Source organism: Schistocerca gregaria, chromosome 3 (assembly GCF_023897955.1).
Source record: "Schistocerca gregaria isolate iqSchGreg1 chromosome 3, iqSchGreg1.2, whole genome shotgun sequence".
Taxonomy (NCBI): Eukaryota; Metazoa; Arthropoda; class Insecta; order Orthoptera; family Acrididae; genus Schistocerca; species Schistocerca gregaria.
The window spans coordinates 109,629,864-109,690,811 of NC_064922.1; the positions used below are offsets into that span (position 1 = coordinate 109,629,864).

Sequence of the window (60,948 nt, forward strand, 5' to 3'; positions counted from 1 at the left end):
ATCAAATGTGATACAACACTTTTGTGCAGACCATTGTCAGAGATATGGTAGGGAAATCGACCAGTTAAAACAGACACCGGATATTTTAGTTCTGAATAACCGGTAGTTTTTGGTGTTTGTTTCGAGTCGTTTAGAACAGTTATTCTTTTTATTTTTTTACTGATAACTGAGGAAGAAAACCGAAATATCAATTGGCTCTAGCAGCAGCGCTAAAATTTTTCGGTTTTATATAAACCCTCTTTTTTTAAAAAAAGGGGAGTAACTTTAATTTGTAAAATTTGCATTTGTTTGAAATATTGCGCTATTACAGAAAATGAGAAAAGCGATCAGAGCTATTTTAATAACATTGCAGATAGAAACGAGCAACAAGCACATGGCGTTAGAAGTGGTACAGCGTTGCTGAGACAGTTGTTTCCCTGTTGCCATGTGTCGTGGCTTCAGGTATACGTGTACACGTAGTATACAAGGCATGTCCCCACCTGATCTGCACGGTAGTATTCCGTCGTATTGCAGAATGGCACCAACCATAGTATGGAATTATTTTACTTAATGATGTAGCAATGAAGTACAATAGTGCATTTGCTTTAAAAGATTGAAGATTTCTCTTCCATTCCTACGAAATAATAAAAGAGGAAGGAAATTTTGGTAAAAGTAATAAATTAAAAAGTTAACAACAATTCATTCATAGTATACAATAAAAATAGTATCTGATCTACCGCCTGTGTCTACATTTTATGCTGGATTGTAGCTCTTGAAAACGGACTAATTAATGCGAAAATGAAAGTTCTACAACATCAGTTTCAACTCCTCTGCAATGACTTTGGTAATGTCCAGGTAGTGTTATGATCCCCGATTGCATCGTGGTTTTTCGAACAGAGTTTCAAAATATTTGTATCAGTAGGAGAATGATGATGACTTTTTGTACTATTCAACCACTTGCCACCTTTCGAGAACAGCATCGAACGGTAGATGGACAATGTTTTCTTTTACTTGCCTGTTAAATTTAATACTTTGGTTCTATGTACCGTGAAACAGGCAGAGCCGAATTGTTTTAATTTTTGCTCGATTTCTGTGTATATTGCAAGAAATAAGAGGACTAAAACACCGAAAACCGGTTATTCTGAGCGGGTTCAACAGTCAGGTTAATCTGAAGTGGAAAAAACGCCGCTATAACCGAAAACCGTTGTTTTCTGTGATAAACGCCATCTCTATGACATTGTGGTCCTAAATGCGGATACCTGCAGCAACAGTGAATTTGTCGATGTACTGTGATCCTACGCTGCTAACAAAGTCATAACGCAGGTTAGCAAGCGATCACCAAGCTTTACAAGTTCTTGGAAAAGGATTGCTGTACTCCCATATATAGTCCCGGGCACCCAAAGCAAAGGTGATCTGCTTCGTTTTGTCCTCTACAAGACCAGAAAGGTGTCTCTTCGATATGAAGCCCTTGAAAATGTTTACAGAAACGTATGTGGTTAAATTTGAGTATTGTTACTGGAGGAGCGAGATGCCTAGCGAAGACGGTTTCAGGTTAACATAATATTCCGTAGGTTCTTGGTAGAACGATGTTACAATAAATGAAAAGCGCTGGTTTGCTTTTGTTCTATAGTATTAATTTTTTGTTTTAACCCTTTTTCGGCTTACAAGACCATCATAAGTCATTTACTGACTATTTTCGCCGAAAAAGTTACAGTGTTTGTAAAAGACATTGGAATGAAAGAACTTCCACTTCTAGATTGAAGCACGAACGCACAGACCGACATTTTTGACAGTGTGATAGTAATGCAATGAGAAAAGTAAAAATTCGAACAATAAATAAATACAAAATGATCAAACAGGAAAAAATTCTTATCAGACTGGAAAAATCATGCCTACATAACAGTTTATAATAATAAACAAATCAACAAAATAAAATAATATAAAATAAGTATTGTACAAGGCTGCTCCAAGAGTGTAAAACATAGGCTCTGCTATACAAACCAGTAAAACGAAAGAACATATGAAAAACTTAAGAAATACCAATAAGATAGACAGAAGTGAATAAAAGCAGCAGAATGGAGGAATGTGAGCTTGTCCCCTTTATATTTATACACTCTTCAACTTTTTATTTCTTAAAATGCAGTACGACCACAAATATGGCTTTTACTGTGTGTTCCCTCACATTTCTCCCTTTCCCAGCATTTATTCATTTCTTTTTATGTTATTGGTATTGCTTAAGTTCTTCATGTATTCTGTAGTTTGTTTGTCACTTTTCATGTTTTACAGCTCTTGAAGTAGCATTTTGAAGCACTCATTTTATTTTGTTGGATTTTTAATTACATGTAAACTGTTATATAGATATGACTTCCTTTATATTTATTTATTGATAAACTTATTACTTTACGCATTGAAATATCACCACACTGTAAAAGATGCCATTTACCATGCGTTTGTGCTTCAATGTATATGTGGATCTTCTTTTTCTCCAACGTTGTTTACAAACATTCTAACTTATTTGCCGACGACAGTCAGTAAATATCTGATGACAGCTTTGTAAGACGAAAACCTTTTAACGCTTTACAACAAAAGCAAACAAGTGCTTTTCATATATCGGTTTCGATGGGAATTGGACTCTGAAATTAGCTTAATAATAGTACTTAAAATCTTCTGTTTAAATACGCTTGCACTGCGGGAAGAAGAGTTCTAGTGATCCAGAAGCGCCCAGTCGGGCACCGTGTGGTTAGGTCAGAGAAGATCGATTTCAGATGATTCGATTCATATTGACTCCTTTTAAGAAGAAATTTAACGCGATACACCGCCAGCGTCGGTGGATTGTAGGTTCTTGTGAATCAACAGAGAGTGTATTGTTAGGGGTGGAGCGCACTGGACCCAAACAACCTCTCAGCGCTTTGTATTGGCGACGAAACAGCAGTGCGAGGGAACAGGCACTGGAGTGACTACAGCGGTCATGATATATAGGTAACGTACTCGCAACTGCGAAAATGAAGCACCGTTGGCTGTATGTTGGAACGACGATAGTGAAAAATTATGCCGCACCGTGAGTAGAACCCGCATTTCCCGCTTTTCGCGGGCGGTCACCTTAACCGCTATCCATGCACTAATCCCTGCCAGAGCCAAACTTTCATACGTCGTCGGTCATGTATCAGAACCTGCGTTCCCGTCCAGGAAGGACATGTTTATTGAGAGTCGACAAACTGGTATAGGCGAATGAGTGCGAAATGTATGCAAGGGTGAAAGAACATCGCAACATAGAAATAAAACAGGCACTGCTATTTCGTATTGCCAATACCAGACCCTCAACTCTCAATAAATATGTCCTTCCTAGACGAGAATATACATAACGTACGAGTGCAGATTGTGACACAAAGACGACGACATGTGGAAATTTGGTTCTGACCATGACTCGTGCACAGATAGCCGAAGCGTTTAAGGAGAAAACTCGCATAAAGCGGAAAATTTGGGTTTGAGTATCGATACAGCACAAATTTCTAGTGTTGTCTTCAAACATACAGCGGATGGTGCTTCACGTTCGCAAACAGGAGCACATTTCCAGCTTTGTACTGGCATTTAGTTATTGGATATATTCCGATCTCTGCCTTTCCTTACAGTTATTGCCCTCTACAGTTTCGTCTATTATCATGGAAGTTATTCCCTAATTTCTTTGCACAAGTCCTCTCATCCTGTTCCTAATTCTTGTCAGTGCTTTCAAAATACTCCTTCCATCGTCGGTTTTGTGAAGAGCGGCCTAATCTTCAGTATCCTTCTACAGCACAACATCACAAACGTCTCAGTATGTGATTCACTTTCATACAGTTCCTTGTTACAAACGCACATTTTCGTGATTTTCTTCCTCACTTTCAGGTCTATGTCTGATACTGGTTGACTTCGCGAGGAATGCCTATTTTTCAGTGCTAGTCTCCTCTTGTGTGCTTCGTCCACCATTTCATTATTTTCCTTGCTAGGAAGGAGAATTCCTCCATTTTTGAGGTACTCAGTTTTGATGTTAAGTTTACCGTTAAAATCTCGGTTCTGTTAGTCATTACTCTCGTCTTTCTTTCAATTATTCTGAATTAGTGTTCTGTACTCATGTGAGTGATCACTCTACTAAACAGGCTGACTCATTTAAGTAGCCCTAAAAAGACGTTATTTGAGTAGTTCCGCATATGTACCGTCGAAGACAGTAGCCTTGCCACTTTTGAAGACTAGTTAAGACTTCTTGCACTTCTGAATATGTAAATCGTTGGGAAAATAGATAACTAACTACTTGACTAACCCAGTATTGCTTGGGTATTCATTTATCCAATTCTCTATTACAAACGAAATCATAAAACGAACTGTGTTTTTTAGTATAATATCGAAAAAACCTCGTTTCAAGGTCTTCTCGAAAACCCATTTGAAATTATGAAATATTCGTACAAAGAGAGATACATAATGTACAAATATGTAAGTACAGATCCCGGACAGTTTCTGTACGCTAAAGCAGCTGCTTCGCGTGTGTACAACGCGATTTTGTAAACGTTTCTGTGGCAGCGCTTCTTCATAACTCTGTGGGCTGCTATAGTTTTCGCCTGCAGCTGTTTGCGCAACTGAAAGCTGTCAAAAGCGCTGCCAAGTGTCAGGGATTTCGTTAAGGTGACTTGAGTGTAGGAGTGCTTTATTAGTAAAGAATAAATGTATTTAAACTTCACATATGGTGCGGCATTTTTCACCCCTCTCAGTGTTTATGATGTATGTCTTGAACTATATGTTGTACAGTGATATACTTGTACTGCTGCATTTACTGGCGTGTGTGACTACTGTCGGCGAAATATTTTGCGAAGATGTAATAAATATAACGTCATACACAATGCGGCAGTTTTTCACGCAAATCTGTGTTAATGGCCCGATAATTCCAATCCCAAAGAAAGCAGTTTGTTGAAATATGCGAAAATTACCCAACTATCAATTTAATAAGCCACGGCTGCAAAATACTAAGACATATTCATTACAGATGAATAGAAAAACTGGTAGAAGCCGACCGTGGGGAAGATCAGTATGTATTCCGAAGAAATGTAGGAACACGTGAAGCAATACTGACGCTACGACTTATCTTAGAAAATAGATTAAGGAAAAGCAAGTCTACTTTTCTAGCATTTGTAGACTTAGAGAAAGCTTTTGAAAATGTTGACTAGAATACACTCTTTCAAATTCTGAAGGTGGCAGGGGTAAAAGACAGGGAGCGAAAGGGTATTTAAAATTTGTACAGAATCCAGATGGCAGTTACAAGAGTCGTGGGACATGAAAGAGAAGCAGTGGTTGGGAAGGGAGTGAGACAGAGTTTTAGCCTATCCACGATGTTAATTCGATCTTTATATTGAACAAGCAGTAAAGGAAACAAAAGAAAAATTCGGTGTAGGAATTAAAATCCACGGAGAAGAAATAAAAAGTTTGAGGTCCGCCGATAACATTGTAATTCTGTCAGAGACAGCAAAAGACGTGCAAGAGCAGCTCAACGGAATGGACAGTGCCTTGAAAGGAGGATATAAGATGAACATCAACAAAAGCAAAACGAGGATAATGGAATGTAGTAGAATTAAATCGGGTGATGCTGAGGGTATTATATTAGGAAATGAGACGATTAAAGTAGTAAATGAGTTTTGCTATTTGGGGAGCAAAATAACTGGTGATGTTCGAAGTAGAAAGAATATAAAATGTCGACTGGCAATGGCAAGGAAACTGTTTCTGAAGAAGAGAAATTTGTCAACATCGAGCATAGATTTATGTGTCAGCTACTCGTTTCTGTAAGTACTTGTGTGGAGTGTGGCCATGTATGGAAGTGAAACGTGGACGATAAATAGTTTGGACAGGTAGAGAATAGAAGCTTTCGAAATGTGTTGCTGAAGAAAAATCCTGAAGATTAAATGGGTAGAGCTCATGACTGATGAGGCAGTATTGAATAGAATTGGGGAGAAGAGGAGTTTGTGGCACAACTTGACAAGAAGAAGGGACCGGTTGGTAGCACATGTTCTGAGGCATCAAGGGATTACCAATTTAGTACTGGAGGGCAGCGTGGAGGGTAAAAATCGTAGAGGGAGACCAACAGATGAATACACTAAACAGATTCAGAAGGATGTAGGTTGAAGTAGGTACTGGGAGATAAAGAAACTTGCACGGGATAGAGTAGCATGGAGAGCTGCAGCAGACCAGTCTCTGGACTGAAGACCACAACAACAACAAACTTCCGAACTATGATAAGTAGATGGTTCTTACCCCCATGATGACAATAACCTATACGCGTACTAAGTTTCGCTGAAATCATTAATTTTTATAGTCGCTCGCTTTACCACAGGCAGTACACGTCTGATCGTCGCTGTATGTAATTTTTCGATTCACTTCCCGCTTTACAACAGTATAAAAGAATTGCAAGAAGGAATGTGTAGTCACTCTACTGCGTAACCGGAGTAGCGTAACTTCCACTAGACAGAGCACCTGTAGTTACGGTGCATAGTGAAAACGTCAGCATGTGTACGTCATAAGGCTTCGTCATCATTTTTCAACACGTAGAAAGGCAGCGCGTCAGCACCCTAAGAGCCTGTTGGTAACTTTGTCACGTGCACTGCGCGTGTCGCAGACGTAGTCCAGTGGCGATGTCGCGGTCGGTCGGTGTCTGTGCAATTAGCAGACACGGCATAGGTATGAGGGAAGGCATGGATCTCGCACCTGAGTGCAAATGGCCGCGAGTATTGCACAACACGCGACGTCTTTCTTGAACACATGTACTGGCACAATTTAACGAGTATTGTTAAGAAATAAATTAAATGCGATAGCTGCAACTTAAGTGACCTTTAGTCTGCAGTTCACGACAAATTTCTTTGCGTTGTAGAAGCTGGAGGTGAATTCATGGAAGTCGATCTTCCGCCGGTATGTAGCCAGCGTACACGCCAATGGGTTAAGAGCAACTTCCGTGGGATCATTCCACGTACCGGCTATCTGTTACACACTAATATTTAAAGCCCCGTTTATGATGCAGAGTAGTTTCTTGATCGTGAGTTATCTGTTCGTTCTACTTGTCTCTAAAATTTCTCATGTGTTTTCCGTGCTATGGGGCTAAATTTTTCTGTAAGTCGACGCAGTATTTTTGATGGTTTGCTCAACCAAATACCGTGTTAGAACATAGGTCCAAATATTTTGCTCGACGCCCGTCATACCATACTTAGTGCTCATGGTTAATTACGGTTTCTCAGCTGGGTAGAGAGCTTGTAGGAGAACGACAACCTGCTAGTAGGACATTTGGTTTGGGTGTAACGAAAATTCCAGTTACTCGGATTCCATTTGTTTGCGTAGGCTTTATGAAATTTTTGAAAAGAAATTTCATTGGAAATGTCACGGACAGCATTTCCGATAATTTTACCTAAGTACTTAAGTGTTTAACATTTGTGATGTTGCCACGTATCATCGTGAGAGAGAGTCCACACACTTGTTTTTCTTGTAAAAGATTTGGATAGCCAGTTCCGAAAGCGATAAGCTATTCTAGAGCGTGTCTGAATTCGCTGGAAGTCCTGACAATTGCTGATTTTTCTTCCAGACTCAGAAAATAAACATATATACAAATGACAGTGTTATATAAGGCACATCATTGTATACAGGGAGGTCCATTGATAGTGACCGGGCCAAATATCTCACGAATAAGCATCAAACCAAAAACTTACAAAGAACGAAACTCGTCTAGATTGAAGAAGCAAACCAGATGGCGCTATGGTTGCCCCAATAGAGGCGCTGACATACGTCAAACGGACATCAACTGAGTCTCTTGAAATAGGAACACCCATTTTTATTACATATAACTGTGGTACGTAAAGAAATATGTATGTTTTAGTTGGGCCACTTTTTACCCAGTGCGGACGGTATTTACTTCGTGATACAATATCCGTGTTAAAATGGATCGTTCACCAACTACGGAAAAGGTGCATATAGTGTTGAGGTATGGCTATTGTGATCAAAATGCTCAACGGGCGTGTGCTATGTATGCTGCTCGGTATCCTGGACGACATCATCCAAGTGTCCGGACCGTTCGCCGGATAGTTACGTTATTTAAGGAAACAGGAGGTGTTCAACTACATGTGAAACGTCAACTACGACCTGCAACAAATGATGATGCCCAAGTAGGTGTTTCAGCTGCTGTCGCAGCTAATGGGCACATCAGTAGCAGACAAATTGCGCTAGAATCGGGAATCTCAAAAACGTCGGTGTTGAGAATGCTACATCAACATCGATTGCACGAGTACCATATTTCTATGCATCAGGAATTGCATGGCGACGACTTTGAACGTCGTGTACAGTTCTGCCACTGGGCACAAGAGAAATTACGGGACGATGACAGATTATTTGCACGCGTTCTATTTAGCGACGAAGCGTCGTTCACCAACAATGGTAACGTAAAACGGCATAAAATGCACTATTGTGCAACGGAAAATCCATGATGGCTGCGACATGTGGAACATCAGCGACCTTGGCGGGTTAATGTATGGTGCGGCATTATGAGAGGAGGGATAATTGGCCCCCATTTTATCAATGGCAATCTAAATGGTGCAATGTATGTTGATTTCCTTCGTAATGTTCTACCAATGTTACTAGAAGATGTTTCATTGCATGACAGAATGGCGATGTACTTCCAACATGATGGATGTCCGGCACATACCTCGCGTGCGCTTGAAGCGGTATGGAATAGCATATTTATTGACAGGTGGATTGGTCGTCAAAGCACGTTCACCGTATCTGACGTCCCCGCATTTCTTTCCGTGAGGAAAATTGAAGGATATTTGCTATCGTGATCCACCGCCAACGCCTGACAACCTGCGTCAGCGCATTGTCAATGCATGCGCGGACATTACGGAAGAGGAACTATTCACTGTCGAGAGGAATGTCGCTTCACGTATTGCCAAATACAGTGAGGTTGACGGATATCATTTTGAGCAGTTATTGCATTAATGTGGTATTTACAGGTAATCACGCTGTAACAGCATGCGTTCTCACAAATGATAAGTTCACAAAGTTCACAACTGAAGTAAAGTGTTCAAACGTACCTACGCTTTAATTTTTTAAAAACCTACCTGTTACCAACTGTTCGTCTAAAATTGTGAGCCATATCTTTGTGACTGTTACAGCGTCATCTATCACAAAGCGAAAAAAGTGGTCCAACTAAAACATTCATATTTCTTTACGTATCACACGAATATGTAATAAAAAATGGGGGTCCCTACTTAATAAAACGCAGTTGATATCGGTATGACCTGCTAGGAAACGCCATCTAGCGGGCTAACCATAGCGCCATCTGGTTTCCCCCTTCAAGCTAGACAAGTTTCGATCATTGTAGTTTTTTCGTTTGACCCTTATTTCATGAGATATTTGGCCCGGTCACGATCAATAGACCATCCTGTATAGAGTTTCTCAAACCTTTTGTATCAAATTGAAATATGTGACAGTGGGTCCTCAAACGATTATATTGAGACACTGAATCAATGTTCGAAAATGTATGTTTACTGTGGCTTGGACATTCGCATCGTAGACTGCATAACAAAACGTAACTCACAGTAATGACCGCCAGTCTCAACACATGCATTGAAACGGCGCATGAAATACTGTCACACTCTCGCAAAGAGCCTGGGCGTCTGTTGTACTCCGAACTAGATAGTTTGGGAAGTAGTAAGCTGATCTTCATCTGTTTATACAGGAGTTTCGTACACCAACATCTTGACTTAATGCCAGAGTTGTGAGATCCGGTGATCGCGCTCACTATGGGACAGCATGTCCCCTTCCAATCGTGTTATTCAGGTGCTCCCAGACATGTATAATGAAGTGGGCTGGTCCACCGTTGCGAGGAAACCACAACCTTTCGATGATAGCTAGGGGTGCAGTCTCCAAGAACTGTCACAGCACATCGCGCAGGAACACCGGGTAGTTGAGACTGGCGGTCATCTGTTTTAACAACTACTATGAGCTACGTTGCTGTTATGCTGTGTACGCTGCTGATGTCCATAACACTTCTGACCACTGATCCCCTACGCCAATGTAATCGTTAGTGGATCCGCTATCACGTTTCAGTTTCCGCCAGAGGTTTGAGACACCTTGTATTGCGGACAGATGTGGAAGGACTTGTGATCAGCAATTTTACAGCGCCATTTCTATTCCTCCAGCCAAAGAAACTAAAGCGATGAAAATATTTTCTAACACCAGGATTCGAACCAGTAACTCTTTCTTCTACGGAGGTGTATTAGCATAACACCAATAGTTATGTACATGATTAAAAATATTTTATTTTTCTAGAAGGCTTGCATAGGTTTCCCTTGAAGGAAATTATAACACTTCTTGGCAGATTAAAACTGTGTGCCTGACCGAGACTCGAACTCGGGACCTTTGCCTTTCGCGGCCAAGTGCTTTACCAACTGAGCTACCCAAGCACGACTCACGCCCCGTCCTCACAGTCTCGGTCCGCAACCCAGTTTTAATCTGCCAGGAAGTTTCATCTCAGCGCACACTCCGCTGCAGAGAGAAAATCCCATTCTGAAAGTATAACAGTTTCCCGTCTGCTCCTTATCCACCACATTATTTTCCTCTTTGTGCTTGAAGATGACAACAAACGTAACAGCGAAGTTGAGAAGCATCTATCATCACGCACTTCGTGCAACCATCCTTCATCGCCTCTATCGAAAATTCGCGTATATTTTCGGACTACTCAAACTACCTGAGGCGTGATCTATTTTCAGTTACGCAAAATCTGTGCTACGTGCACATGTCTGAGCGTGCGTACCGACAATGTGTGGGCTTGTACAAAGTAACCTCGCTCGTGAGGCAACATTCGTTGCGGCGCTGTGGAGCAAATAGCTGGAAACGTTTATTCGAGAATACAGAAACTAGCATTGCTGCAGAAGCATTAAACCAATAGCATATGGCGGTATGTTAAAGAGATTTTTTTCTGTACTGCCATTTCATTCCGATCGCTCCTTATGGGGATGGGCTGTCAACGGATGCAAGTCGCCGCTCTTCAGTCACGTGACGGCAAAATTTTTTAAATATGTTATAAAATTGGACATGGCTGTTCACAAAATGGATGTTCGACGTAATGAAAAGACATAGATTCAGTTGCATAATTTAAAATGTAGAGGTCGTATTTGGTGATTAATTGAAAAAGTGAATGTAACACAAAACATAAAAACATTTGCATAATTTAAAAAGTAATAAAGCAATGTGTTGACTGACTGAAACAGATACATAGATGAGCGGGCCTAGAGTGCTAGGAAGAGGTATGTCGTGGGAATGTAGCAGTTGGTGTTAGTGCCAGAGAGAGTGATTTTGTGGGCGAATGGTTAGAGGAGGAATTGTAAGAGTGAAAAGGGATGCCAGTCCGGACATGGCTTAGGATGTGGGTGGAGTAGAGTGGAAGGGAGCCATGGCCGCGGGAGGTGGGGTGGGCCGTTTACAGTGACAGGATCTTAAAGAGACGTGCTGCATACGTCATATACACTAGGCAGCACAACTTGGACGAGAGTAACTTTCGCATGACGTATCGCTGGCAAGTAACATAGCTCGATAAAACTTGGAGCATACGTAAAGAGAACCGATGCAGTATAGTGCAGAAGGTAACTGAAAGAAATACAAAATGAGGCATCAGATATGACACTTTTATCCAAAGACAATAATTGCATTCAAGCCACGGCGAATCATGATGGTCCCCTGCACATTCTAAACGGCGGGGCGTGCTGCTTAATACTCTGTTTGATCACGATGAACAGCAGTGCGTGCTCTGTGACTGTTGGTAAGGAGTTCTTGTGGTAGAGCGATCCTTCCTTCACCTGAGCACTTAAAAACTGCGGATGATTGTTGGTGCATGAGGATGCTCTGCGTTATGTCTCCCACACGCATCCCACATATGCCCGAAAGGCTTTAAGTTAAGCGAGTGGATAGGACAACCAACTCACCGATAATCCTCTCGATTCTGGAGCGCCTTATCAAATGGCTCTGAGCACTATGGGACTTAACATCTGACGTCATGAGTCCCCTAGAACTTAGAACTACTTAAACATAACAAACCTAAAGACATCACACACATCCATGCCCGAGACAGGATTCGAACCTGAAACCATAGCAGTCGCGCGGTTCCGGACTGAAGCGCCTAGAACCGCTCGACAACCGCGGCCGGCAGCGCCTTATCACCTGTTAAAATGAAGCAAGAGGCGAATGTACCCCTGAAATGAGGAAGGACTTCAGAATCACAATCTCGTTGGCTGCTATGTGTACCCTCTTCAAAGATTTCGTAGTCAGTACGCCAATTCCACGTTATGCGTCCCCATACCATAACTTCTGGACCACCAAAACGATTATATTAGCCTATGTTCATTGGTACATAACTTGTTCCTACCTAATGCTATATGAAGATACGTCGAGTATTGTCGACATATCCGCACGTCGTTACTAAAAAAAGATGAACTCTCTCAGAAGCAACTATGGAAGCGAATAAATGATAGATTGGGCTATGCATAAAATAAACTATCCTGGGAGAGGTAGGAATGAGGTACCGAAGTCAACAATCGCATCTTACAGAAGTATTCAGATGCGTTCAACAGAGGTTTCGGAGCCTCTTCATCTTGAGAGAAGTCGCTGTACTGCTAAGGCTCTCAGGATTGTATCCGGGTCAGGGATTTTCTCTGCCTCGTGATGACTGGGTGTTGTGTGATGTCCTTAAGTTAGTTAGGTTTAAGCAGTTATAAGTTCTATGGGACTGATGATCATAGATGTTAAGTCCCATAGTGCTCAGAGCGTTTTTTGATTTGATTGTATCCCTATTTTTAATCAGTGATGTTACGCGTGGTGATAGGCCTGTTGAACGTGTATTTGTTTCATTGTTCCTGAAATAAGTATACCGATCATATCGATATACGGCATGCTTCCTAATATGTCCCTGCAGACTGAGCGACTTATGGATTATCCGCGTAGAGTTCGGCGATTTTGGAAGAAATAAAGAACAAATTGTGAAGTAATGTGATCTACGTCTACATCTACATCTACTTCCAATCTCCGCAAACCACCTGACAGTGTGTGGCGAAGGGTACTTTGAGTACCTATATCGATTCTCCCTTCTATTCCAGCCTCGCATTGTTCGTGGAAAGAAAGATTGTCGGTATGCCTCTGTGTGGGCTCTAATCTCTCTGATTTTATCACTTCGTGAGATATACATAGGAGGGAGCAATATACTGTTTGACTTTTCGGTGAAGGTATGTTCTCGAAACTTCAACAAAAGCCTGTACCGAGCTACTGAGAGCCGCGCGGGATTAGCAGAGCGGTCTTAGGCGCTGAACTCATGGACTGTGCGGCTGGTCCCGGCGGAGTTTCGAGTCCTCCCTCGGGCATGGGTGTGTGTGTTTGTCCTTAGAATACCTTAGGTTAAGTAGTGTGTAAGCATAGGCAATGATGACCTTAGCAGTTAAGTCCTATAAGGTTTCACACACATTTGAACAAGTTACTGAGCGCCTCTCTTGCAGGTCTTCCACTGGAGTTCATCTATCATCTCCGTAACGCTTTCGCGATTACTGAATGATCCTGTAACGTAGCGCGCTGCTCTCCGTTGGATCTTCTCTATCTCTTCTATCAACCCTATCTGGTACGGATCCCACACCGGTCAGCAGTATTCAAGCAGTGGACGAACAAGTGTACTGTAACCTACTTCTTTTGTTTTCGGATTGCATTTCCTTAGGATTCTTCCAATGAATCTCAGTCTGTCATCTGCTTTACCGACAATCAACTTTATATGATCATTCCATTTTAAATCACTCCTAATACCTACTCACAGATAATTTATGGAATTAACTGCTTCCATCAGCTGACCTGCTATATTGTAGCAAAAAGACAAAGAATCTTTCTTTCTATATATTTGGAACGAATATTTTCATTTAGATTATAGATTTTTGGTTGTGAAGATATAGGTGACGAAAACATACGTGATTTGTTAAACAGAGATGACTATAAACAGGGATAATGGCAGCTACGTGCGCGGATATAGAGACCAAAGTATGTTCCATAGAGGGAGAAAGCGATCAGGACCCATTTGTGACGCACGCCGGGGCAAAGAAATGCGTTGATGTATCATTAAAGTATGCATTAATCTGTGTGTATCGACTCTCCGGAAAATGAAAGCAGTCGGTAAAACACATGGATGGAAAACAGAAACAAACCAAAAAATTCCCGAAGGTGAACTGAAACTAAATGATACGAAATAGTGTCCGCTTAATTGTAGATTTGCAAGTCAGTTTCTGGCAAGTTGGGGGTTGAGTTGTTTGTGGGAGGAGACCAGACAGCGAGGTCATCGGTCTCATCGGATTAGGGAAGGACAGGGAAGGAAGTCGGCCGTACCCTTTCAAAAGAACTATCCCGCCATTTGCCTGGAGCGATTTAGGGAAATCACGGAAAACCTAAATCAGGATGGCTGGACGCGGGATTGAACCGTCGTCCTCCCGAATACGAGTGCAGTGTGCTACCCACTGCGCCACCTCGCTCGGTTTCTAAACAACTGGATGAGAAATGTCCAACCTAGTTTTCTATTAACAGGAAACAAGGAGATCATTGCTCATATATTATTTCGCACACACTTGTGGCAAGTAACGCGTAAGTAAAACATTGGGCTTTCAGATGTAATATCCGGCATATTTAGTGAAGACAGTAAATAGCAGTCGCGGTAAAACATGTGTATTTTGAATTATCTGTGTTTTTCGGTTATCCCTGTAGTCTCGGGTACACGTTGGCGTGGATAACAACGAGCTGGGAGTGTCTTCAATCACAGAGTAAGGTAATTGTGAGAATAGGTTCTTGGTTCCACAAACCAGTCCTTGTAGTACAAACCACGTCTTCTCATAACTGTTTACTTTTCTTCGTTACAATCTACAAAGCTGGCTAAAACGAGCACATCGTGATCGTTGGCACTCCACGTACTCTAACTACAAGCTTATGATTAGACAACTATACTTTCTCTGTGTGGAAGCGATCGGAGATCTGTGTACGCTTTTATACAAGGCTTGCACGAGCGAACTCGCCAAGCCTGTAATTCTTGACCCGCTGCCTTTATAAGTACCCGGAAAGTAAGTGATGTTCCGCTTGCCCCCAATTTTCAGTTTATCTATACGAAACAACTGGTCCATTACTGTGGAGCACCTGTTGATCTCGTGTACCGTCATATTACTTGCGGCCTAGGTGACTGTTTTAACACAAACAGGTGGGTCAAATGAAGCAGGTAAATCGATCACGTCACGGCTGGCACCGGCGTGAGGAAGGGGGGGGGGGGGGGGGGGGAGAAGGGGTTCGCCTGCGCGGTGACGACATAAGCGCGATTATTGATCACTCCGTCATCGCACCAAACAGACCAATTTGAGCCGAACGTCTGGTGTAGCGTGCTAGTTTTAGCGAGTCACGGTGATGAAGCGGAGAGAGAAGTGACTACTGGACAGCATCTGGTGAACAGCGGTCAGTGCCGTACCGAGCCTCGACGGAGACACAAGCTGCAGCAACCGCTCTACACACACGTGCGTACCTGCTGTAGATACTACTCTCGACTGACATTCTTCTTCTTCTTTTTCGTGTGTCTCTGTTCCGCATCGAAGCAGGTTCAGCAAGGTTAGTGACGAATTTGGCACGGTTCATTTAAGGAGTGGCCAGATGGCCTTTCTGTCGCCAACCCGTTCTCCCCACCCCCCTTTCTCCCCTGGGACGAAATACGTGAGTCCATAAATGTCTGCGTGTACTGTTATTCGTGTGATAGTGAGCGAAAGTTTTCTAAATAGTTGCAAATCGTGTAACTGACGCCCGGTATTCACCTAGTGGAATGTGGAAAACGGCGTAAAAAGCACATTCAGACCGGCCGGCACGCTGACCTTCGTCGTTAATCGGCCGGGCGCACTCTCTCCGAAACGCCGCGGCACTTTAACATGCACGGCTTACCGGATGAGTACTCCTCATTGACATTAGTCGCTTCCCGCCGGTTTCCACATACGGCACTGCGTTCAGACTGTGTTTCGACTGAGCTCCGACTGTGACATGAAGCATGGCATCGCGACTGAACTCACTTTGCGTAAGCGTCAAGTATCTCGTTTCCACACAGCCTGCTGTGTCCATGCCGTGCGTCTCTCGTGCTGTTGGCTACCCGTTGGGAGAGCCGTTTCGACGCAGATGACAGGAGCGTAGGGAGAACACAATACGTCACGTGGAAACTACACTATTTGATCAAAAGAATCCGGATGCCTGTCTGAAAGTGACTTAAAAGTTCGTGGCGCCCTCCATCGGTAATGCTGGAACTCAATATGGTGTTGGCCCAACCTTAGTCTTTATGATAGCTTCCGCTCTCGCAGGCATACGTTCAATCATATGCTGGGTTTCTTGGGGAATGACAACCCATTCTTCACGGAGTTCTGCACTGAGAGGAGGTATCGATGTCGGTCGTTCCAAAACATCCCAAAGGTGTTCTATAAGATTCACGTCAGGACTCCGTGCAGGACTCCGTGATTGCCGTCTAACCACGCCGGCCCAAGCCGTGCATTATGGAAAGGTGCTCCATCGTTTTGATAGATGTAATCGCCATCCCCGAATTGCTCTTCAACAGTGGGAAGCAAGAAGGTGCTTAACACATCAATGTAGGCCTGTGCTGTGATATTGCCACGCACAACAACAAGCGGTGCAGGCTCCTTCCTTGAAAAACAAGACCACACCATAACACCACTGCCTCAGCATTTTACTGTTGGCACTACACACGCTGGCAGATGACGTTAACCGGGCATTCACTTTACCCACACCCTGCCATCGGACCGCCACATTGTATACCATGATTCGTCACTCCACACAACAATTTTCCACGGATCAATCGTCCAATGTATACGGTCATTACACCAAGCAAGGCGTCGTTTGGCATTTACAGGTGTGATGTGTGGCTTGCGAGCAGCCACTCGACCAAGGAATCCAAAACTGGATCGTGATGCAGTTTTGGATTCCTGTATGGTGGTCTGGATAGCTGTCTGCCTATTACACATTACGACCCTCTTCATCTGTCGGCGGTCTCTCTCAGTCAACAGACGAGGTCGGACTGTTCGCTTTTGTGCTGCACCTGTCCCTTCACGTTTCCACCTCACTATAACATCGGAAACAGTGGACCTAGGGATGTTTAGCAGTGTGGAAATCTCGCTTAGAGGCGTATGACACAAGTGACACTCTACCACCTGACTACTTGAGTTCCGCGGAGCGCCCCATTCTGCTCTCGCGACGTCTAATGACTAGTGAGGTCGCTGATATGGAGTACCTGCCAGTAGGTGGCAGCACAGCTCACGTAATATGAAAAACGTAGGTTTTTTGTGGTGTCCAGATACTTTTTATCACATAGTGACCATCAAGGCTCCCATACTTTTCCCGTTGGTGCTCTTTCCGTGTTCGGATCTTTCCGGCTTTCGTAGAACTGCTACTGATCTTTCTCGAGGGTAAGTGCCCTGTATGACCACACACTGGGTTCTGAAGGGTTTCCGTAAACATAGACGAGGAACTTGCAATATTTGTTTAGCAGCATCCGCGTCCCTACGAATTCTCGCATACAGATTACAATACTCTTGTCAAAGACGATACAGTGTGTACGGAAATTCCCGTTACAAACTTCTACGACCTGTAAAAGTCAGTGAGTACATAATATTTTGAATAGGAAGCCATGTACGAAAACGTACCGTTTCCGTTATACGACGGCCTCAATTCAGATCTGCAACGCGTCTACGTCTGCTGAGGGAAATAGCCTCAGAGTTGTAGTTCTGGTATGCAACAGCATAGAAAGGATTACGTGTAGCACGTCACATGGCGACCTGATGTCACTTAACGTCGAGTTGTTACCTAACACCTGTAACACGTCACGCCAAATTCTTTTCCTCAAGCAGAAGTGGATGAGATAAACGTCTGAACTCAAACCGTCATAGAACGGAAACAGTAAGTTTCAGGACATGGATTCCTACTCAAAATATTATGTACACACTCATCTCTACAAGTAGTAGAAGTCTGTAACGGGAACTTCCCAATACCCTGTATGTGGGGGGATACATCGGCGAGAGGCTTAACGAGTCTATTAATTACAATTTTTGTGTTCCTGTTCGTTTTACCTTTTGTTGCACCTGCTGAAGGCAACAGTGATAATATGTTCCGCATCTCTGAACCAAGATTCCAACGGCATTCTCCACGACTCGTCTGGCACGTGAGAGGCCGTAACTGAATATAGCCTCTGATATATTTAGAGAGGCTACATTTCGAGCGTACCGCCTCATTAAACATGTTTTCATGGGAAACGCTATGTCGCCAATAATAACAAACGGTAGATCCTCGTTGCCCTTGGGAGGTAATGATGTACCTGACACGTTCAAACATGTTTCCATTGAAGAGTTGGCAAACGATCCATCATCACTGGCTTCTCAACATCCTCCAACACCAACGAAAATAACTTTACAGTTCGAGTCCAGCAATAACAAGAGGACTGTAGAAAATGACCCTTTATAATTACAGTACAGACTTTCACAGTTTATCGAATCTTATGAACGCATGTTTTCCGTCGATAGCACCAGTACAGTTAGATAATTGCCGCAGCTCGTCAAAGTGTTCAGCAATCCTCTTCCACGCCGCCTCAGTTTGCTGCGGAATTTCAGCAGGCGAAGGATGCTACTTTATGAACTTACAAATATAAATGTTGATCCGATGAACTGATGCATGGCATATTCAGTAACAAAACCTCATAGAAACTTGAGAATCCCCAAAAGGAAGATAGTACAAAACAGTAAATTGAAAGGGGAATGGAGTGAACAAAACAATAATCAATCAATGATAAACGTGTAAATAAATAATACGTAATTATGTACAAAATTAATGTTTAGTGCGATTAGAAGTTCCTACCTTAATGTGACAGTCAGTCTCTCCTCACTTGAAATACACATTCTCCATTTCGAGTGTTTCTCTTGAAGTCAGAAAGAAGGAATGCGATAAATTCTTGAAAAAAGTAAACCTCATTCTAAAACAGATTGCGAATTTTACAGGATCATTAGCCAGGCTGTTCAACACTGTAGTTTGCACCCGTGGTGTAGGGTAGCGTCTGTGATTAGTAATAAAAACGTCCTCGGTCCCGGGTTCGAAACCCACCACCGCTTAAAATTTGGCTAATAATCAGCATTGCGACCGAAAACTTACGGCGTAATAAGGTACCCTCATTCTGTCAACGACCCTGTCAAAGAGGGCGGAGGAGCGGACAGAGGTTTAAGGCACTCTCTTGTCCTAGTGGTGGGAAACTGCCCCTAAAGGCGGAGGTACCAGCAAAGATCAACGGCATGAGGATGCAGAAGACAATGGAAACTACCACATTGAAGACACATAACGTGCATCCACAGGACATGAGGCCTGTAATTGAAAAAGTGTCATGATGATCCCTCCATTGGCAAAAGATTCCGGAATAATCCCCGATTCGGATCTCCGCGGGGCAAGAGCCAAAGGGGAGGTGACCATGAGAAAAAGATTCAACAACCAACTAAAAGATAACGTTCTGCGAATCGGGGCGTGAAATATCAGAAGCTTGATTGTGGTAGGGAAGGTAGAAAATAGGAAAAGAGAAATGCAAAGGCTCAAGCTAGATATAGTAGTGGTCTGTGAAGTGAAACGGAAAGAAGACAAGGGTTTCTGGTCAGATGAGTATAGGGTGATATCAACGGCAGCAGAAAACGGTATAACGGGAGTAGGGATCGTTATGAATAGGAAGGTAGGGCAGTTACAGTGAACAGTTCAGTGATAGAATAGACAGCAAACCAGCACCGACAACGATAGTTCAGGTATACATGACGACTTCACAAACTGAAGATGAAAAGATAGAGAAAGTATATGATGATATTGAGAGGGTAATACAGTACGTAATGCGAGATGAAAATTTAATAGTCATGGGGGACTAGAATGCAGTTGTAGGGGAAGGAGTAGAAGACAAGATTACAGAAGAATATGGGCTTGGGAGAAGGAATGAGAGAGGAGAATAACGGAGTTCTGTAATAAATTTCAGCTAGTAATAGCGAATATTCTGTTCAAGAATCACAAGAGGAGGAGGTATACGTGGAAAAGATCGGGTGGTATGGGAAGATTTCAGTAAGATTACATCATGGTCAGACAGAGATTCCGAAATCAGATATTGGATTCTAAGGCACACCCAGAAGCAGATACAGGCTTAGATCACAATGTAGTAGTAATGAAGAGGGCAAGTGGCAACAAAACCACTATTCGCGTTGGTGTGTGGGAAAAATATCATCCACACAATTTCGAAGACTGCAAGAGATGGCAAGTGCGAGAATTATCGCACAATCAGCTTAACAGCTCGTGGATCAAAGATACAAGAGAATGGTAACGAAAATTGAGAATGTGTTACATGACCATCTGTTTGCCTTTAGGAAATGTTAAGGCACCAGTGAAGGAATTCTGCCATTGCGGTTGATAATGTAAGCAAGACTAAAGAAAGATCGAAACACGTTCATGGGATTTGTCGACCTGGAAAAAGCGTTCGACAATGTAAAATGGTGCAAAGTGTGCGAAATTTGGAGAAAAATAGTTATGAGCACTAGGGAGAAACGGGTAATATACAATATGTACAGGAGCCAAATAATAAGAATGGACGACCAAGAACGAAGTGCTCGAGTTAAGAAGGTTGAAAGACAGAGACGTAGTCCTTCCTGCCTACCGTTCCCTCTGTACGTCTGGGGAAGCCATGATGGAAATAAAAGAAAGGTTCAGGTGTAGAATTAAAATTCAAGTTGAAAACATATCAATGATACAACTCGCTAATGACATTGCTATCCTGAGTGAAAGTGAAAAAGAATTGCATGATATGCTGAATGGAATGAATTGAGGGTAAATGGAATAAAGACGAAAGTAATGAGAACTAGCAAAAATGAGAACAGTGAGGAACTTAACATGAGGACTGATGATTAAGAAGAAGATGAAGTTAAGGAACTCTTCTACCTAGGCAATAAAATAACCAATGACGGACGGAGCAAGGAGGACATCAAACGTAGACTATCGCTGGGAGAAAGGACATTCCCGGCCAAGAGAAGTCAACTAGTATCAAACATAGCCTTTAATTAGAGGAAGAAATTTCTGAATGTATGTTTGGAGCCCAACGTTCTCTGGTAGTGAAAGATGTACTCTGGGAAAACTGGAACAGAACAGATTCGAAGCATTTGAGTTGTGTTGCTACAGACAAATGCTGAAAACCGGGTGCACTGATAACGTGAGGAATGAGGAGGTTCTGCGCAGAATCGGAGAGAAAACGAATAAGTGGAAAAGACAAGGAGAAGGGATGGATGATAGGACATTGTTAAGACGTGAGGAAATTATTTCTATGGCACTAGAGGGAGCTGCAGAGGGAAAAAATTGTAAAGGAAGACAGAGATTGAAATACATCCAGCATATAATTGAGAACGTAGGTTGCAAGAGGTACACTGAGATGAAGACGTTCGCACAGGAGAGGAATCCGTGGACGGTGGCATTAGACCAGTCAGAAGAATGATGACTCAAAAAAAAAAAATCAAGTACTTCATGGAATTCTCCCTCTTGTTCTCTATATCCGAAAAGATGACGAACCCAGTAACGATGTGTTTCTTTTTCCTCTCATCAAAACTAAGTACGTCCTGAGAGGAGGACGGTTTAGGGAGTTAGGGAGTTGGTTCGGTGCAGATGGTTGTTCTCTTGCAAACGTCTCCATCTGTTGACTTAGGGATCGAGACGTGTCGGCACAATCCGTTACAGCCATGCGGATAAGATGCCTGTCATCTCGACTGCTAGTGATACGAGGCCGTTGGGTTCCAGCACGGCGTTCCGTATTACCGTCGTGAACACACCGATTTCATATTCTGCTAAAAGTCGTTGGATCTCGACCAACGCGAGAAACAATGTCGCGATACGATAAACCGCAATCGCGATAGCCTACAATCCGACCTTTATCAAAGTAGGAAACGTGATGGTACGCATTCCTTCTCCTTAACGAGGCATCACAGCAACGTTTCACCAGGCAACGGTGGTCAACTGCTGTTTGTGCATGAGAAATCGGTTGGAAACTTTCCTCATGTCAGCACGTTGTAGGTGTCGACACCGGCGCCAACCTAGTGTGAATGCTCTGAAAAGCTAATCATTTGCTTATCACAGCATCTTCTTCCTGTTGGTTAAATTTCACGTCTTTAGCTCGTCATCTTCCTCAATTTTAATGGCCAGTAGTGTAGTATCGCTGTAGCGCCGCTGTTTGTAGCTGACAAAGGGACCATCAGATCTGTTAATCGCAGCTTTTATTAGTCTTAGGCATGTTGTAAACGGGCGATCCTGAATAGGTGACTAGCGCTTGTTCAAGCGAGGGCCCCTAGTTTTCGAGAAAATTGCGGGAGTTTATTATCACTAAAACAGAAGGGCTTTCCAATTAAAGACACCCTTTGACTGCAAACTCATCAAGTTCCATTTTGAACAAGCTGCCGCGGGAGGGAATGCTCTTCCTCTGTACAATAAAGGCACATAAGTCTCCGGTAGAGCGAAAATTCTTCAGCGACAATGTCGTCATCTCCCCCAACTCCTCAGCACTGCAGAGTAAATTGTTTTATGTACATTCGATTTCTCTGGAGAAAAAAAAACACTCAAAGAAAAAACTTACCATCTCATATTCTTGCAGTTCGTCTGTTCCATCGACGTGTATTAAGTCATTCAGATTGTTGTTTGTGAGAAAATGAAACACCTACAGCCGTCCTTATGATGTCATTTATTGTACAGCTCCCAATTTCGGCGCTTCAATGCACCATCTTCAGGCTGTAGCTGATGCTGAAGGGATTATCACCAACCACATACACGATGCTTCAAGGGCCAGCGTAACTGGTTTACGCAGACTACCTGTAACTGTGATATTCTCTCTCCAGCCACAACTGTCAACTGACTGCAGCAACATTCAAAGTCTAAAGAAACCTGGAGCTAGTTTGAGGCTATGATGCAACGCTTGGTTCGTAATGACCGCATGTGTCCACCTTATTCTGCTGTTTTCCTTTACAGACTATTAAGTGCTGTGTCATTTTCTCGATATGTGCTCTTGTGAAGGAAATAGATTTTCCTACAACATGTCTCACAAGCTAACGAAAATGCCTGTCTCGCTTTCTTTACCTTTCAGTTGCAGTCTCCTTTCTGCAAAATGCGCTGCCTTAATGTGTCGGCGACCTGAGCCACTTGCGACACACTGGCTTACTTCCAGATTCCGCCTCTGTCTCTGGCGTGACTTTTACATTACATTTAACTGTTGAAAAACAGTTCAGCACCAGATTCGCGACTTGAATTCTCTGTGTTTCTTTGATTTGAAACATTGTCTCAACATCCATTTCACCACAAGAATTCCTTACTAACAAACATTTGCGTAAACCTACATGGTCTCTGCAGTCGGATATAGCTCAATGTTTCACCTACCGTGAGTGGGTCAGTGCGGTTTGTGTACATGTTACAGTGAAACATCGAAATCTGGAGAATGTCAACATTCACATAATAGCTTATTGTATGTCCGCAATATTTGCTAAATACCCTTATTTCTGACTTAACACCGGTAAATGTTGACATTCACCATGCACTAATAGCGAATGGTGTTTAACGTTTTGGAGATTTATATTTTCTTCTCCGTAATTCAGTCGCTATAAAACGGCACAAGGGTGACGTAACTTTTTCGCCTCTCTTTCTGAAAGGAATGACCAAAAATTTACAATACACAGTACATTCTACATGAGAAAAGAATATAATAGTTATAAAAATTACTTACTTATGTGATTCAAATCTTATTTATTGTAACAACTTGAACTATTATGACAGTTTCAGTTGCACAAGAGTCCCTTGCTTTCACAACTGCGTTTATCTGTGGAACACTTCCTTTTGCAATGACAGCGTGTATAGCCTTGTTCCCCGCTTAGCTGCAGCTGCTTCTCTCAGTGACATTTCTGGAGAAAAAATTCTCATCTATGGAAAGTAACTTTTCTTTAGAAATTACGAACTGATAACGTGTGTAAAGCTTTTTGAGGGTACCATTTTCATTTGCCAGTTTATAGAAGTCGGAGTCTTCTTTTCCAACAACAACCGCTAACACATTTCGGCTATCTGTACGACCACGGTCAACATCAGGGACTTGTATTCGTACATTATGTCCAATTTGAGCAGGAGGAAATTGTTTTTGTGAGGTTCTTAACATCTTTATTGGTTGCAGTAGAAGATTTTCTTTCGCGGCCGCTCTCTTTGTATAAATCAACTCGTGTTTTTCAGACAGAACTTGATGTGAAGACGTTGTAGGTTGTAGGTCCTCTTCAATATTTTTCTTTGGAATATGGTTTTCGGTATGACCACCCTCAAATTTTTTTATAAGCATTAACAGGTTCTTTAAGCTGTTCTTCGGTTTCAGAAGTATTGGCAATTTCTTCGAGCTGTTCAGCAGTTTCAATATCTGCTATTTGTTCGCAAGGCAAAAAAGACGATGCTATGCCTCTTTTTGCTTTAACGCCAAATATGGCTTCATTAGGAATTTTTCGTATTCCTTCGTGGTATGTAGTGTTCTTGGCAGATTGAACAAAGGATAAACCACCTGACCATTCATGTATATCGTTATCGTTCATCCATGAAGTTAGCATATTCTGTATATCCTGATTGGCCCTTTCAACTGAGCCTTGTGTTTGACTGTGACGAGGCTGATAGTGTCGGAAGTTCCATGCGGCTTTTCGCGGATGATGCTGTAGTATACAGAGAAGTTGCAGCATTAGGAAACTGCAGCGAAATGCAGGAAGATCTGCAGCGGATAGGCACTTAGTGCAAGTAGTGGCAACTGGCCCTTAACATAGACAAATGTAATGTATTGCGAATACATAGAAAAAAAGGATCCTTTATTGTATGATTATATGATAGCGGGACAAACATTGGTAGCAGTTACTTCTGTAAAATATCTGGGAGTATGCGTCCGGAACGATTTGAAGTGGAATGATCATATAAAATTAATTGTTGGTAAGGCGGGTGCCAGGTTGAGATTCATTGGGAGGGTCCTTAGAAAATGTAGTCCATCAACAAAGGAGGTGGCTTACAAAACACTCGTTCGACCTATACTTGAGTATTGCTCATCAGTGTGGGATCCGTACCAGGTACCGTCTCTAATGACCTCGTTGTCGACGGGACGTTAAACACTAACCACCACCGTACCAGGTAGGGTTGACAGAGGAGATAGAGAAGATCCAAAGAAGATCATCGCGTTTCGTCACAGGGTTATTAGGTAAGCGTGACAACGTTACGGAGATGTTTAGCAAAATCAAGTGGTAGACTCTGCAAGAGAGGCACTCTGCATCGCGGTTTAGCTTGCTGCCCAGGTTTCGAGAGGGTGGGTTTCTGGATGAGGTATCGAATATATTGCTTCCCCCCACTTATAAATCCCGAAAAGATCACGAATGTAAAATTAGAGAGATTCGAGCGCGCACGGAGGCTTTCCGGCAGTCGTTCTTCCCGCGAACCATACGCGACTGGAACAGGAAAGGGAGGTAATGACAGTTGCACGTAAAGGACCCTCCGCCACACACCGTTGGGTGACTTGCATAGTATAAATGTAGATTTAGATGAACTATTTTAACATCTTTCCACATAGTGCATATTTTGGATATGACTTCATTACTAAATTCTCTACCATTATCTGATTGCAATATTGCTGGTGCACCAAATGTTAAAAATATTGAAAGAACGTGATGTGCTACTTCTTCAGCTCTTTTAGTTTTCAAAAGTAGTAGCTGGACAAATTTAGTTAAATGATCTTGATACACCATTATGAACTTTTATTCGTCATCTCTGTTTGACTGCAGATCTATCAGATCAACTTGACATCTTGAGTTTAATTCAGAACTAACCACTGGCTTCACAATACTTTTATTAGGTGCACTGCATTTCATTTGACACTGTTTGCATAAATTTAAATACAACATTACAACTTCATATGTAATATTTTTGTATTTAACTTGCAACTCCTTGAGCATACGTGTTCTTCCTCTATGGCCTATTCTGATGTGAGTGTCATATAGTATACTGTACAATTCTTCATTGGTAACATAATACTGTATGTTCGTTTTCCCCGGTTTTAATGGTGCAATTAACTTCTCTTCATCATTAATTTTTAAAACATCAAAAAGTTTTAACCATCTGTAATCCAAAGGCGTGATGCGTTTAATTTTAGCAGAAACCACTTCAGAAAGTATTTTAGAAAACTTTTCTTGAGAAAAATAAGAACAATTGTCTCCTCGTTTACCTGCAGTTAATGCATTTAACTTTTCATGAAAAAGATGACGATTTACCGCAGTATCCATTCAGTATAAATTAGGTTATCGGAAAAAAAATCAAGAAAACGTTGCTCGCGTTATCAAACCTTGCATAAGGCTGACAGAGCTGATTGACTCCGAGCAGAACAAAGGATTTAGCAGGAGAGTGCCAGTTGTTTGTTTTTCGACTCTTCTGTTTTGTACCTCCACCAGAGCATATCTGTGATTGTCGACACACACCGGAGAGGGTAAGAATGTACAACAATGTAATGAAATATTCGATCTTTCACCGACGTATTTGGTATCTGTTGACATTCACCGGTGAAAGTCGACTTTCTCCAATTTCGGTCATTCACGGTAACATATACACAGGCCATCCTAAAGGAGATACGACTGATTTTATATTTGTGTAACTATAAAGGGCGATCAGAAAGTTTCCGTGCAACATTTGTTTGCAATCGGTGAGGTCTGCACACAGTACTGAATTCTGTAAATAATTAACAAAGTCAAGTGACATTATGCAATAGTAATCATTTTAGTACTGTTATCCACATAATACGTACTGTAACGTATATCCTACATCAAGCTGCGCTTTTCAAAAACAATGTTTCATTTCGAGGAAAATCGTAGGAAATTCAGTCCCCTGTGTCAAGTACTGGAGGTGACATTTCTTACACAAGAGCAGGGAAGGTTATTCAATCGCATTAAATATAGAAGTGAGCACACAGTCAATTTATGAGAGAGCACTCCAGGCTGATCTGGACCTAACCCCGACTGGGCCAGTGTCTGACTTCAACGAGTAGAAACGACTCGTGGGTGCAGATGTTATTAGAACACACGACACATCGATATGCAAAATATATGTCCTTATCTATACTTGCCTTACGCTAGAGATAACGCCAATTCATTGACCTTCAGAACGAATCCACTGTGTAAAGAATGTCTACACTTAAACGAAATCGCTGAAAGGAAGAAATATGATGGTAAAAGTGACGGTCCAATGTGCATATAAAATATTACGCAATTGTATGAATGAAGAGTCAAACAAAACAAATGTAAGATTATCAACATCTATTTAAATATAAGGTAAAATCCAACAAAGCCTACTGAGTTCGTCACCTTCTGGAACTGATTCTCTTTTAATGATAGAGTAAAGGAACAGGTCAAGGGGGTATCGACGGAAGCCAGAATTAGTGGAATATCACATAAATATATCTCAGTTACCAAGTTAACCTTGAACGATATCCATCCACACAAACAGTCTACAATTTTGATGTTGATCATACATTCTTCATAATTGTTGCGGACATGTAGGGTGATGTCCAACTTATTTTTCCCACTGTCAGCCAAAAGAATATAAGCATCCACTTCTCTTTTGATTGTGAAGCAGGTAATAGAGTTGATTTTCTTAATCTATCTTCAGATTACATGACAAACATGCCTTCAAAAAGTTGAGATATCGCTTGTGGTAACTGAAACCACATGCATCAGCTTCTTAGTCATACACAATGGATACTAGATCTTGTAGAATGGTGGAAATCGGCACGCAGAAATAGAATCCATCACAGGGGTATCTATGGCTAATGAATATCAGTCAACACGTAAGGGTAACTTACCTAAATAAATTAAAATGGTAAAAAACAAGGAAAATAATATTACAAAAAAATTGGTTCAAATGGCTCTGACCACTATGCGACGTAACTCAGAACTAATTAAACCTAACTAACCTAAGGACATCACACACATCCATGCCCGAGGCAGGATTCGAACCTGCGACCGTAGCGCTCGCTCGGTTCCAGATTGTAGCGCCTAGAACCGCACGGCCACTCCGGAAGACAAAATAATATTACACCCACTGAGGTGCTCACTGTACTCCCGAAACATAATTTTATATTGGCTTTATGCAGCTGTTCATTTCAGACACGTTCCTGTCGTCAATACGTAATCCCATGAGGGAGTGGGTACTCTGGGATGTCAGTGTGAGAATCCCAGATTACTGAATAGTAATGTGTGTGAAGTTTCTCAATTAGCGGGATATATGATCTGGAAACATTTTTAATGTGAGACAATTGCAGGATATTCAGGATTATGTGGACAGACAAAGTAGAAAATGGAAGAAGTCTACGGAACTGTGTTACCAGAAGCAGATGAAGATTGTTGGGATACGTGCTTGGTCCAAGCAGCAGTGCAAAGGAAAAACTGCAGTGGTAGATAAAAATCTGACTTGTTCCAAAACATTACCCGAACGGCATCGAGCAACAGACTGTAATGGTACTTGAATTGCGTAAACATTACGGCACCTCAATTCAACCTCTCGATACCAGCAATAGTCTACTGTGTTTCTGTAAAGTAGTTAACATATTTCTGAGACAACATTCAGATTTGATTTCATTAATGTAGAGGAACTATGATACATCGATATGTTAATATTGCAATGCTATTATTCTTATGTGTATTCTTTCTTTTGTCACTATGATCTTTGACGTACTTGTGACTGATTTTTGGGCGCGTAAGCGATTATTAGTTAGTTTGTTAGAGAGTCAGTCAAGTCTTGGACGTCATGTTGGAAAGACGTATATTGTAGTCAGCTTATAAAATGTGAACTTTAACAGTGAGGAAGATGTTTTCAAGTACGTTTTGTGAGTTACGTGATATTGCAGCAAAAGAAATAAAAAAGAAGTGTAACTTAAATTCGGAGTGCTGATTAATGTTTTACATCACCATTGTCCTGCAAAAGTGTAATCTTCAAGAATGGTTTGTGGAACACATCTATAAAACTTTTGAATATCGCAGAATAAAACCTAGGCCTCTTTGTATCCGAGCTTGGAATCATCCCCTAGATTTTCGACGATTGAGCCATGATTTTACAACGAGACCAGCGTGGGAAACACGAAAAGATGAGTGCCAGGTTTATTCATTATTACATGAAATGACTTTATTAACTGTGCTCTAATGACACCTGCCACTTAATAACTTTGTTGTTGCCCGAAAATGCAGTATTTAGCAGCGTGAGCAACACCACAATCATTATTAAATTTTGACCTTTGTTGTGGTAGGGTTGTTAAAAGACGTACCCAAATTATCCTACTTATGTGTACCATATAAGGTGATGGTGGACAATATACAACGCTGTGCAAAACTTACGGACAAAAATACTTCTGCCAAGTAACACACTTGAATGAAACTAGGATCAGTCGTTAGAACGCTGTAGTAAAGAAGGTAGATGAAAGAAATACGCTATGAGACGAACAGAAATGATATTTTTATTCAATGGCAATATTTATAATGAAGTCATAGCGCTTTATGAAGGTCCGACGGACAATTTTTCTGGGTTCCTTTAAGAGGTTCCCACTTCTCGCTCTTGTGGAATACGATCGTTTTGGTGGTCCTGTTGTTATGGTGAAGGGAGACGTAATGCTGCATTGGCTTACTGACCTCCAATCTCTGAACGCGGTACATTCACCGGTCAGCATTATTCCGACACACTACTCCTTTCCCCTTGGCGTGTTTTCAGCGGTGCATTCGGTCCTGACTTATTTTTATGGATGACAATACGCGACCGTATCGATCGGTGCAGGCGGAGGAACGGGGGGATATTCGGCGAATGGACTGACTTAGATCCAATCGAGAACATTTGGGATGCGCTGAGGGGACACACCCCACCACGTCCGTATACACTAACGACTGTCCAGTAGTGTTGCCAAACGCCCTGGTGCGGGAATGGAATGCCTTACCACAAGAACTCCTTGCCAATGTTGCGGCCCGCATCAAAGCACGTTGCAGTCTCCAGCGTTGCAGTCCTTGGTGATAACAGACTGTATCAAGAACCATGTTCCGGCGGACAACCATAAACAGCGATGACTAGGGTGCAAGTACAATGTTTGAATAAAAGTATCACTTATGTTAATCTCATTGCGTATATCTCTCAACTGCCTTCTTTTCTACACTGTAGAAGTTCATCGAGATATGCTGTTCGGCGGTTACACATCATGCAGAAGTTTCTTTCCTCCTTACGTTTTTCACAGCACCACTCTATACAGGGTGGTCCATTAATCGTGACCGGGTCAAGTATCTCACGAAATAAGTGTCAAACGAAAAAACTACAAAGAACGAAACTTGTCTAGCTTGAAGGGGGGAACCAGATGGCGCTATGGTTCGTCCGATAGATAGCGCTGCCATAGGTCAAACAGAGATCAACTGCCTTTTTTTTAAATAGGAACCCCCATTTTTTATTAAATATTCGTGCAATACGCAAAGAAATATGAATGTTTTAGTTGGACCACTTTTTTCCGTTTTGTAATGGATGGCGCTGAAATAATCACAAACATATGGCTCATAATTTTAGACAAACACTTGGTTTTTTAAATTAAAATACAGAACATAGGTACGTTTGAACATTTTATTTCGGTTCTTCCAATGTGATACATGTACCTTTGTGAACTTATCATTTCTGAGGACGCATGCTATTACAGCGTGATTACCTGTAAATGCCACATTAATGCAATAAATACTCAAAATGATGTCCGTCAACCTCACTGCATTTGGCAATATGTGTAACGACATTCCTCTCAACAGCGAGTAGTTCGAATTCCGTAATATTCGCACGAGCATTGAAAATGCACCGACGCCTGTTGTCAGCCGTTGTCAGTGGATCACGATTGCAAATATCCTTCAACTTTCCCCATAGTAAGAAATCTGGGGACGTCAGATCCGGAGAACGTGCCGGCATGGTATGGTGCTTCGACGACCAATCCACCTGTGATGAAATATGTTATTCAGTACCGCTTCAACCGCACGCGAGCTATGTGCCGGATTTCCATCATGTTGGAAGTACATCGTCATTCTGTCATACAGTGATACATCTTGTAGTAACATCGGTAGAACGTTACGTAGGAAATCAGCATACATTGCACCACTTAGTTGCCATCGATAATATTGGGGGCCTATTATCCTTCCTCCCATAATGCCGCACCATGCATTAACCCGCCAAGGTTCCGTTGCCCAATTGTGCTTATTATGCAGGTTTACGTTACCGCTGTTGCTGAATAACGCTTCGTCGCTAAATAGAACGCGTGCAAAAAATCTGTCATCATCCCGTAATTTCTCTTGTGCTCAGTGTCACAGCTGTACACGACGTTCAAAGTCGTCGCCATGCAATTCCTGGTACATAGAAATATGGCACGGGTGCAATCGATGCCGATGTAGCATTCTCAACACCGGCGTTTTTGAGATTCCGGATTCTCGCGCAATTTGTCTGCTACTGATGTGCGGATTAGCCGCGATAGCATCCAAAACACCTAGTTGGGCATCATCATTTGATGCAGGTCGTAGTTGACGTTTCACATGTGGCTGAACACTTCCGGTTTCCTTAAATAACGTAACTATCCGGCGAACGGTCCGGGCACTTGGATGATGTCGTCCAAGGTATCGAGCAGCATACATAGCACACGCCCGTTGGGCATTTTGATCACAACAGTAATACATCAACGTGATGTCGACTTTTTCCACAATTGTTAAACGGTCCATTGTAACACGGGTAATGTATTACGAAGCAAATACCGTCCGCATTGGCGGAATGTTACGTGATACCACCTACTTGTACGTTTGTGACTCTTACAGCGCCATCTATCACAAAGCGAAAAAAGCGGTCCAACTAAAACATTCATATTTCTTTACATTCTACACGAATATGTAATAAAAATGTGGGTTGCTATTTTTAAAAGAAAACGCAGTTGATATCCGTTTGACCTATGGCAGCGCCATCTGGCGGGACAACGATAGCGCCTTCTGGTTTCCCCCTTCAAGCTAGACAAGTACCGTTCTTTGTAGTTGTTTCGTTTGAAGCTTATGTCGTTAGATATTTGGCCCGGTCACTGTCAATGGACTACTCTGTATACATGTGTATCTATGTTCAAATTTTGCAGGTTGCCATTAATTCTACGAAACCTTCCTGTCGCCAGTGAATCACTGAAAAATAGCATACACCACTATCAATTGCGTCACAGTGAGTGAATATAATGATTTGCTAACGAAATTATCTATGCAAGACAGAATATACCGAGGACCATTAAGAAAGAAAAAAAAAGGTGCCTCCGTTTCGGTTGTAAAGCAACGGACGCTAACTTTAGTACATTATTTGATGTACTATGTGGTCCATAGTCCCTGACCTATACCTATCACAGTATGCCACCGTCAATATTATCCAGTCAGCTCAGTCGTAAGGTATTAGTGTGCACGACATATGAAACCCTGAGAAAGGGTCCCATTTCATTGAAAAAGCTTAGTGAGACGTATTTACATTTCTTTCTTTCGGTATGTAACAATGTGAAATAACTTGCTGCTGCTTACTAGACATACAAAGCGGATGTAAATGTGTGAGGGGGAAAAGTGGCTGTACGGAAGTATTTTCGGCCTGAAACGCTGGGGAATGTCTAACGTGTGTCTTATTTTCTCTTCGCAGGCATTCCACAATGAATGGTGCCGTCTTGGTGATCTTACTGTTGGCGGTAGGAGGGTCAGAGTGTGCCAAGATCCTGGCCGCGTCGCCGTTCCCCGCCATCAGTCACGTGTTGCCCCTGAGAGTTATCGTCCTGGAACTCGCTAAGAGGGGCCACCAAGTGACGTACATCACAACAGACCCGATCAGAGTACGTACTCTCATTCTGCCTTGTGTATCATCAATAGAAAATAAAAACGTGTGCCTGTCTTACTGAGCGCTTTTCGGAATATTTGTCTTGAATCAATTTCCTCCGTTGTTAAAGTGACTGAACAGTGATGGTGCGATGCGGGAGCCGGCTAGGGTGGCCGAACGGTTCTAGGAGCTACATTTTGGAACCGCGCGACCGCTACAATCGCAGGTTCGAATCCTGCCTCGCGCATGGATGTGTGTGATGGCCTTAGATAGTTAGGTTTAAGTAGTTCTACGTTCTAGGGGACTGTTGACCTTAGAAGTTAAGTCCCATAGTGCTCAGAACCATTTTTTTGAGATACTGGACGGTGCGATCGATCACGGAATTCGTTGAACTTCTCCTCAACGTAACTTGTTCAATACCGGCCAATTAATTTTACGTTTTTATTTTAGTTACCTTTATATGACTGAAACTGGCTCCTTCTCTCAGAAAACATGAGTCGTCTGCAGATTCTATCTACGTATGCATACGCAGAAAAATGTAAATACGACATACGAGAGGAGATACCCAGGTGTACCGGTATGAAATGAGCGTTAATATACGAATGTGTCGACAGGGAACATTTGTTGTGAACGAGCCTTAATTTTTTTTGTTTGGTTGGTATGACATCTGTCAAAGATATTTTAGTATACGTCAAGTCATGGAACAAACAACATCATATGCTTTCATCGTGTTAACAATGTCGAACTTTGTACCAAAAAGTGATGATTTGCGGAAAGTATTATTTTTTTGTTTTCATTTGAAAAAAAAAGTGCTGCAGAGGCGCATCGAATGCTTGTCGAGGCATATGGTGAACATGCTCTATCAGAAGCAACATGCAAAAGATGGTTTCAACGCTTCAGAAATAATGATTTTGATGTAAGAAATGAAGAACGTGGGTGACCACCAAAAAAGTTCGAAGACGCCGAATTGCAAGCAATATTGGATAAAAGTGATACTTTGAGTCAGAAGCTAGTAGCAGCAATGCTCAATGTTGCACAACAAAACAATTTCTGACAGTTTGAAAGCTACGGGAAAGATCCAAAAGTGTGGAAAACGGGTACCACATGAATTGAATGAAAGACAGATGGAAAATCGAGAAACCATTTGTCAAATTTTGCCTCAAAGACCTGAAAGAAAATCAATTTTGCATCGAATTGTTACTGGCGTTGAAAAAATGATTTATTTAAAGAATCCTAAACGGCAAAAATCATTGGTTAATCCGGGAAAACCATCAACGCCGACTGCAAAACCAGATCGATTCAGCAAGAAGAAAATTCTCTGTGTTTGGTGGGATCAGAAAGATGTGGTGTATCATGAGCTTCTAAAACCCGGTGAAACTGTGAATACTAATCGCTACAGACAACAAATGGTCAATTTGAAATATGCATTGATCGAAAAAAGACCAGAATGGGCCAGAAGAGATGCAAAATATTTTTTTTTACACGACAATGCACCTGCACACAAAGAAACACAGGTTCAGGATACAATCAAAACACTTGGCTGGGAGCTGCTACCCCACCCGCCGTATCCACCAGTCTTGGCCCCTTCCGACTACCATTCGTTTTCATCAATGGGACATGCATTGGCTGAGGAACACTTCGATTCCTACGAAGAAGTCCAAAATTGGGTGTCTGGTTTGCTGCAAACGACGAACATTTCTATTCGCGTGGCGTCCGCAAATTGCCAGAAATGTGGTCGAGATGTATAGAAAGCAGTGGTCAGTACTTTGAATAAAATGTTTTTACTTTTCAATTTAAAATTAGTGTTTCATTTTCACAAAAAAACGCTCATTTCATACCGGTACATGGTATTAACTACGCGGAGAAGCACGAGGTAGAAAGAATGAGTCCTGATGAATTATTACGTGGTGGTGAGTTTTACCACGTTCTGTCACGGTACACGCCAGTTCGTTTGGATATTAGTTTCGTGTTTAATGTTTACAGATTCCATGGGGCTAACAACCCCCTATTTCCACTGGAAATGACAAAACTGCTGCAGAACTTAACGCAGAATCTGAAGCACTAACAACGCATCAAAAGAACGAACTCATTTGCGTATCTTTCTGTTTTTGATAGTTCCTGGATGCACAACACAATAACGATTTAAAAACCACATAGAATGTAATAACTGCTGGCAACTTTGTACGTCATAGCCAATAAACCACTGCAAAAGATTATTTACAATGTTTCATAGCTACGAATACTCGTTTCGCCACCAAGTCTCTCTAAGACACAATTTTTTAGCAACTACGTATGTTGCGTCCAACTGATCAGCCTGTCGTCGGAATTGTAGTTCATATTGTCTTCTTACAAAAATCAGATTATAAACCACGTGACATGATTTTCACACTAAAATACTGCATCAGCTAATTAGAGAATATGTGGACTTCAAACAATAAAACTGCTGAACATTTTACGTGACTCGAATGAGACATAGTTAAAGTAGTCCACTGTAAAATACCGATCACGTGGAGAAAATTGGAAATTTGTGGTAAGGTCTTATCGGAGCAAACTGTTGACGTCATCGGTCCCTAAGCTTAACCACTACTTAATCTAACTTAAGAGGAGTAGGACGTCAAACGGGCCGACTTGGAGCAGGAGAGGCATCACAGGACATATTAATTTCCAGTCTCTATACTTTTACAAATAAATTCATCAGACTTTGTCAGCATCACCAGGAAGGATTCTGGATTCACACCCATTGCAGTGGAAGTTCGAAAACATAATGAAACAATTATTTTTACGTGCGAAATTTCATCATTGCCGGCAGGTGTGGCCTTGCGGTTCTAGGCGCTTCAGTGTGGAACCGCGTAACCGCTACGGTCACAGGTTCGAATCCTGCCTCGGGCATGGATGTGTGTGATGTCCTTAGGTTAGTTAGGTTTAATTAGTTCAAAGTTCTAGGTGACTGATGACCTCAGAAGTTAAGTCGCATAGTGCTCAGAGCCATTTGAACCATTTTTTTGAGCCATTTCATCATTTTTTCACTTTCTAATGGCTGCATTTGTTGCTACAGGTACATTTTCCTTCATACGTTAGAGAGATTCTTCGATGAACTTTGCACAGCATACATACCATACTTACAGATGTATGAAACTCTAGAATTTATTTAATTTATGAAAAATGAATGAACTGTTATATTTTAAACTTCATGTTTAGAAAAAACACAAATTTTATAGTTAGTTACCTCAAGTTTTACCACAGTTTTTAATAGATTTGCAAAATTTTAGAGTTTCATACACCTTTAAGTATGGTTTGTAGGCTCTGAAAAATTCATCAGAGAATCTCTCTTACTTATGAAGAAAAGTGTACCTACAGCAACAAGTGCTGCCATTAGTAAGTGAAAAAAATGAAGAAATTTCACATGTAAAAAAATTTATTTCTTATGTTTTCGAATTTCTACTCTTAAGAGTGTGAATTCTGAATCCTTCCTGGTCATGCTGACAAAGTTTTATGAATTTATTTGTAAAAGTACAGAAAGTGGAAATTAAAATGTTCAGTGGTGTCTCCCCTGCTCCAAGTCGGCCCGTTTGACGTCCTACCCCCCTTAAATTAACTTACGCTAAGGACAACACACACACACGCACGCACGAGCAAGGACCCGAACCTCGGACCGGGGCAGCCACGCGGACCGTGACAAGGCGCCCTCGGCCGCGCGGCTACCTCACGCGGACATGGATAAAACTCTGGACATTAATGTTATCTAATAAGTTTAAGTGTGGAAGACATCCATGGACAATACAACGGCTTGTTTTATTGCTTTGAAACACTTACAGAACTTCAAAACCAGAAGTCATCGTAAAGAACTAACAATTATACCTAACACAGTAACTGAAATACTAATAATATGTGGGCACGGTGATTGCAATTTCCTTACTAGAATCTTATGTCATTAGATGAACTAGTGTAGCGGAAGGTTGTTAAGATTATCGCTAGACTCACCGGTTTCTTGAGCAAAAAGATTGTACAACAGGTTATCTGTTCCACAAATGACACGCAGATAGCATTTGATCCGGCAGTTGCGAATATTAGGGCACTTCAGCAAAATGTTATATCAGATAGATAAGATGTTCTGAGTTAACTTACCACTATAAATTCAGATCAGATTCCAAGGTTCGATGGCTGCCTCCATCATCGTCGTCGTGGGCTATGTCTGACTGTAATGAAACTTTCCCATCTTTGTATTTTTCGTTTGGCCTCAAGCCGCACCGCTGTGTGTCTTGCGGCACTAACTTTTTTATGTGTGATTGATGGGCCACTGTCATTATTTATTACCTTAAAGGGTTTCCTACGGACCATCTAAGGTCCTTTTACCTATCTCAGCGGTATAATTATATAGAGGAGATAAATGTTACGAATTTAGTTAAAAATTAGCATTAATAATATTCACTCGATGAGAAATGCTGATACCTATCAGATCTCATGCTGTGGGGGAATGTTGTGCCTAAACCCCTGACCTGTCACGGCCGGCCGCGGTGGCAGAGAGACCATGAGGATAAAATAAGAGAGATTATAGGCCACACAGAAGCATTCCAACAATCTTTCTTTCCACGAACAATACGAGACTGGAATAGAATGGAGAACCGATAGAGGTACTCAAGGTACTCTCCACCACACACCGTCATGTGGCTTGTGTAGTATGAGTGTAGATGTAGATGTTGAAGATGGTATAAGTGGCGTACAGTATAACTCGCTGTGCTTTTCCATCCCAGTTTTCCGGAGATTAAGGCAATCCATCCTCGAAATGTCTCAGAGAGTATTCTTTCTACCTGTTTTGCCTATAAACCCTCAAAGATTATGTCTTTCGGAAAAGAAGTATCAGTGCCGTCGCAGTCTCTGTAAATTACTGTTCCACTTCCTGTGGTTCTAAGCGGCAAGTTATATTATTCAGAATATCGATCAAAAGTGAGACCATTTGGTATTTATTTACTGAACACCGTACTTTGATAATGTCCAATTAGTAATGATTTAACTGAAAACTAACAATTATGACGGAACTACCCTGAAGCACTAATGAAACTGGTATAATCATGCATATTCAAATACAGAGATATGTAAACAGGGAGAATAAGGCGCTGCGATCGGGAATGCCTATATACACTCCTGGAAATTGAAATAAGAACACCGTGAATTCATTGTCCCAGGAAGGGGAAACTTTATTGACACATTCCTGGGGTCAGATACATCACATGATCACACTGACAGAACCACAGGCACATAGACACAGGCAACAGAGCATGCACAATGTCGGCACTGGTATAGTGTATATCCACCTTTCGCAGCAATGCAGGCTGCTATTCTCCCATGGAGACGATCGTAGAGACGCTGGATGTAGTCCTGTGGAACGGCTTGCCATGCCATTTCCACCTGGCGCCTCAGTTGGACCAGCGTTCGTGCTGGACGTGCAGACCGCGTGAGACGACGCTTCATCCAGTCCCAAACATGCTCAATGGGGGACAGATCCGGAGATCTTGCTGGCCAGGGTAGTTGACTTACACCTTCTAGAGCACGTTGGGTGGCACGGGATACATGCGGACGTGCATTGTCCTGTTGGAACAGCAAGTTCCATTGCCGGTCTAGGAATGGTAGAACGATGGGTTCGATGACGGTTTGGATGTACCGTGCACTATTCAGTGTCTCCTCGACGATCACCAGAGGTGTACGGCCAGTGTAGGAGATCGCTCCCCACACCATGATGCCGGGTGTTGGCCCTGTGTGCCTCGGTCGTATGCAGTCCTGATTGTGGGGCTCACCTGCACGGCGCCAAACACGCATACGACCATCATTGGCACCAAGGCAGAAGCGACTCTCATCGCTGAAGACGACACGTCTCCATTCGTCCCTCCATTCACGCCTGTCGCGACACCACTGGAGGCGGGCTGCACGATGTTGGGGCGTGAGCGGAAGACAGCCTAACGGTGTGCGGGACCGTAGCCCAGCTTCATGGAGACGGTTGCGAATGGTCCTCGCCGATACCCCAGGAGCAACAGTGTCCCTAATTTACTGGGAAGTGGCGGAGCGGTCCCCTACGGCACTGCGTAGGATCCTACGGTCTTGGCGTGCATCCGTGCGTCGCTGCGGTCCGGTCCCAGGTCGACGGGCACGTGCACCTTCCGCCGACCACTGGCGACAACATCGATGTACTGTGGAGACCTGACGCCCCAGGTGTTGAGCAATTCGGCGGTACGTCCACCCGGCCTCCCGCATGCCCACTATACGCCCTCGCTCAAAGTCCGTCAACTGCACATACGGTTCACGTCCACGCTGTCGCGGCATGCTACCAGTGTTAAAGACTGCGATGGAGCTCCGTATGCCACGGCAAACTGGCTGACACTGACGGCGGCGGTGCACAAATGCTGCGCAGCTAGCGCCATTCGACGGCCAACACAGTGGTTCCTGGTGTGTCCGCTGTGCCGTGCGTGTGATCATTGCTTGTACAGCCCTCTCGCAGTGTCCGGAGCAAGTATGGTCGGTCTGACACACCGGTGTCAATGTGTTCTTTTTTCCATTTCCAGGAGTGTATTACAACAGATGTTTCGCGCAGTTCTTAGAACGGTTACTGCTGCTACAATGGCAGGTTATCAAGATTTAAGTGAGTTGAACGTGGTGCTATAGTCGACGCAGGAGCGATGGCGAAAACTGTTCAAAATGCTCTGAGCACTATGTGATTTAACTGCTGAGGTCATCAGTTCCCTAGAACTTAGAAATACTTAAACCTAACTAATTTAAGGACATCACACACATCCATGCCCAAGGCAGGATTCGAACCTGCGACCACTTCAAAAACGTACTGTAAATATCAGGAATCCGCTAAAACATCATATCACCGACATCGCTGCGGCCGGAAAAAGATCGTGCAAGAACGGGACCAACGACGACTGCAGAGAATCGTCTCTAGCTTAACAGGAGTGCTGCAGATTATAGTGCTGGGTCGTCATCAGGTATCAGTGTGCGAACCATTCAACGAAACATCATCAATATGGGCTTTCGAAACCGAAGGCCCAATCGTGTGCTCTTCATCACTGCACAACACAAAGCTTTACGGCTCACCTTGTCTCGTCAACACCGACATTGGACTGTTGATGATAGGGAACGTGTTGCCTGGTCGGACGAGTCTCAAATTCTATCGAGCGGATGGACGTGTATGGGTACGGAGACAACCTCATGAATTCATGGACCCTGCATGTCAGCAGGGGACTGTTCAAGCTGGTGGAGGCTCTGAATGGTGTGGGGCGTGTGCAGTTGGAGTGATACGGGACCGCTGATATATCTAGATACGACTCTGACATGTGACACGTACATAGTCGTCCTGTCTGATCACCTGCATCCATTCATGTCAATTGTGCATTCCGACGGATTTTAGTAATTCCAGCAGGACAATGCGATACCACACACGTCCAGAATTGCTACAGAGTGGTTCCAGTATCACTCTTATGAGTAAAAACACTTACGATGCCCACCAAACTCCCCAGACACGAATATTATTGTGCACATCTGGAATGCCTTGCAATGCGTTGTTCAGTAGAGATCTGCATCCCTCGTACTCTTACGAATTTATAGACGGCCCTGCAGGATTCATGGTGTGAATTCACTCCAGCACTACTTCAGACATTAGTCGAGTGCACTTCTGCGTGTTTGCGAGGGAGCTGGCGAAACGTCAGTAAAATCATCAGACGAACGTCGGCTGAAGAACCCGAGACAGACGCCAATAGGCAGTTTGTCAATACTAATGCGCTCTGGTCGCCGTTCTGCCATAGAAATTTACAACACTAAACATTTAAATACCCACCGATGGTGTGTACATGCACAACGTTACATTAATATACAACCATGTCTTCTGGGCATTTCAGTTTTTTTTTTTTTTTTTTTTTTTTTTTTTTTTTTTTTTTTTTGTCAGACAGTGTATACTCTGACAGCGCTCACCAAACTTATTTTGCAGAAAATCTAGTCTAAAATTTTAAGGCGTCATCTGTCATCATCGGTGTAGGTTTCCTCTATGCGTATCCCTGTTGTTTTCTGTTTGTCCAACAGGTAATCAATATTTCTGTCGCATTGTTAACTGTCCATACTTTACGCATACTTTTCATTTTTTTATTACCTTCCTTCCATGTCGGCTGCAAATGTTATTCTATTATTTTTGTTGTGTACATAGTTCTGCGTAGTCAGCGCGAGATGGCGCTGGCGTAGAGACGGACCAAATTCTGCTTCCGCCGATCCGCGTATTAATATGTAACGCAGCCAATGAGATTGCTGCTAACGTAGAACCTTTTCTCCTAGCATGTCACACTCGCGCAGTGATACATGAACGCGTGAGGTATTATAATGAGTGTACAGACCTCCAATTAGTCAGTCTGCATTAGTCTGTACCAGTCTGTACCAGTCTACATTAGTCTGTACCAGTCTATAGTCAAGTTTCAGTCTGGAGCTAAGAAGTTTATCATATTCCTGTACATAGCCATGAAGATTAATGTGTAGACACTTTGTCAAGTATCAGAGATATGTGAGAATAAGATTAACGAACCAAGACCAAACGAACTTCAGAATGTCAATTGTAAATAGCATCCAGAACCAAGTTAAGTTAATTTATGTTATCATTTTAATAAATGTGTGTGAAAATTAATCAAGTTCTGTTTAAAGTTGGTCACCGTCAATCTGCTACTCTAAGCGTGCAAGTGGCATTTCTATCGTCTGACCTAAAGGCAGAAGATAAACACGCCATGATAAGACCACGAGACATGTTGCTGACACTCGCCTACTTCATTAGAGCGACGAGTCAAATAATACGATGGTGTGTGTACAGAAGGTCTTACAGTATGCACACCACAATTTCTCTCTGTTCTTCTGACCAGTTACCCTCCTCTCCACAATGAATTCTTCTGTACTGCTGTCACATATTCCTCTTAGACGTCATTACTAATAATAGACTTAAATATGAAGAGGAAATTGAATGACAGAATGTTAATAAGGCTGATATTTCTTGACTTCCATAGATTCAGGACTGTATATTTTTGTTATTGTTACTATCACCATCATTACCATCATTTCATATTGCTCATGTATAAAGGAATTTTAATGTTGACTCCTTAATGATCACTGGTTAGATCTAACAGTGCGTCTGAAGGCCATAATCTTTGCGAGACGAAATCAATAAATACGTTTATCGAGCCTCTACATCCTCCTTAAGACATGTCACGTTAAGTGCAAAATTATTATGACGGCTAGGACGAAAGGCAGTAATCACTGTCTTAGAGAAATAATGCAAGCAAACCTTCCCTCAAAAGCCTTCAAAATGAAATCACTACCCAGACAGGTAGGTCTCAAAATAATGGGCTGGTGAATACGTTCGTAGCGCTTTTCCATAAATTTAATAATCAACACAAACCTAGAAGACATACTTTGGCCTTCAATAAGATGTCCATCTTCACTATGTACAACAGTCTGCTAACGCTGGGATAACTTTTCGATTCCTCCAATGTAGAAATCTCTGAAAATCACGTGAAAATTTGAGGGCGCAAGATCAGATTGATCAGGTGGATGTGGAATGACTTCCCAACCCAACTCCTGTATATTGTTTTTTTGTCTGTCTAGTAGAATGTTGGCGGCCGTCATCATGGTGTAGCATCACTTCACGGAGTCTTCCTGGCTGTTCTCCTTGGATTGCGTCTGCAGGACGCCTGAGTTGTTGAGAATAAATATCAGTAGTGATCGTTACACCTCAGGGAAGCAAACACCGTCGCTGGTCCATCAGATGCATGACATTATCCTTTGTGGATACGTGCAGGTCTTTCTACGGGAAGTTGCTGCATTATTTGGTTTTAACGATTCCTTTCTTTGCCTTACTGATATTAGTATCAAGACACCGCTCCTCGTCACCAGTAACGATACAGGACAAGAATGGTCGGTGTTGTTCCCAAGCCAACTGATGACGAGCGAGTAGTGATGGACGTATGTTCACCCACTGATTTTTGATTAGAGCATATATATTTGAACCTCCTCTACTGCATGAAAATGTCACACTATGTTAGAGTAATCATAGTTCATCACATTTGCCAGCTCTCGAGTTCACTGACGTAGATAGCAGTGGATTAATGCATTTAAATCATCTGCATAAAACCCCGAAGATCTTCCTGAACGTGAGGAGCCGCTAGTGTCAAATCGACCGTTTTTAAAACGAGGAAACCACTTTTTGCCGTGATCTGTCCTGTAGAATTATACCCACACATGGCGCAAATATTTCTGGCTGCCCCCGCTGCTGTCTCCCTTCTATTGAACAATATGTCACAAACGTTCCTATTTCCACACTTGGCACTTCATTTTCCAAAGTCCATAGCTCTACTCAGTAAATGACAATATGGAAAGTCAAATAGCAACAGTGAACTACACTACTGGCCATTAAAATTGCAACACCACGAAAATGACGTGCCACAGACGCGAAATTTAACCGACAGAAAGAAGATGCTGTGATATGCAAATGATTAACTTTTCAGAGCATTCACAAAAGGTTGGCACCGGTGGCGACACCTACAACGTGATGACACGAGGAAAGTTTCCAACCGATTTCTCGTACACAAACGGCAGTTTGCCGGAGTTGCCTGGTGAAACGTTACTGTGATGCCCCGTGCAAGGAGGAGAAATGCGTAACATCATGTTTCTGACTTTGATAAAGGACGGATTGTAGCCTATCGCGATTGCGGTTTATCGTATCGCGACATTGCTGCTCGCGTTGGTCGAGATCAAATGACTGTTAGCAGAATATGGAATCGGTGGGTTCAGCAGGGTAATACGGAACGCCGTGCTGGATCCCAACGGCCTCGTATCACTAGCAGTAGAGATGACAGGCGTCTTATCCGTATGGCTGTAACTGATCGTGCTGTCACGTCTCGATCCCTGAGTCAACAGATGGGGACGTTTGCAAGACAACGACCATCTGCACGAACAGTTCGACGACGTTTGCAGCAGCATGGACCATCAGCTCAGAGACTATGGCTGCGGTTACCCTTGATGCTGCATCACAGACAGGAGCGCCTGCCATGGTGTACTCAACGACAAACCTGGGTGCACGAATCGCAAAACGTCATTTTTTCGGATGAAACTAGGTTCTGCTTACAGCATCATGATGGTAGCATCCGTGTTTGGCGACATCGCGGTGAACGTACATTGGAAGCGTGTATTCGTCATCGCCATACTGGCGTATCACCCGGCGTGATGGTATGGGGTGCCATTGGTTACCCGTCTCGGTCAGATCTTGTTCGCATGGACGGCACTTTGAGCAGCGGACATTACATTGCAGATGTGTTACAACCCGTAGCTTTATCCTTCATTCGATCCTGCGAAGCCCTACATTTCAGCAGGATAATGCACGATCGCATGTTGCAGGTCCTGTACGGGGTTTTTCTGGATACAGAAAATGTTCGACTGCCGCCCTGGCCAGCACATTCTCCAGATGTCTCACCAACTGGAAACGTATAGTCACTGGTGGCCGAGCAAGTGGCTCGTCGCGATACGCCAGTCACTACTCTTGATGAACTGTGGTATCGTGTTGAAGCTGCATGGGCAGATGTACCTGTACACGCCATCCAAGCTCTGTTTGACTCAATACCCAGGCGTATCGAGGCCGTTATTGCGGCCAGAGGTGGTTGTTCTGGGCACTGATTTCTCAGGATCTATGCATCCAAACTGCGTGAAAATGTCATTTCTAGTATAATATATTTGTCCAATGAATACCCGTTTATCATCTACATTTATTCTTGGTGTAGCAATTTTCATGACGCGTAGCGTACAAACAAAAAATGACAATCTATAAATAAACCCATACCAACCGGAATACCAACACGCAAAACAAAATCGCTGCGAATTTATGCACCAACCCAATATTAACCACGTTTCACGACAGTGATCTGTTTTAAGAAAATACGTGTGCTGCCACACGTCAGCCCGTATTGCCAAATTGCTAATCGTTGTCTTGTCGAAGACACGGTGCACTTGAGTAATGTGACATAAAGTTTCCTGCTTTAGTATGCCGCACAATCACGCTCACGTAATCCTAACTAGTGCTATTATTTTCAATTCAAAACTGCTAACTGCTAATTCCTCCCGTAAGACTGCCCAGTATGACTTAACCACATGGTCCACAAGGCTGAACCAGCTTTGAATAACTTTATTCTTAAGGACTGAATAAGGTTAAATATTTTTTTTATCTGTCTCCTTTGCAGAAGCCCATAAAGAATCTGACAGAGGTGGACGTGTCCCCGGCGTACAGGTACCTCAAGAGGTCCGTCGACTGGATGGCGATGGCATCGCACGAGTGGGACCCCCTGGAGATGCTGTGGACCATGATGGACATGACGGCCCCCATCTGCGAGGACGGCCTCAACAGCCCGGAGATGGTCGACTTCATGAAGTACGTCCACCACTGCAGATCACTTGCTCCTAACGTTTAATTGCTTCAGCGCGGCACAGTAGGAAAATCTATGGAGTGAGCAGATCGTTCAGCACTTATGAACAACGTCACGTGGGAATTGTCACCATGAACTTAGCATGATGCTCTTTATTTGCATTTTGGGGTGGTTGGTTTGGAAGAGGGGACCAAACAGCGAGGTCGTCCCCTTGGATTAGGGAAGGATGGGGAAGGAAGTCGGTCGTCCCCTTTCAAAGGAACCATCCCAGCATTTGCCTGGAGTGATTTAGAGTAATCACGGGAAACGTAAATCAGGATGGCCAGACGCGGATCTGAACCGTCTGTAGGGAAGCAGCCTACTCACGCAGTATAAAATTCACAGCAGTTTTTCCATTGTGTGCCAGCCAGTCCGCTGTAACCAGCTCTGACGTCATAAATGTTGCGCAATACTTTCAAAATCAAGTAAATAACCTGAAACGTTTCTAGCATGTCAGGAGTAATACTAAATCAGTATGTATTTAATATCAGTGCAATAACTTTAACCATTTTTGAAATTTGGACGTTTTTCTGTAAAAATCATTGGCGCAACAGAAAAGAGCTAGAAACTTAAAACTTCATATTTAGATTCCTTTTGTATAATAATTTAGTAGAAACAGTATTCTGGATCTCACAAATTAAAATTTTAGTTAAAATTCGTGATTTTCAGCTTTTTGTCTTATAAATTAAGGAAGCAAGATAGATTAAGTAGGTGAATAAATAAAGCTAGGAAGTTTAAATTTAAGTATAAGGGAGATACGCTACAATCATAAAGATGGGAGAAGTTTCAACTCAATAACTATAAAACTATAGCGATAGCGTATCTCCAAAGGGCACGTTCAGAGCTCGTCTACTGCGTGTAGCGTAATTAAATTAATTCTCTCGCCCAAAATATTGGACTTAGCCACGTCAGACTTTTATTATGATTACTTTCCTGTGCATTAGACTCTGAGCTGCTCTGGTAGTTGGATTGTGTGGATTCTTTTTGATCTGTGACTTTCAGAATATTGTGAACATTTTTGAAAGAATCGTTTTTGATTATGAATCCCAGACAATCTCCTAATTCCTCAGAGCTATAAACTGTAGCTATAAGTTTATTTCTCAGTTGAAGTGGGCAGTAGGAACTCTAATTACAGGCTTCACGTTTTGTTAATCACTTTCTGGTGGCCAATATTGTAGTTAGAGAGCCAGTGTTGAGAACGGCAAACAACAGCTTTAAATAAATCATAGGAACATTTCAATAACAATAAATTTCCATACGCCGCCCCACATATGGTGCATCGTTGGGTAAGACATTCCACATTTATTTATTATTCAACAAAATTTCCATCCGCCGCCCCACACGTTCTCCCGAATGCCATACATTTTGGGTTAAGATTGAAACTTACACGTTACACGTATTTCAGCTGTTTCAATTTATTTCTTTTTCTTTATTACTAACACTAACGGTGCTGAACTGTTGCTACTAGGGGGGGGGGGGGGGGGCAAATCGAAATTCGTTAAAGGAGGAAAAATCTCTTTACATAGGAAAATACCAAAACAATGTAATTAATGTTGACATATTAGTAAGGGGTGCTTTATGTGTTGATTACTGTGAAAATATCACGACAGTGTAAAGAAGGCATGAAATAGCAAGAACTTTTTTATATTACTCTATGGCTATAGCGCTAGGTAAAATTTTTAGTGTAAGATTGTGCAGTCAGTCAATCAGTTTAATGTATACACATGTGGAGCCGTTCACACCTGTGGTTAAATTTGTATATATATAACAATTTGCCGGCCTGTGTGACCGAGCTGTTCTAGGCGCTTCAGTCTGGAACCGCGCGACCGCTGCGGTCGCAGGTTCGAATTCTGCCTCGGGCATGGATGTGTGTGATGTCCTTAGGTTACTTAGGTTTAAGTAGTTCTAAGTTCTAGGAGACTGATGACCTCAGATGTTAAGTCCCATAGTGCTCAGAGCCATTTGAATCATATAACAATTTGAGTCATAGTAAAACTATTGTGCTCTTTTAAAGTATTCATAATAGGAACCTTTCCTCGTGAAAAATGGGTATTTTAGTTTCCATAAGGATGAAACATGCTTAAATATATGGAACCGGAGAATAAAAACGGAAGATTTTCGTCCCTAAAGAAATCAGGAGTACGATAAAGTGCTAATTTGCTACGCCTATACGAAGCAGCTGTAAATTTGATGTTCTTCGGGTCACTTTCACTTTGGCGTTCTAGGAAGCAATTTCACAATGCCACTGCAGCACAATGTATTAAGACAAAGATTTTCCTATGGGTTTAAATGCAGTCAAAAAAACTAGAATTAGTGCGGATATCCGTTCTTTTAATATGCAAATAAAAACAAAAAAGCTGCATCTGAACTGGTCCACTTGTCTCGAAGAAGTGAGAGCTGTTGTATTTATACATATTGCAAACACGTGTCTGCCAGAAACTTTAGGGATTTGTTCTTAACGTCAAAGTATTAAAGAAGTTCACATGAACATGGGCCAGAAAATACTTCGGTAGACAGGTACTTACGGTTTTATTAATCACAGCCGGCAAATACTGTCCCACATACATATGCATGTGTGAAAGGTTTTGTTATTCATGAAAAAATTTTGCATTTACGAAATACATTTACATAAATTTCTCTAAGTGACCACCTCTTGTTCCATTCAGCCCCTGACCTTGCATTCCATATTCTACCGAACATTGTGGAAAACTCCTGGTGTGTTCCGTATTTGGTCAGATCCATTTTGGAAACGCTTTCTCAGAATATCATCACTGAGTGCGGGAGTAGAGTAAATCAAAAATTTTAAAACTCCTCAGCGGAAAAAAATTCATTGGATTCAAATCAGATGATCGGGCAGGACACGCAATGGATTCCCATCGAATAATATTCAACTGTTCAAAAAGTGGTTATCAAGATACTCGCGAAATATCCGTATAAAGTCAGGTGGAACGCCATCGTGCATAGACTACATTTGTTGGATGACGCCTACAGCTACATCATCAAGTAAATGAAGCAAGTTATGTCTTTGAAACTGTAGATACGTTTGTCCAGTAACACGTTGCGGAATAAAGGTGAGAATGATTCCATCCTAAACGCTGACGGTGAACCTTTATTGATGTTCATCTTGTCGCCTCTTCATGAGTGTTTTCGTAATCTCGAACGTAATTGTTATGACAATTGAACATGTCGGCAGATGAATAGCCCGCCTCACCAGCTAATAAGGTATATGCTAAGAACTGCATAAACACAACACGCCGCCCTAACATGCGTTAACAGAAAGTTATTCTTACCTTCAAAGTCTGCCTCATGTAATTCCCGCATCTGTTGAAGGTGATATAGGTACAGAAGGTACAAGTCGTCATGTGATGAATACCCGCCCTTCTCAAAATTCTCCTTCTAGTAACCGATGGGGCACGAAGAACCGTCATTCAGATTCACGCTACCGCACATAACGTTGTCTCCCGCCATCTACAACTCTCTTCTCAACTGAGCCTATCTTTTGCAGACATTGGTGGAACTGCACAAACGTTGTTGCACGAATAAAATGCCTCCGAGAGTAACATTCGGGATAAGGTTGACGAGATGCGTTTGCATTCCCGTCTACTAGGCTGTACACACAGTACATACCATATCATTTTAGAAACTGAATACTTCGTTTTGATGTATTGTGAGTGGAGTTTCTCTAAAACAGAACAAATAACAATGTGACGAAACAAAGAAAAGGCCATGACCAAGTGTAAAGAGAAAAGTGAATAACAGTGTACATTGGAGGTACGCTACACAACCAGTAGTCACTAGGAGGAATTCCTTTGGGACACGTGTTCATATTAACTTTTCGTAATGATATGATGTCAAGAACAGATCTATAAAGATTAGGACACATGTTTTATACATCCTGTATGTTTATGGCTTTGAACCAGGTTCTCTTAAGATGCCGAATGCAAGTTATTAAGATACCCATGTAATGCCTGCACAAATTCAGCAATAATTTTGAAAGGAATCTGCTTGCACTAGGGATGTAATACGTAATGACATTCAAAATCTGCAGGGCACTTATTAGCGACCGTTACGCCATACTACAGTCAGGTGAATTTCGGAGTCAGTGCATGTTGGTGACAAAAAATTCTACAGCAGGAGCCTGGAGGCTCATTCCATAGGTATCCCTGTTGAGTGTTCAGCGCAGAAGATATGTAAATTTCTATTCGCACGATGTTGTTGCAGGTCGCCGCCGAAGTTCGACCTGTACATCATGGAGAGGGGTCTGGTGCCGTGCTTCTACGGGTTGGCTCACGCAGTCGGCTCCCCACCCGTGGTGGGCCTCGTGACCCTCGGAGCCTACCCTTACATCCACTGGAACGATGGCAACCCGGACAACCCAGCCTACACGCCGTGGTGGATCCACGCTTACTCGGACCACCTGTCCTTCTGGCAGAGACTCTACAGCTCTTACGTGTGGCTCTACTCTAACTTAGTGTGGTCGAATGTAGTGTTGCCCAAGCACGAGACAATACAGAAGAACTACTTCGGTCCTCGAGTACCGTCGATATACGAACTGGAGAGAAATTTCAGTCTGATGATCCTCAGCAACCATTTCACCCAAAGCTACCCCAGACCCAACCTACCCAGTTTTGTGGAAGTCACTGGGCTACACATCCAGCCAGATATTAAGCCACTTCCTAAGGTATAGCACATATGTAATATTTATATTCAGTATTTAAGTCCTATTGTAGTATGCAACCTAGCTACAGATTTTATCCACAGAGTCGATTCTATATCGTACAGCGTGGTAACTATCCAGGCTTCAGAACAAGTCGAGGAATATTGTTCTAGAAAGAGAGTTGTAACTGCTCATGGCTGTTACACTATGTAACACTGGACTTCATTGGCCTCAATACAGGAATAGAATCCAAAATGGCAGGTTACGATATTGTGCTGTCCGTTGTGGCAGGAGGGTTACCTTCAACAGAAGAACTAACCCTGATTCCGTTGTTGATCAGCATACCGCCATACTCTGTTTACAATTACGAAAGGAGTAATTAATCTACTTGTTTAACGAATACCTTTTGATTCGTCTCAGTGGATGCAATGGGAATATTTTTCATGTTTCGCCAACAGGATATACAGAAATGGTTAGACGGAGCGACTGAGGGTGCTATCTACTTCAGCCTGGGCACCAACGTACTGAGCAGCAAAATGCCACCAGAGAAGCGACGGGCTTTTCTCGATGCCTTCTCGCAGCTGCCTCAAAGGGTTCTCTGGAAATGGGAGGAGGACGATTCGTCAGACCTGCCACCTAACGTCCTGTTGTCCAAGTGGTTTCCACAACAGTCAGTATTAGGTATGTCTTACGTTTGTATCAAAGAGTTCTATTAAATTACTGTTATAACTGTCATTTTATATGTCTTCCATCATTCATTAGTTGCTTCTATATGCATATAGATGTATTCCGTCTTTGCAACTAAATGGGAGACTGCTATTTTCTGCTATTCGAGTTTCACTTCTTTTAATTGTCAAGCATCTTGAGTGGTCTGTAATACGTTTGTTGTATGGACATAATAATTGTGATATATAGCATGTATTTTCTTGTTTTTTTTAGGAAAGAAACAAATTTCGTGAGATAAAACTACCACTTGTTGTTTGTTACGATTTCTGATGTTATTAATCCATCCGTCTCGTCCTGGAATTGTACACTACTGGCCATTAAAGTTGCAACGTGCTGACATGAGGAAAGTTTCCAACCGATTTATCATACGCAAACAGCAGTTGACCGGCGTTGCCTGGTGAAACGTTGTTGTGATACCTCATGTAAGAAGGAGAAATGCGTACCATCACGTTTCCGACATTGATAAAGGTCGCATTGTGCCTATCGCGATTGCGGTTTCGCGTATCGCGACATTGCTGCTCGCGTTCGTCGAGATCCAATGACTGTTAGCAGAACATGGAATCGGTGGGTTCAGGAAGGTAATACGGGACGCCGTGGTGGATCCCAGTGGCCTCATATCACTAACAGTCGAGATGACAGGCATCTTTTCCGCAAGGCTCTAGCGGACCGTGCAGCCACGTCTCGATCCCTGAGTCAACAGATGGGGACGTTTGCAAGACAACAACCATCTGCATGAACACTTCGACGACGTTTGCATCAGCATGGACTCTCAGCTCGGAGACCATGGCTGCGGTTACCCTTGACGCTGCATCACAGACAGGAGCGGCTGCGATGGTGTACTCAACGGCGAACCTGGGTGCACGAATGGCTAAACGTCATTTTTTCGGATGAATCCAGGTTCTGTTTACAGCATCATGATGGTCGCATCCGCGTTTGGCTACATCGCTGTGAACGCACATTGGAAGCGTGTTTTCGTCACCGCCATACTGGCGTATCACCCGTGATGGTATGGGGTACCATTCGTCACACGTCTCGGCCACCTCTTGTTCGCACTGACGGCACTTTGAACAGTGGACGTTACATTTCAGATGTGTTAATACCCATGGCCCTACAATTCATTCGATCCCTGCGAAACCCTACGTTTCAGCAGGATAACGTACGACCGCATGTTGTAGGTCCTTTGCGGGCCTTTATGGATACAGAAAATGTTCGACTGCTGCCCTGGCCAACACATTCTCCAGATCTCTCACCAGCTGAAAACGTCTCGTCAATGGTGGCCGAGCAACTGGCTCATCACAATAGGCCAGTCACTACTATTGATGAACTGCGGTATCGTGTTGAAGCTGCATCGGCAGCTGTACCTGTACACGCCATCCAAACTCTGTTTTACTCACTGCCCAGGCGTTTCAAGGCCGTTATTACGGCCAGAGGTGGTTGTTCTGGGTACTGATTTCTCAGGATGTGTGCACCCAAATTGGGTGAAAATGTAATCACATGTCAGTTCTAGTGTAATATATTTGTCCAATGAATACCCGTTTATCATCTGCATTTCTTCTTGCATTTCTTCTTAGTGTAGCAATTTTAATGGCCCGTAGTGTATTTAATTGATCTATTGATCATTCAGATGACCGATTTTCGACGTTTATTTCGAATACATTTATTTGAAAACTGCATTTCCAATTTTCAGTGTGTGTTTACTGTGTGTATTTAGAGTGCTAATGCAGCCACCTGTAGCTTTGTGTTCCTCATTCGTCTTTTGCTTTGATATATATATATATATATATATATATATATATATATATATATATATATATATATATATCTGCGTGCGTGTGTGTGTGTGTGTGTGTGTGTGTGTGTGTGTGTGTGTGTGTGTGTGGGTGGGTGTGGGTGGGTGGGGTTTGCGTGTGTGAGTGTGGATGTGTAGGTGTGTGATAGAGGTAGAGAGAGAGAGAGAGAGAGAGAGAGAGAGAGAGAGAGAGAGAGAGAGAGAGAGAGAGAGGGAGGGAGGGAGAGAGAGAGAGAGAGAGATAGAGGTTTCTTACATCTGTATTTTTTAAATTCTTTTGGTGACTAACATGATCAGAGGGTTGCTTGCGGATTTAGGACTACCTGATAAATGAGCTGGGATCTCTAACTGTGCCACTAATATCACGGAACAATGTTATGTGGAGCCACTCAAGGCAGAGATTTACATCACCTTCTCGTATTTTCTCTAGTTTTGAAAACACCCATCTACGCTCTGACGTAGCTAACTCATTTCTTCGCCACTAAAGCTATCCACAAGTATTTCTAATGTCCGTACCATATGTTTGATAAGTGCTGACTCAATGGTGTTTTGATGCCTTTTCTTCTTTCCTAGAATCCAGTACTCGCTCCTTAGCGTTTATCAGTTTCCATTCAAACCCTTATACTTCAGTGCCGGCATTTTTTTCTTTTTTTCTTTCTTATCCCAGCAAGAAGACGCTGGATGAAGATTCTGTTCAGCTCCACTGGGAAACACAAAACTCTTTGAATGTTGCGACTCAGAACATACCAGTAGGAAAAAGAAAGAAAGATTATCGTTTAACACTCCATCATTGACAAAATCGGCATTCTCGAATCTAAGCACCATCTAAATTTGTTCCACAGTTGGTACAGTATATATCATTCCACCACTGAAAATCCGACTTCAACGAAGAATGCTGTAAGCACGCATTCTTATGCAGTTAACACGTCATACTAGGCGTTTTAGTGCTTGAAAAGCCTTACGATAGCTCTTGAAGGCGTTAAATCTACAGAAAACTCCTGTACTAAGGCTTCCCTACTTTATACGCCCTAACTGTCATGGCTCTATTTCAGATGCAGCATTGCGGTAGTCCCTTACCATCAGTTTTACAAGAGAATGGCGTCTCACACGGGAGTGTAAAGTCGTCCTGTTTCCCGACATTGCTAACAGCGTAACGTCCACGCTGAGAATGTCAGTCCATTGCTCCTCATTTCTTAACGATTTTGCCATATTTTAAGAATTCAAGATACTGAATTGCTAGATGAAGCTTCCAACTACACCAGTACGGTGCTGCTGAGGCCCTCAACACGCTGACCTCACATTCTAGAAACAGGAGCGTTTAGTGTTGTTGGGGAGATTGGCTGAAAGCAACGTAAAACACGCTGCAAGTGGTGAAGCAAACGACCCATCCTTGGCGCAACTTTCTCCATCCACTGAGGTGGAATGAATGCCTATTAAAAGCTCTTCGTATTGGACATACTCCCCTGACGCACTTGTTCCTCCTCCATCGCAGTGTGGTGACGTAACAATGACAGTTCGCCAGTAATTGCTTATTGGTACTTCTTTTTCTCAAGTGAGGGCAGCCCTGGAGTCATCTACGGACTTTTTTTAGGTGACTGTTGGACGAGAGTGGCGAAGATTTTTAAATTTTGTGCTGTTTCAGAACTTTTAGAGTCCCATGGATTGTAAGTAGTTTGCCACCAGCTCTTTTATTTTATTTTTTTTTTTTACATCAGGTAGCTCCCAGCTAGAACTCCAATTTGTTTTGTTTTATAATTGAGTTTTTACATAGAAATGTTTTTGTATAATGGCTACAACCGCTTTCACACAAATTCAGAGGAACGGTTTCACCAATCGTAAAACTATTTGCTCTATACAAGAATTTTTACGTGCGCAAATACCTTGCTATTTAGTGTCCCAAACCCAAACAACGGCAACGAGGCTGAGAGTCCTTACCTTATCTTTTTCTTAGCTTTTTCGCTTCTGCATCATCAATCAATATTTGATCCATAATCGTGAAAACATCTTCTACAACTTTCCAAAAAAAATGGTTCAAATGGCTCTGAGCACTATGGGACTTAACTGCTCTGGTCATCAGTCCCCTAGAACTTAGAACTACTTAAACCTAACTGACCTAAGGACAACACACACATCTATGCCCGAGGCAGGATTCGAACCTGCGACCGTAGGGGTCGTGCGGTTCCAGACTGTAGCGCCTAGAACCGCTCGGCCATTCCGGCCGGCCTAAAACTTTCAGCACTGCAATAATCATAGTCCCTGAACTTTCTTCTCTATCCCCAGGTACTGTGTGCTTATATGTCCGCCTGGTTAACTGAGTGATTACGTGCTTGCCTACCGTGCAGTGGCCCCGGTTTCGATTCCCGGCCGGCTTGGAGATTTTCTCCGCCCATGGACTGAGTCTTGTGTTGTCCTGATCATCATCTCATCATTACCGACGCATAAATCGCCCAATGTGGCGTCACCTCAAATTAGGCTTGCAACATGTGCTTATATGGAGATTTATTATAAAATATTTCATCTCATGTAATGGTTATCATATGTGTCTATAGTGATCAATCCCTAGCAGACGTCGAAGATGAAAAATTGAAAATATTTAAGGTTTGATTAGAAGAATATCGTCTCTCAATATAGTACCTCCTGGAACATTTTCACAAGCAAAGAAATATTAGTGCTTTTATAAGCAATTAGTAACATATTTTTATGAAATCCACAGCTCATCCGAACGTGAAAGCCTTCATCACGCAAGGTGGCCTCCAGAGTTTCAATGAAGCCACTTACTATGGTGTTCCTCTAATCGGGATTCCATTCATGGGAGACCAGCACTACAATGTCGAAAAATTCGTAGCTGCCGAGATTGGCTACAGGTTGCAGTTCCGGCACGTCACAAAGGACACCGTTTTAGAGGCTATACGAACGGTTCTTGAGAATCCCAGGTAAGCAATTTTGCTATTAGAAATTTTCCATATTTAAAGTACTGAAACGTACCGGATGATATTACGGAAAATATATTTTCGAAAGGACTTAACAACTGTGAAAAACCGTATAGAGTTATTCACATTCCTCACAGATCTTACAAAATATTTCTTTTTTTTTACCTTATAGCGGAGCAAGCTGAATGTTACTTCCATTGATAATGTCATAGATTTTGCATTGGCAGTCGATTTCTTGTCAGGCTCGCTACAAATTGTCAGACGTTATCTGTTTAATTGTAACGCAGATTCTTGTTTGGGTCCCTCTTATGTTAGCCGGTAAGAATGGTACAAATGCCTTGATGAATCCCAGGAACTAAAAGTCAATATGTGTCAAGTCCTGTGATGACGGGGACCATGCCATCGGTAAACCTTCAGTATTCCATTTACCTGGAAGGCGAGTATTGAGGAAACACCCGACAATAAGTGATGTGCTGTCCGCGGTGGCCGAGCGGTTCTAGGCGGTCAATCTGGGACTGCGCGACTGCTACGGTCGCAGGTTCGAATCTGCCTCGGGCATGGGTGTGTGTGATGTCCTTAGGTTAGTTATGTTTAAGGAGTTCTAAGTTCTAGGGGACTCATGACCACAGCTGTTAAGTCCCATAGTGCTCAGAGCCATTTGATAAGTGATGTAGTGCTATGGTGCAACATCTATCATAAAGCGCACACTGCGTTCTTACACAGCCTTGTCAACCAACGGTTGAAAGTTTTGCAACATATCTAAGTACTTTATTCTGTTGAATGTTTTCTCTTGTGAAAAGGAAGGGTTGCAAACTTTGCTCAAAAGACTTCAACTTTTGGGCTATCACGAAGGTTTTCGAGGATTTTCACTGCCCCAAATCCGACAGCTGTGCTTTTTAGCTCAACCATTCAAAGTAAAAGTCGACTCATCACTAAATATAATGTTTACACTGAAATCGTGGTCTTTCCAATCGATGTAATATTGCCCCACAACAGTCCTTGCGAGTTATCCTGCCTGTGTACTTCAGTTCTTGTATCAGTGTTAATTATCACGGTGTGAGATGCAAATACCTTCTTACAAAATGCCAAACTGTTATATGTGGGACGCCTAGGTCGTGAGAAATACGTCAGGGCCATTGAGTAAGACTGTTATCAAAGCTTTGCCTCACTTACTCTATGACGACGAGACATACACGTGGTCGACATTAACATTTTATATGGCTTTCCAAGCTCCTAGTATCAGCAGAAACATTATGCTACTTATAAACGGCAGACCTGCTGAGAGAATCTTTACCGTAATGGTACAAAAATACGTTGTACAATAGACGTAGACTTTGTCTCTTCGAACCTAAACACGCAGCAAGAATGCCTAAGACCTGCGAAGGCAGCCATCTTTGTTACAACTGAGACTAGCGCCTGCAGTGGTATAATTCGTGCTACTGTACTACGCGGGTCTGAACCCGAGCTAGTGTCCCACAAAAGTACTCCAAGACTAGATATGTAAGTCATACGAAAATATTTGTACAAATTTTATAAGCTGTAAAGTCTTAGAAACATCTTGTATTAATAACACAAATCACAGTTTATTGCTTTAATCATAGTGGCAGGTAAAGTTAATTTCTCAATTTCTAATAATAATAATTCTAATAAACTAATGTTAAGACACATAGCACTGATATAACGAGGCACAGAATAAGCTTAACGAACTGCATCCCCAATATTATGTGATTTTCTCCTCTCACCCCACATGAGTCTCTAATATGGACAAAGTAACTGGATTAGTTACTGCTACCGACCTACGTGATTTGCGTTTAACGTCAAGGTCAGTCATAGTTTAGTGGAGTTGCGATGGCCATACTACTAGGAAGTATTTCCCAATAACTTTTAGGTCTCTCGTCAAGATTTCCTCAGTGACCCCTGTATCTTCATAAGGTATTCCCATGTCCAAATCGTCAGCATATCCAAACTTCCGTGATATTGTTTCGGACATATGAGCTACGTAAATACTGAACACCAATATTACAACTAGTTTGTGGTCCCTATTTAGACTTTTCTGTGTCTTTATGTTCTTTATATTGAATCATATATAACACAGCAGTATCTATTACGCAGTTTTCGGTAAGTTTCTCTAATTGCAGCATCAACAACTCCGATTTACCATCCTTGCTCTGTGTTTGGGTTTTCCCCAAATTGTAAAGTTTCCGCTGTTGATTTTGTTCCATTGTTTCTTTATCACAGAAAAGAACTTCACACATTGTTTCTGCTCTCATGCATTCGTCCTATATTCTGTGTAATTATATATAAACAATTTCCTTTTATTTGTTTTTCTAATTTATTTAGGGCTACTAAACGGTTATTTCCGGATTCTGCATTTATTTCAAACAAGAAACTCCTTCTGGACGTCATTTATTTAATTTTTCTGTAGTCATTTTCCCATAGCATAAGTTTCACCTCTTGCAACATACTTCTCTCGTTCACTGGTTACGTGGCTGTACCATTATTCGTAGGTGGGGAAAGCTATTGGGACCACTTCTAATGTGCTGTTACAGCGTTCGGACTCAAACAGCTATCGTAAGCAGTCACAGAGGCGTTGCTTCGGCCGTAACAGGTCGGTACAGCCAGTATGCAGATGTTAACACGGACGCTCAGAGAGCTAAATCAGAATCTTTGGAAGAACGACAGCTTCATTCCTGCGTAACCGTGTTGGGTGAATTTAGAGTGCCTTTTGAGGAAGGCTTTACGGGCATTCTGTGTCACTATGTTATGCCTGGCGTACGAATAAGCAGAATAAAATAATAGAGGTTCAAATGGCTCTGAGCACTATGGGACTGAACATCTGAGGTCATCAGTCCCCTAGAACTTAGAAATACTTAAACCTAACTAACCTAAGGACATCACACACATCCATGCCCGAGGCAGGATTTGAACCTGCGAGACTGAAGCGCCTAGAACCGCTCGTCCATATCGGCCGGCAAAATAAGAGATTAGCGCGCATTCAGAGAGATATAGATAGTCGCTTTTCTTTAACTCAGTATGAGAGTACAACAGCATAGAAGATAGCTAATATTGGTACAATGGTCCCCCGGCACAGCTTGTATTGCTGCTTGCGGAACATGTCTGTAGATGTAGAATATATTATGGTCTCCTGAAAACTAGTTCTTCAATTGTTATTCGAAGTGCCATTACATACATTTCTAAGAGGACATCCCACAGCTATAGAATCTTCTCAGAAATTCCACATCTCAAATCATCATTTTTTTAGCCGTTACCTAAGAGAATATGCCGTATGTGACTTTTGGTAGGTTTAATTCTGCAGCGTTGTGCAGTAAATTGAAAGCTTTTCGGAATTCTATGAAAAGGGGTTGGTTGCTTGGGGGAAGAGACCAAACAGCGAGGTCATCGGTCTCATCGGATTAGGGAAAGACGGGGAAGGAAGTCGGCCGTGCCGTTTCAGAGGAACCATCCCGGCATCCCGGCATTTTCAAAAAATTGATTTGTTGTCACTATACTCTCTTTGGGACAACTAAATCAGCCGGCATTTCGTTTCACGCAGCGCGCATTTCGTTATCTTTTTTACTAGCCATCTCCATACTTTCTTTCAGAAGACTAGACAAATATCCCTTGCATTATTCCTGATGTGTGAATTCAATGATACTGGTAACTCAACTCTTTCCTTCGAAAAATCCTGCTGCGTTAAGCCTCGAGTTCAATCACGTCGACTTTATCACATAGTCATACGTGTCACGGTGGCATCGATAATGTGACAAGTGCGAATTTCAGCGTTATGTGTTGCTGTTTAATACATAGATCATTCCAGAACTTGCATCTATGATTTTGATAAGTGAGTAACATTGAGTTTGTGGTACAGAAACGCAAATGCAAAGTACACAGTTCGTTATTGTAAGAGTTGTCTGTCGTTAGTGCACACAGGGGTAGTGCAATGTGTCCAGATTGTCGTGCGAAATGTAGCACTGATTTCAGGCATACCAATATTGAAAGTTCTGTGAAATAAGAAAAGCATGCAGTCTGTCTGCACTTAAAATTGCAAAGTGCATATCGATGAAGCCATTCATAGAAAAACAATTTATTGCACAGCTAGCTGTAATGAGCAGTCAGTGTTTTAAGTCAATGGACTACTCCACTTTACAACCAGAAGTTTTCCAGCACTCGGGTAAAAATGAACTCAAATGCCAGATATGTAATTGCAATATATGTTATAGTACAACTAATCCATAAACTCAAAGAAGCTTAATTTTCTTTTACTGCTCATCAGTTCATTGAATGATGCGCATTTCAAACCAATTCCTTTACTTGTTGTTTGTCCATATGTAGATGCCTTAGTGCTTCTCATAACCCGCCTCTATCAGTTTGATTTTAAAACTTGTACCATATATGTTCTTACCTCAGTTGAATCCCAGTAATGTTGTCCATCTCCTGTATGGGCAAATAAATTAGAGGTATGTCTGGATGGGTAAAAATTCAACCATGTTCAAATTTTTAGTCAGCTTATCACCACTCATTTTTGAAATACATTCAAAAGTCCTTGTTTTGATTACAAATAAAATGAAATACCTATATTTCACAATACGTCATTCGTACTCTTGCCACTGTATTGTGTCCTCTTACTCTCAAGATATGCTAATGATATGCTGTGTTGTGAATAGGTATCGGGAAAACATGAAGAAGTTGTCAGCAGTGTATCGCGAGCATCAGGCACAGTCGATGCCACAAGCCATCTGGTGGATAGAATATGTACTACGTCACAAGGGAGCTCCACATTTGCGAAGCGGAGCCATGGATCTCAGCTGGTACCAGCTGCTGCTGCTAGATGTCATCGCCTTCGTGCTGGCCGGCGCTGCAATCACACTACTTGCGCTCTACTCACTGGCGAGATATCTTACATCTCTAATACTTAACGCCAAAAAACACAAGACTGAATGAAGAACGTTTTTATTAGCTTTGAAGGATTTAACATATCAGTGCAAGCGATAGGCAGAAGTGGTTTTCAATTGGTAGATTAAAAACGATGTGTGATATCACTGTCAACACACAGTGTGTTATAACATACGACACTCTTCGTCGAAATGTTAAGTGGAGAGATGTGGAGATGGAGACGAGGAGACTATACAGCTCATTGTAGATCTTGGCTTCTGTGCCAAAACGTTGCATTCAAGATTGAAACATTCTTTTTATCTCTGTTATGTGGGCTTTGGAAATAAATTATATTTATTTTTTAATTAACACTGTCTTATATATGACCAACAACCAGTCTAATCACACAGTCTATAGCTGTCTTTATAGCTTTGAAAGTTTTCCAAACTAAGAAATCCAAAAAACATTATTTCGTGTTTATAGTGACTTGCTCTGATAATTTGCTTTAACACATTAAACATAAAGGAG

At 42.2% G+C, this 60,948-nt stretch overlaps 1 protein-coding gene across 1 annotated transcript; it reads left to right on the forward strand.

Annotated features, from left to right (window-relative positions):
* Positions 1 to 15,451: 15,451 nt before the first annotated feature.
* Positions 15,452 to 60,489, forward strand: LOC126355270 (UDP-glucosyltransferase 2-like). Its single transcript, XM_050005558.1, has 7 exons — positions 15,452 to 15,545; positions 32,803 to 32,989; positions 45,225 to 45,412; positions 49,668 to 50,127; positions 50,562 to 50,784; positions 55,332 to 55,551; positions 60,213 to 60,489. Exons 2-7 carry the CDS (start codon positions 32,813 to 32,815, stop codon positions 60,487 to 60,489), a joined length of 1,545 nt encoding a protein of 514 aa, XP_049861515.1. The 5' UTR covers positions 15,452 to 15,545; positions 32,803 to 32,812.
* The last annotated feature ends 459 nt before the right edge of the window (positions 60,490 to 60,948 follow it).

Excerpts from the sequence above, each read along its gene's own strand:
- LOC126355270 (XM_050005558.1), top strand. The coding sequence starts at position 32,813 with ATGAATGGTGCCGTCTTGGTGATCTTACTGTTGGCGGTAGGAGGGTCA. Across the intron at positions 45,413-49,667 it reads GAGATGGTCGACTTCATGAA|GTCGCCGCCGAAGTTCGACC; the intron begins GTACGTCCACCA and ends ATGTTGTTGCAG. Across the intron at positions 55,552-60,212 it reads ACGGTTCTTGAGAATCCCAG|GTATCGGGAAAACATGAAGA; the intron begins GTAAGCAATTTT and ends TGTTGTGAATAG.